This window comes from Pelmatolapia mariae, linkage group LG10_11, assembly GCF_036321145.2.
Source record: "Pelmatolapia mariae isolate MD_Pm_ZW linkage group LG10_11, Pm_UMD_F_2, whole genome shotgun sequence".
Taxonomy (NCBI): domain Eukaryota; kingdom Metazoa; phylum Chordata; class Actinopteri; order Cichliformes; family Cichlidae; genus Pelmatolapia; species Pelmatolapia mariae.
Window position 1 is genome coordinate 72,659,518 of NC_086236.1, and position 72,089 is coordinate 72,731,606.

The window sequence follows — 72,089 nt, forward strand, 5'->3', positions numbered from 1 at the left end:
CATCTTTCTTGAACTTATAGAGGCCAATCCTGACATATGCCTGACTGTATGTGACAGTGCAGCAGGAGATGGTAAGGTTTCATTTCATTGTTAAGTCTTGTTTTAACGAGTGTTCAGGGATTTGCAGCTGCACATTTTTTTACACTATTTGGCTGTGGCAATTTGGATATTAAAATGTATTAAGACAAAACTGAGCATACAATTAGCAAACATTTCAAACTACAATTGATACATTATTGTATTTTACATATTAAGCACACTCTTTTCATGAAAGCATAAAAACAAATTGCTTTACATAATTAAAACTGATGAAAAAACTTTACACATGTTAATTGATCCAAAATACATGAATAAAAGCTATGGTACACATGCACTCAGAAACACTTATACCCTTATCACACTCATTTATACACTCCATCCCCCTTCCTGCAAAAAAGCTATTTTCTTTTTAGTTGAATTTGGAATATAAATAAAAATAAAGAACTTAAATGACTCTGCCATATTGTCATTCTGATTATTTTAAGTTGTATGTAGTTATGTTATATGGTAGTATGATACCCCAGAGTTGCACCCCTCTTCTAGGTCAGTCATCCATTAGTTTTGTCTTTCTTTTTCATGTTTTTAAGCTTGTTTTTTTTTTTTCTATATCTCATTCAACATCATCGTCCCTCACGGATACCATGTCTCTGTCCTCAAGTGACAGTGATCTTCACAGAGATTTGGGGATCCCCGTTACTGGAAGTAGACTGAGCACTGGGGCCAAGAACAAGCCTACCACAGAAGTTTCAGAGTCAGAGGCTGCAAAAGAGGTACTTTAGATGCATTTTAAAAATGTAATTAGCTAATTATTATTGTAAGTTTAGCTTGTCACAATATAAATATGGTTTCATTTAAACTTATAAAATTTTTGCAAGGTAAGATAAGCACGGTGGCACGGTGGTTAGCACTGCTGCCGCACAGCAAGAAGGTCCTGAGTTCAATTCCACCATCAGGCCGGGTCTTTCTGTGTGGAGTTTGCATGTTCTCCCCGTGTTTGCGTAGGTTCTCTCCGGGTACACCGGCTTCCTCCCTGTGGTGAGGAAGCCGGTGTACCCGGTTAGGTTAATTGAAAAATCCAAATTGCCCGTGGGAGTGAATGTGAGTGCGAATGGATGTCTCTCCCTGTGTGTTAGCCCTGTGACAGACTGGCGACCTGTCCAGGGTGTACCCCGCCTCTCACCCTATGACAGCTGGGATAGGCTCCAGCCGCAACCCTGGAAAGGATAAGTGGAAGCGAATGAATTGGATGGAAGATAACTTAATGCACTGCTGATGGGATTTCGGTGTGTGGGAGTGGGGTTGCTCTGTACCCTATTAATGTTAGTTTTTTGTATGAATCTGTAATGGTGGGTTAGATTTATTTAATAACATACATGTGCTAATTGACAATTCTTTTGTTGAAGATGGTAGAAAATGCATTGCGCATAAAACCTGGAGGTGAGGATGTCTTGGAGGAGTACAAGTCTGAGAAATCACTGCAGCATTGCACGCGCAGGCAGCTTGTTAACATACTAGCTAGTCACATGACTGAGATGCATGGGTAAGTGGTTTTGAAGAAACAAAACTAATTCAGATCAAAAGAGGTGATCTAGGACTGCTTTGTTTTCAAGACGTGTAACACTGAATTATGTTTAGGAAACCACATTATTATTAAAGTGGCAGGGTTTATTTTGATTTTTCTGTTTGTATTTGTTTTCTTTGCTGTAAAGGAGGATTCCTTCACGTAAGCAGAAAGAGAAGTATGCCTTGGGAATCATTACACTTTTTCCCTCGCTGAAGGATCCTTTTTCTCCAAAAGGCTATGTAAGTAAAAAAAACAAACTTCATACCTGAAGACAATTTAGCTTTATAGACTGTAACTTTTCAATGTTTGTTTGACATATAATTCATCAGTTAAAAAATTGAAAAACAAAAACTTTTAGTACATTTTTTTCTTAGTTGCTTATCTAAAAATGTAATTGATTATTAAAATCTTTGCTGACAGTAGGAATTTATCATAAAATGCATAACAATTGTTGAAAACATCTATCTATCAAACTACAACCCTATAGATAAAAATGTAATTTTTTAGGTTATAAAATTACAACTGCAATTCTAAGATCACTTAGTGATTTACTTATTTTTCCACATTTTTGAAAATACATTGACAGGAGCACTTCTATGATGGAGAAAAAGGCACAGGATATTTAGCATGGCGCCTCAAAACCATGTCCAGGAGTAGAGATCGGAGGCCAGAGAAGGTAGCCACATCTCCTCAAGCGCAAGGACCAAACCGCAGAAGATCAACAGTGACAGTGCCTCAACAGCTTGATGGAGATGCCTGCAGGGAGGCTGTATCGTTTCTTCTTCACTGTAATGATGAGACAGTCATCTTTGAAAAGATGAAGATGACCTTTCAACATCGGCAGAACCTCGTGCATGATCCACAGAGAACGACAGATGTCCTCAAAACCTTCCCACGATTTTTAGACATCAAGGGACTAGTGAGTGGTGTTTTTATTTTTACTGCTGTTTTTTCTTATCGGGCCAAATGTTGGCAATTTACAATGGCATTTTACTTAAAGTATTTTTATGTATTTATGATTAATAGCTAAACCAAGACTTCCAACTGTTGTTTGGGGCTGAAACCGCATCTAAGCTCCTTGAGAAGTGGGAAATAGCATTTAAACCCAAGATTATTGATGAGGCCCGACATCTGACTCGATCAGCTGAGGTGCACCAACTTCTGAAAGCTGCTGAGAAACTTGCAACAAATGATGAAACCAGTAAGGCTACTCTCTCTCTTGGTTTGTATTCCAGCCAGCTAAAGCTTTTTTATTTTTGAATTGTAATAGTCCATATGTCTTTTTTTTTTACTTGTCTTTCCCTGCCTAAAGACTGGGACAGTGATATGGCTTCTCTGCTGCTCCTCCTTCATTTGTTGCCACCCACTGCTGGTCGGAAGAGGACAAAAATTAGTCCATGTGATGCTGTGGACAAAATGGTGCACTTTCATAAGGTGAATATACCTCTTCTACTACAATCCAATAACGTTAACCCATTAGCAACAGCATATTTTTAAGTTGACATTACAAATAGACTTTTTATAATGTAAGGCCATGTCCTGTGCAGTTTGGTCTCCTACAGCTTTCTGGGAGCACTGGTAAAAATTGAAGACTTGCTAATTTTTCTGCTGTGCTGCTGTTAGGTGTCCCTTCTGATTTTTAATAGTTTTCCTCTTACAAAAAAGTGAACAATTACATTAATATCTCTCCATCAATTTCTAGACAATATTTCAGATTCTTTAGTCCAAGGGACATACTGGAGTACTTAAGACTAAAATATGACTGTAAATATGTGTCAGTTTCAAGTGTATGTTTCTTTTTCCCAGTCAAACTGCAGCATTGATGAACACCTGCGGAAACGAGAGGGAAAGCAGCCATACATCCTTGCTGTGGGCCGCACCCAAAACAACATCCATCAGTTCTACATTGTCGTGGACAAGCACCTTATCCCCTGCCAAGCCACCAGCTCCTTGGGTGCTTTTGATGAATTGTTTAAATCTCACTACGTTTTCAACCTGTCCTATGATGAGTCCCTGGTCCAGCTCTACACATTTGTGCAAACAGCAATCTACAGCATTGATGCTACAACAACAAGTGGCTCTCCAAGGGTTTGTGAACTTCGGGCAAAGTTCTTCAACTAAGTTAGAAAAATGTTCAAATGTTTCATCTGTCAAGCTGTACATGCCGCTAGCCAGTTACTAATAACTCACTTAAGACTTGACCATAGTTTCTATCCAAGCACCAGGTTTAAGTTGGTTTGTGCACAAGACCGCTGTAGGCGACAGTTTTCAACGTATTCAGGTTTCAAAAAACATTTGGTTGTTCATGAAAAGGAATTTTGTCAAAGTGTTGATCCAGTAAAATCAGCATGTTTCACAGATAACTGTTCAGGAGACAATGCTGAAGATGGAGATACAAATTCCATGCAAAACCCAGAAACTAATAGCTTTGAGAACAAGGGATCTGGTCTTCAAATCCAAAATGTGAAACATATTTGTGCTTCAATTATTGGTAAACTGCAAGGAAGTGGTATGGCAAATAGTGTTGTTTCATCAGTTGTTAATGATTTGGAAGATCTTGCTACTGGTCTACATGCTCAGGTAAAACATGACATTTTGGCTCATTTCTCTAAGGATGACCCTGTAAGAGCTACATTAAACGAAAGCTTTGAAAATTACGAAAACCCTTTAATTAGCTTTAATACCGAAACCAAAAGAATGGCATATTTCAGAGAGAAATGGGGCATTGTGGAGCCAGTTGAAATAATGTTGGGAGTTCGATTTGATACAAGGAGAAATAAATTAACAGGCACCTATGATCAAGTTCCAGTTAAAGAAACATTTATTTACATTCCAATTTTGGAAACGATTAAATTTATGTGTCGTAATGCGGAAATTTGTCAGTTGCTTAGAGAGCCACATTTATCAAAAACGAACACATTTAAAGACTTTTGTGATGGAAGCTATTATAAGACACATCCCTTGTTCTCTAAAGATCAAAGTTCTTTACAAATTCAGTTGTACTATGATGACTTTGAAACTGCAAACCCTTTAGGTTCAAAACGCACTGTCCATAAAGTAGGTGCTCTGTATTTTGTCCTTAGAAATCTGCCACCTAAGTTCAACTCTGCTCTTATGAATATTCATCTGGTAGCATTGTTTCATACTGAAGACATGAAAAAATATGGATTTGATCCAATTCTACAACCTCTTATTAATGACATCAAAATACTGGAGTGCTTTGGCCTTGATTTACCATTCTCCTCTGAAAAAGTTTATGGCACTATATGTCAGATAACCGGAGATAACCTGGGGATGCACACCATTCTGGGTTTTACGGAGTCTTTTAGTGCACGACATTTCTGCCGTTTGTGTTTGGTTGACAAAGATGATGCCCAGAATGTTTATGATGAAGATGACCCTAAGATAATCTTGCGTGGAAAGGATCTTTTTGAAATGCATTGCAATGAGTTGCAGTCAGAACCACAGAAGTTATCAGTGTTTGGCTTAAAGCACAATTCAACATTAAATAACCTACAGTTCTTTCATGTTTGTCACAATTTCTCTTTGGACATAATGCACGACATTCTCGAAGGGGTGGCTCAGTATGAGATAAAGTTACTGATGGAGTATCTTTCTGAAAATGTTTTGTCAAAAAATGATCTGCTTTCAAGAGTTTACGCTTTTGATTACGGGTATTTGGAGCGCAAAAATCGTCCTACAAGGATTAACCTGGACAGCAGTGGTAATAGCATAGGGCTCAATTCCATGCAGACTCTTTGCCTTGTAAGAAACCTTCCACTCATTTTTGGTGATCTTCTGCCTGAGGGAAACCCAAACTGGACTTTGCTGTTGCTTTTATTACAGATCATTAACATAATATTTTCTCCTTCTCTTACATTAGGCATGACTATACATTTGAAGCATTTGATAATAGAACATCATGTTTTGTTTAAACAGTTGTATCCAAATAGGAACCTCATCCCAAAACATCACTTTATGATACACTATCCTTCCTGCATAAGAAAAATTGGGCCTCTGATACATATGTGGAGCATGCGATTTGAGGCTAAACATAAGGTTTTCAAAAATACTGTAAAAAACTTCAAAAATGTTACAAAGTCACTTGCAAGAAGACATCAAATCTTCATAGGATACCACTGGGAGACGTCACCTTTAAACCACATCGAATATGGACCCTTAAAATCATTTAATTTGGACCGTGAGGACAATACACAGATGTTTGCAAGAGCACTGCATGCTGCACCGAGAGACTTATTTTCTTCTAGCTGGATCAAATTTTCTGGAACAGAGTACAGAAAAGGACTAATCATTTGCATTAATGTTGAAAATGAAATGCCTGTATTTGGTAGAATAACAACGATCCTCTTAGCTGACAGTACTACGTTCTTCCTTGTGGACAAACTTCTGGTTGATAACTTCAATGAGCATTTTCATGCCTACAGAGTGTTTGAGACTGATGAAAAGGATGTTATAAAAGCAGACAATCTTATCATTTACAAACCCTTTGACCTGCAACATGCACATACTGGTGTTGACTGTTTATATGTTGTTCCTTTATTTTATTTGTAGTTGTATTAAGGCAGCAAATTGGTGGCCAGTTTGTATTGGTGCTTGGAACACTTCCTTTGGAATAAAATGTTTATTGTTTAATTTGTTTATGCATCTTTTTTCTTGAGCCTTTAAATCAAGCACATTCAAGCTTGGTAGAGATTAATTACATTTATTTTTCTGTTGAAATGATATATATAAAACACTCAGTGTTATTTTGTTACACTTTTAAGTGTAACAAAAAAAACACTCGCAGTGTTATTTTGTTTAACCACGTTAACACTCACAGTGTTTTGTTTTACACTTAAAAGTGTAACAAAATAACACTGTGAGTGTTAGACAATTAACACTACAAAAGAGTTAAAATATTAACACTATTGAAAGAGTAATTTTAACACTGGACCGGTGAGGATTATATAAACACCGGGATAGTGTTAAAATTAACACTAAGAGAGTTAAATTTACACTTACAATTTTGCTGTGTAGTGTTCCCCCCCCTGAACCATTAACAAATGGTTCAGCCCATAGCAGGACCGGCTTTTTTCTTGGTTTCAGTAGCAGCGATGCTTATGATTGTGCCAGAACACATTTTGAACAACACCATGGGAATTTCGGATTTTACACAGGTGGTTGGATGTTACACTCTGAAAATGGAAGGAAGGTGAGTGATATTAACCCTCTGTGGTCCACAGACACGCTGCACCTCCAAATCACATGACTGATTTAAGCTGACATAGCAAAAAGCTGCAGCCACGCTGAGTCTCTATTTCAGCCCACATTGAAAGTTCGGACTTCAAAGTTTTTAAATTTTAATTACAGGCCAGTAAATCCAGAGTTATGATAATATATATAAGCCACGCTTTTTACTAAATACTGTCCTCACGTTTTTGTGTGTGTGTGTTTTAAGCGTTTTCTAAGGACAGCGCGAGAACAGTAAAGAAAGGAAAAAAGCCACCTCTTTCCTATCTGTGGAAAAATGCACCATGTCGACCAATTAAAAAAAAAAGTCAACATGTGGGATTTGGTTTAGGAAAAGGGAAAAGTTTTGAGAGTGACAGTAACGGCAGCGAGACAGAGCGAGCGAATGTGTGTGTGTGTGTGTGTGTGAGAGAGAGAGAGAGTTTTTAGATGTGGGAGATTTGTGACGTTTAGTGTGGAGTGTATACTTAGTGTGTTGTGCTGTCTTGTATAGCTGTCCTGTTGTGTAGTCGTTTTGTTTTGTGTGTCAGTGAGGGCACTAATGAATGTCACTAAGGCACATTTGCAATGTAAACACCGTCACTAAGTAGAAAACCAGCGGAGTGATACACCTCCTGTTGTCAGGCCTGCAGGTTTATCCCTGTGCTGCTCTCCTCTGTCTTTTGGTGGACAAACTTTTTTTTTTTTACTGGCACACATCATTTGTGGAGCATCTTATTGCGAAACCTGATTGTTCTCTCATTTTAGTTTTAGTAATATTTTTAAATGGTTGTACAAAATGGAAAAAAAACGGCAGGTGTATTGGCTGCATTTTTAGATAAATAGTTGTATATGTTTACAAAATGTGCAATTTATATTTGCATTTCAAGTTATAAAAATTTACTCAACATGTCTGTGGGGGTTTTTTTACAGTAAAAAATACTACTAGGATTTTAAGTTCTTTGTGTGATTTCAGATCAGTAATAGTACTATTAATAGTAATAGTAGTACTAATGCAGTATGTCAGTGAAAAAAAACAACTAAATTCAGTTGAGCTGAAAAGATACCAAACAAGGCAAGGGGAAAAAATAAAATGAAACAATCTGAGGGTGAAATACAAACGTAAACTCAAAAGGAGTCAAAAATGTCCAGTTGTATTTCAGACCTCAGTGGCTTAATCCAACAAATCATGAAAAATTAGGTTTAAATATTTTGTTCATGACAGTGCAGATTTCTGACATTTTGTGTAATTTAAGCTGTAACAATGTGATTGTTTTCTAACAAAAAACAGTGTGAAACTTAAGTTAGACTTGTGTTTGTAAATGAACCGCCCCATGTTGTGTAGCTTTCTGGATTTTATACTTATTGGGCTACATATTTATTTATTATACAGGCTATACAGTACATATTCAAAACTCACATGTTTTATGTAACTAAAGTGTGTAATTATGTGGGCTACAGACAATAATTAAGTTATAGACTATATTTATATGAAAAACATGTATACTTACTGCATTTGAATCATTTTAACCATATGTAACCACCTGCATATGTGTTTGGGGGGAAAAAGGCTTTGATTTTGCCACCCCATTTGATTTCTTTGCCACCCTCATGCCACCCTAAGAAAATTTCTCTAGATCCGCCCCTGCAAGGAGGTGTGGAATGACGGAGGGGGTGGAGGGTGGGGTACGAACGGAAGAAGATAGAGAGGAGTGTTGCACTGTTGTGATTTAAAATTAATGGACTTAACTTCATTGTTCTGACAGATTTCCTCTTTTTTCAGTTTGAATTGTTTAACTTTTTTATGGGTTTTGACTGGAGTAAAATTCTTTTCTGTAAGTATTAACAGGATCTCAGCACCGTCACCCATAAAGTACTGAAGAAATGTTTTTTTATTTTAAATGTTCTTTTCACAGATGGATATAACCGTTTTTCTAAAATGATTCTGGTGAGAGAAAGTCGAAAGGATGTTACCTCTTATGTCGACTGGCAGAACGGGTGTAACATTTAGTCTAAATGTTGCTATTATGTGGGTGAATAACTGAGTCTATGCTTTTACTGCTTTGTAAATTCTGTTTCTGTTTCGTTTGCTTTTTGGATGACATCACAAAAACAGAGAGAGGAGGAGAGAGAGGGAACAAAAGGGAGAAACAGGTGAGAGTGGATGTAGCCAAACTCAGCACCCCTGTTGTGCTAAGCTTCTGTTTTGCATTCACTGATGATGATTTCACATAAATAAGCAGTGATTTATACTGTTCTCAAATGTGGAGCCTGCTTTTATAAAAACTTATGTCACAACTACTCCATTATTCACCTTATTTACAGATACTGAAGTTAAATGAAAAACAATAACTGTTTTAAAAAGCATGGATTTAATCGATGCTTTGTGTGGTTTTCAGCAGCTCACTTGTATTGAGGAACTTTGTTTTGAGTCTTCCAGATTAACAGTTAATGATGAAGCAAACAAACAAACAAGTAATATGATGCCATATTATACATATGTGCAAACGCAAAATTATAGGACAGTGTGTTTGGAAGCAGAGTGATAAAAATGAATAAATAAAGTATCTTTAATGCATTGTTGTTGAGCTGTGCACCAGTGCTTGTATATCTCCTGGTTAGAGGGAAACTCACTTCCTATGATATGCTCTGCCCCCCTCACCACTCTCTGGAGGGCATCACGCTTCTCTACAGTGCAGCTTCTATTCCAGATGGTACAGCAGCACAACCTGATGCCTTCAGTGGAGCTGCTGTAGAAAGACCTGAAAATGTTAGAACTCACACTGTGTACAGGTAGAGGTGCACCTGGGCCTTCCTCACCAAGTCTTTAGTGTGCATGGACAATCTGAGGTCCTCGGTGATGGTCACACTGAGGAAGTTTGATCAAAGACACTGATCAATGGCCATGAGTTTATTCAAATGAAGTTTCATTTATTGTGCAAATGTACTGTTTATAAAGTCGGAAACCTGCAGTCAACTGAGACTGAAGATGTCACCTGGATGAGTGACGAAACATTTCTCCCACTGAAAACGTCCAGATGAACAGAATCAACCTTTTGGGATTTATTTACCTGGATGAGCATGCATTAAGATATATGCAGAGTCATCGTCATCCACAATCATGCCCATCATAGTTATGTCACCACATATTTAACGATGGCACTGAAGCTGTACCCCAGTCCTGTGTGTACAGGGATATATTTCAATATATTTTTGTATTTATAGAAATGTACACATAATGCTCATTTTCACAGGGATCGTTTGACTCTATTAAAGTAGATTTGGTCGCCTTAGTTTTGTTTTCAGACCCTAAATTCATCACCCCTGACAGTCTGTCTTAGCTCCTCTTTAAGCCAGCTTTGCTCTTATTAGCTGTCCTCCACAAACAGAAGGTTTGAACAAAATGTGGGTGGAGCTTCTGTGCTCACAGCCAGAGCACCATGTTAGGCTCTCCCCTCTCATTATCACATCTTCACATTAAATAAGAAGAAAAAAAGAAATGCTGGTTCATCATAATTCATCAGTTAAAGCAGAATGTACTGAATCAAAGCCATGATGTGCAAATCCAAACAGACGCTCCTCTGCTCACTCTGTGGATCAGGTGTAATCTGATTACAGTGAAAGATCACTGAGGCTCTGTGCAGGTTTGCAGCAGCAACTCTGGGAACTGAGTTTGGGATTCAGTCAGAACTGTCAGTCTTGTGAATGCTGAGAAGTACAGGATGATTCTCATCCATCACCAGGACCAAAAGGGAGATATCTAGTGGCTCCAAAATTCAGCCTACAGAAGGACAACGAGCCCAAACATACAGCGAGAGACATAAAGACAAAGAGTCCTGCAGCAGATGGTCAGACCCACACAGAGTCCTGATCTCAGCATCATGTTGGAGTGAGCCTGTGAACACATGAAGAGAGAGAATAAAGAGAACAGCGCAAAATACCTGCCAACACACTGTCTTTAAAAACATTGTTCTCTTTTAATCATAGAGGATGTTCACCAAGGAAAACTTATTCAGGTTTTTTTGTTTTTTTAAGAAAAACATATTTTGCCTAATTCTTTTGCACACTGTTCTCCTTAAATTGCTGGCTGTCTGAGTGGTGTCCAAAAAACGATGTGGGCCTCATAGATAATTGGCAAACCTTCTCTGGAGGAAACCTGGTCTTGTTAGGAGAGACGGCATCCATCCCACTTTGGATGGAGCAGCTCTCATTTCTAGAAATATGGACAAATTTATTAAACCCCCCAAATTATGACTATCCAGAGTTGGGACCAGGAAGCAGAGTTGCAGTCTTACACGCCTCTCTGCAGCTTCTCTCCTCCTGCTACCCCCCCAAAAACCCATCTCCATTGAGACTGTGTCAGCTCCCAAACAGACAAAAAACAAACTAAAAACCAGCAACAAACAACTTAAACATAAAAATCACAAAGAAAGAACAATACAGTATCCACATCTGAACCAAAGAATAAAACAGTGAAATGTGGATTATTAAGGTCTCTCTCTTAGTAAGTAAGTAAAATTTATTTATATACTGCTTTTCACAGATAAAAATCACAAAGTGCTTTCCAATACAAAAAATGAAAATACAACATATAACAATGTAAAACAAAAAATACATCATAAAAACAACAACCTCCAAAATTAGATTCTGTTCATCTGGACGTAGCGTTTTCAGTGGGCGAAACGTTTCGTCACTAATCCAGGTGACTTCTTCAGTCTCAGCTGACTGCAGGTTTCCAATCTTATAAACATACATTTGCATAATGACTGAAACCAGCCCACTGAAGGAACAATGGGCTGGGAGGTCAGTTCCTTAATCTTAATTATGCAAATTCTCATGACCATTGATCAACAACCACTGACCAAAACCCACTGATCAAAGCCCATGGATCAATGGCCGTGAGTACCATCCACAGAGAGTTGGGGAATGGCTGCAATCACAGCATTGTAAGATGGTGACAGATGTACCCTTAGGCCCCCTCCTCGATTCTGAGATGGTCTTTCCCTTTTCACCTAAATGGCCTCCTTGACTCCGCCCTCAAACCAGCGTTCCTCCCTGCCAGGATGTGTACATCCTCATCCTTGAAAGAGTGTCCACTGGCCTGTAGGTGTAAATAGACTGCAGAGTCCTGGCCTGACGAGGTGGCTCTTCTGTGTTGTGCCATCCTCTTAGTCAGAGGTTGTTTGGTTTCCCCGATGTATAAATCCTGCCAATCTTCCTGGCACTTAACAGCGTACACTATGCAGGGCTCTAGACTAACTTTTTGCCATGGGCGCACCGGTGCGCCTAACTTTAAAAAGTTGTTTACTTTTTTGTAAACAACTTTTAAACTTTTAAAATTTTTCAACCGCATCTCTTAACACCGCAGTTTTACATGTTTTTTGGGGGGGAAGTTACAGTCCATACAGACAATATTCATTTCTAAATTATTAACTAACAATCTTGTGCTTAAACTGCTTTGTCAGTATTGTAGAAAATGTTAAACTTAATCATCATCTTGGCCTGACGACCTGTTTGCTGTTGCATGCTGCTGAAAGGCAGTGGGGAGAGGGGACACTTGGGCAGTGCATTTATTGCAGCATATAATGTGTTTTCTGGATACACTGTGCTTTTTCAGCATTCAAAGATTGATGGCACCGTGTCAGAGCTGGCTATGAATTTCAGACGGATCAGGCCTTAACTTAACAAAAAAGTTATCAATAGTTCTTTTCATCTTTTCTTATTACCCACAGCTACATCCACTTCTGTCGGGCCTAGGCTGATCACTAGGGCTGGGTATCATCACTGATTTCTATAATCCATTCGATTCCGGTTCTCAAAGTCCTGATTCGATTCAATTTAGCCTCAGACAGTCAGAAATATTATAATTCTGATCATTTATCAGTACTGATACATGTGAGACTTCATCAGAATTGTGAACATCACAGCAGATGCCTTTGTGTGAAAGTAACTGAGAATAAAACACAGAAAAACATGAAGGAGATTTTCCTGGCCTGGCTTTTTATAGCAGATAACCTTAAAAATATTCTGCAATATTCTGTAATTTTGCATAATTTTAAAAAGTTTAAATTTCTTCAGTACTGAACAGCAGAAATTAGGCTTTCTTGTCCGAGGTCATTTAAGTGAAAAAAGAAAGAAAGAAAAGAAAAAGACAGCGCTGTAAACAACGGTAGACTGGTGGGTAATAAGCGAATGAATAATGCAGAAAACAGAGCTTTGAGACGGGAAACTGTTCTTGAAGTACAGAGAGAGAGAGAGAGAGAGAGCTGTGCATGAAGTGTGATTTTTATCGTGGTGGAAGCAAAACAGCAAAAGTCAGAGGGAATTCATGACGAAGTTGATCAAATGTGAAGCGTAGTTTGCTGCTTATTTTGCTGCTGGCTCGGTGAATTTTGGTTGGAGAGAGACAAAACCTGCAGCTCAGAATCAGCGCAAAAAGACGTAAACACAGAGCGGACCCGACGCATCAGAATCGGTGAGCTCCGACAGCGTGTTCATCTACGGGCCGTCAGGTGAGAAAGCCGAGAAAGGGAAAGCTGATTCTGATGCGTCGGGTCCGCTCTGTGTTTACGTCTTTGTGTGGAATCCGTGTAGCTGCTCTCATTTACTGTTTGTTGAAATAGTTTTTTGAGCTTTAATCTGAGAATCTGGCGTTTCTGGCAAAACACAGTTATATTTAAAAGTCAATCCAGGATTTAATGAATCGATATCGCTTTATTCAAGCTACTCACCTCCCTCTTCCACCTGCACTTTCAACTGGACCACGGCCAATCAGAGACTATCTGAGACTATCGCCCCTGACTATCTCTGATTGGTTTAGTCCACGATAGGGGCATGATGTGTGTCTGTTGTTGACCACATGGAGAATTGCAGAGATTTATTTTTTTTTTTTTGTTACCCGAACAGTTGGTCGCACCGGTGCGACCAAATTTTTTTTTTAGTCACACCACTGAAAAATTTGGTCGCAAATTGGCCGCACTCTAGAGCCCTGCTATGTTACTCTGTCTGTGTCGGGGGACCCGATCCTTGGGGTGGACCAGTTTTTGGTGCAGCGTGTTTTGGGGTTTAAAAGCCACAGAGACCCGGTGTTTAGAAAAAATGCGTCTCAACTGCTCCTATACTCCTGACACGTACGGGATCACTACAGGTTTTCACTTAGGCAGCGGTTGTCTTTCTCTCCTGGATTGGCTGGCGCTTTCTTTTGGCGCCTTCCCAGCTTTGACAAAGGTCCATCTGGGATAACCACATTTACTCATGGCCTTTGGTGGAGTCAGATTGTTAAATGTTGTCATTGTGTTACTTAAATTTGTAAGTCTTGGTTCAAACTGTAGGATCAAAGACATTCCTTTGTTTCTGACCACATCTCCAGCCAGTTTGTTGGTGGGGGAGGCTGAAGTGTTTTATTATAAGCACATCCTATCTGAAGGTCCTGTTTTCTTGTGTAGTAAGCTTCCTGCTTTTATGACCCTTTTGGTGAGCAGGAGGTCACACAAACAAATCCCCAAACACACACGCACACACACACACACACACACACACACACACACACACACACATGTCTGGTTTGCTATCCTCGTGGGGACATGCCATTGACATAATGCTTTCCCTAGCCCCTTACCCTAACCCCAACCATTAAAAATGAATGCCTAACCCTAACCCTTACCCTAAACCTAACCATAACCTAATTGTAACCCTGACAGTAAAACCGCATTTTGAGTGTGAAATTTGCTTTCAACCCCGAGGGGACCTGGATTTTGGTGCCCACGGTGCAGAAAGTCCCCACCAGGATAGTACGAACCCGTACACACACACACACACACACACATGTGCTTACACGTGCACACACATACACACATAGTGCCTTGTCTTTTGGAGCCATAGGGGGGGATTTACAATGGGAGGTGCTTGTGTGTACTGTAACTGTTGTGTAAACTGTGTTTCATGGAAATAAAAGGCTGCGAGGAGGGCTGGTTATTTGAAGCTGGTTAGGGAACAGGTGAGGAGCGTTCAGCTCCCAGAGCCTTGTTCCGACCAGCCTTCCCTTGCTAGCAAGTAAAAGATGTTCATCTTGTTTCTGTCGTTAACGAGAATAAGTTTCTAAACCAGCGCAGATGCAACAGCCTTCTTGATGTGATGTTCTTCTGCCTCCCTGGCCGCTGTGTCTGTGGGGATGGTGTGCCCTTCCCCAACTCTCTGTGAATGGTACAAGACATAAAAACAACAAATTAGTTGAAAGCTTGTCTATATAAAAATGTCTTCAGCTGCTTTTTAAAAGAATCAGTGAAGTCTGTTCAGCTTAAAAACAGTGGAAGAGAATTCCACAACCGTGGTGCCACTGCCTGAAAGGCCCGATCATCACGAGTTTTAAATCGAGTGCGTGGGGCCACCAGCAGTCTCTGACCTGATGACCTTAGAGCTCAGGAAGATGAATGAAGTTTCAGCAGGTCAGATATGTACTGGGGCGGTGTGGCAGCAATTTTCCACATCAGCCTATTAATCAACCAAAGATCAAGACAGACTTTTAATTCATTTCAAGGCCTGATGCTTAGCCTTGTCCATCCTAGCTGTAAAACTCAAAAGGGTATTTAAATGTAGAATGGGAGGCATTGCCAGCTCACAAATTTTGTTCGTTCTGTTAGTTCGTGACTGCATGCACTTTAGTACCAAAGTTAATATTAGTACCCAGTTGACCTATTCACCACTCTCCTTAGCAACATCACCAATTACTTCATTTTGTGAAGCACCTTGAAATGTTTGTCCCAAATGCTGTTATAGAGAGAAAACTGCTTATCTTTATGTCGATACCAATTTAGAAAGTATCTAATAAAATTATTGCTCACTTAGCTAGCTTGCCTACTAGGTTGTTTCATTTACCTCTTAAGGTGTCTGTGTTCTGGTTATCTGGATGTTTAATCACAGCCACAGCACTAGGGAGCTTTAGGGCAACAATTAGCTAAGATTCTGCCTCCCCATACAGTACACTCTTGGTGCTTCGTTAGCTTCTTTAAATCCCTCTTTGTTGCTAAACATTAATCAGGCACACGTCACATTTGTAAGCTGATGATTAAATCTTTTACTTGCTGTCAATTCACAGGTTGTCACTAGCACTTTCACCCTTAGATGTTGTGTTGCTGGCTGTACGGCTGATCAAACTTCCTTTATAGCAGCAGAATCTGAATTTTCAAAGCTAAGTTAGGCAATGCCACATACTGTATTTATTCAATTCAGTCAGGTCTATTTCCGACTTATTTAACTTTTAGTCTTACTTTTATTAGGCTGATTATACAATAAGGTGTCTCCGACCCCTATGTTGGTTTTTATTATTCTCTTTTAGTCAATTTTACCCACAACTTTTTCACTTTACTTTGTTTAATTTCTTAACAAATATTATTCCTGCAAATTGTTCAATTTAAAACAGCAGCAACATTATGTTTCAGTAGCAGTGTCTCTTCTTCCTCTTTTATACTAACAATTATTAGGTTTTTTTTGCTGATTTATCTCTTTTCTCTGCTGTGAGGCTCCTCTCACTCCTCCACATACCTTAGGGATGACTACGACCTGCCTGCAGACACAGTGCTCTCCAGCACAGTGAGATCAGTTCTTTCTCAGTCTTATCTATCAGAGCAGTCCCTCTACAATTTTCTATTTATCTACAGTGGCTTGCAAAAGTATTCGGCTCCCTTGAACTTTTCCACATTTTGTCACATTACAGCCACAAACATGAATCAATTTTATTGGAATTCCACGTGAAAGACCAATACAAAGTGGTGTACACGTGAGAAGTGGAACAAAAATCTTACATGATTCCAAACATTTTTTACAAATAAATAACTGAAAAGTGGGGTGTGCATAATTATTCAGCCCCCTTTGGTCTGAGTGCAGTCAGTCACCCATAGACATTGCCTGATGAGTGCTAATGACTAAATAGAGTGCACTTGTGTGTAATCTAATGTCAGTACAAATACAGCTGCTCTGTGACGGCCTCAGAGGTTGTCTAAGAGAATATTGGGAGCAACAACACCATGAAGTCCAAAGAACACAGCAGACAGGTCAGGGATAAAGTTATTGAGAAATTTAAAGCAGGCTTAGGCTACAAAAAGATTTCCCAAGCCTTGAACATCCCACGGAGCACTGTTCAAGCCATCATTCAGAAATGGAAGGAGTATGGCACAACTGTAAACCTACCAAGACAAGGCCGTCCACCTAAACTCACAGGCCGAACAAGGAGAGCGCTGATCAGAAATGCAGCCAAGAGGCCCATGGTGACTCTGGACGAGCTGCAGAGATCTACAGCTCAGGTGGGGGAATCTGTCCATAGGACAACTATTAGTCGTGCACTGCACAAAGTTGGCCTTTATGGAAGAGTGGCAAGAAGAAAGCCATTGTTAACAGAAAACCATAAGAAGTCTTGTTTGCAGTTTGCCACAAGCCATGTGGGGGACACAGCAAACATGTGGAAGAAGGTGCTCTGGTCAGATGAGACCAAAATGCAAAACACTATGTGTGGCAGAAAACTAACACTGCACATCACTCTGAACACACCATCCCCACTGTCAAATATGGTGGTGGCAGCATCATGCTCTGGGGATGCTTCTCTTCAGCAGGGACAGGGAAGCTGGTCAGAGTTGATGGGAAGATGGATGGAGCCAAATACAGGGCAATCTTGGAAGAAAACCTCTTGGAGTCTGCAAAAGACTTGAGACTGGGGCGGAGGTTCACCTTCCAGCAGGACAACGACCCTAAACATAAAGCCATGGCAACAATGGAATGGTTTAAAACAAAACACATCCATGTGTTAGAATGGCCCAGTCAAAGTCCAGATCTAAATCCAATCCAGAATCTGTGGCAAGATCTGAAAACTGCTGTTCACAAACGCTGTCCATCTAATCTGACTGAGCTGGAGCTGTTTTGCAAAGAAGAATGGGCAAGGATTTCAGTCTGTAGATGTGCAAAGCTGGTAGAGACATACCCTAAAAGACTGGCAGCTGGAATTGCAGCAAAAGGTGGTTCTACAAAGTATTGACTCAGGGGGCTGAATAATTACGCACACCCCACTTTTCAGTTATTTATTTGTAAAAAATGTTTGGAATCATGTATGATTTTTGTTCCACTTCTCACGTGTACACCACTTTGTATTGGTCTTTCACGTGGAATTCCAATAAAATTGATTCATGTTTGTGGCTGTAATGTGACAAAATGTGGAAAAGTTCAAGGGGACCGAATACTTTTGCAAGCCACAGTACCTACTAACTTCCCTTTTGTTATTTATTTATCAAAGACCACCCCTTGCGCGTATTTCTCTAACTCCTATTTACAGCAAGAGCTATTTTAAGCAATATTTACAGCAATACATTGGTTATATTCATAGATTAATATTAAGCAGTATTTACAGCAACAAACAAATTATACTCTAGACCAGCGGTCCCCAAGCTTTTTTGGGCCACGGACCGGTTTATGCCCGACAATATTTTCACGGACTGGCCTTTAAGGTGTCGCGGATAAATACAACAAAATAAAACTAGTACCGGTACCGAAAAAAAGAAGATTTATTCATAACACACGTGAAAAGACCCAGGAAAACAGAGTTAATGATAAAAACGATAACAAAATAACGCTAAAAACCCTGAAAACCATACATTTCACACCTGAGCCTCAACTCTCGCGGCCCAGTACCAAACGACTCACGGACCGGTACCGGTCCGAGGCCCGGGGGTTGGGGACCGCAGCTCTAGACTACTAGTTAGCAATATTTACAGCAGTGTGATTATGCTTAGGGGTTAGTAACAGTTTTTTACATATATACACTTCAACTTTTCACAAGTACTCCTATTCTTAGATACACTTCCTCATAAGGAAAACAAAACCAAACTTCCCAACAACCCCCCAAAAAACTACAGACAGAAAGTCCCCCTGCTACATACACTCCTTCAGAGCCCCGCAGCCATAAATTCAAGCTCACACACACACGACGCAGCATTAAACTCTGCTCCTTCAGAGTCTCTAATTAACATTAGAATAGAATAGAATTCAACTTTATTGTCATTGCACATGCACAGGTACAGGGCAACGAAATGCAGTTTGCATCCATCCAGAAGTGCTTTAGCCGTGATATAGATATATTACAATATATATTAGCAATAATATAGATATGTAAGTATATTACAGAAATGGGTCTATTATGGTATTTATAATGTACACGGTATGAAGTATGTTATGAATATTCTATAACTATAAGTATGTACAGGCTGTAGTGAGTACAAGCTATGTACAGGCTATGAACAGGATATAAATATGAAATAAAAACTATACAGAAATCTGAGATATACAGTTATACAGAAATGTGAACTATGCAAGTTATGAACAGTTGTAGGATTAAAAATTATCGTATGTACAGAATGATTATTTACACAGAACTATACAGTAGTGCAGTTAAGATAAGTGAGATATGTGGATAATTTCTGCAGAGGCTATATAAAGTGCTGGTGGTTGTGAGTGGTGGTTCAGTCCATGTTATTATTGTGTGTTTGAGGGTACGGTTGTCCATTGTGTGTGTGTGTATGTTCAGTCCATGAGTTTAATGTGGGTCAGATGTCAGGAGGCAGAGTTCAGGAGTCTGACAGCTGTGGGGAAGAAGCTGTTCCGGTACCTGGTGGTCTTAGTCCGGAGGCTCCTGTAGCGCCTCCCAGAGGGCAGGAGGGTGAAGAGTCTATGTGATGGGTGACTGGGGTCTTTGATGATTTTCCCAGCCCTTTTCAGACACCGCTTCCTGTAGATGTCCTTTATGGCAGGAAGTGGTGCTCCGGCGATGCGCTGGGCAGTTTTCACGACCCTCTGCAACGCCTTCCGGTCCGAGGCAGAGCAGTTCCCGTACCAGACTGTTATACAGTTGGTCAGGATGCTCTCGATGGTGCAGCTGTAGAAGTTCACCAGGATGTCTGAGGACAGGTGGTTCTTCCTCAGAGTCCTCAGGAAGAAGAGGCGCTGGTGAGCCTTCTTGACCAGCTTGGAGCAGTTGGTTGTCCAGATGAGATCCTCGGAGATGTGGACTCCCAGGAACTTGAAGCTGCTCACACGCTCCACAGCCGTCCCTTTAATGTAGATGGGTGGATGTGGGTCAGCATTCCTCCTGTAGTCCACGATGAGCTCCTTGGTCTTCTCAGTGTTAAGCAGCAGGTTGTTTCTGTCGCACCACTCAGCCAGACGATCCACCTCCTCCCTGTAGGCGGTCTCATTGTTGTCGCTGATGAGACCAATCACCGTGGTGTCATCTGCAAACTTAATGATGGTGTTGGAACCATCAGCAGGTCTGCAGTCATGGGTGAAGAGGGAGTAGAGGAAAGGGCTCATCACACAGCCTTGTGGTACACCGGTGTTCATAGTGATTGTTGATGAGCTGCGGTTATCCAGCCGGACATGTTGAGGGCGGTTGGTCAGGAAGTCCAGTAACCATTTGCAGATGAGGGAACTGATGCCCAGGTCTGTCAGTTTCCTGATGAGTTGTGAGGGGTGGATTGTATTGAACGCTGAACTGAAGTCTATAAACAGCATTCTGGCGTAGGTGTTGTTGTTGTCCAGGTGTGAGAGGACAGAGTGCAGTGCGATGGAGACTGCATCCTCTGTGCTCCTGTTCTGGCGGTATGCGAATTGGTGGGGGTCCAGGGTGGGGGGGAGACAGGATTTGAAGTGTGCTAGGACCAGCTGCTCTAAGCACTTAGTGATGATGGGGGTGAGTGCTACTGGGCAGTAGTCATTGAGGCTAGATGGGTTGGAGTTTTTGGGTATCGGGACGATGGAGGTGGATTTGAAGCAGGCCGGTACCACAGCGTGGGCCAAGGACAGATTGAATATGTCTGTGAGCACTCCTGCAAGCTCCCCAGAACACGCTGTGAGAACACGCCCGGGGATGCCATCAGGACCTTCAGCCTTGTGGACATTGATCCTGCTCAGCACCGCTCCTACATCGGTGGGGGAGAGAGTCAGAGGTTGGGGGTCTGGCGTCATGTCTGTTTTGGTTGTGGTTGTGGGGTTCCCTCGCTCAAAACGAGCATAAAAGTTGTTGAGCTCGTTGAGGAAGGAGACATCAGAGGATGCGGGGGAGGGTTTGGTGGTCCTGTAGTCTGTAATGGTTTGGAGTCCTTGCCACATGCGTCGGGGGTTGGAGTTGGAGAAGTGTTCTTCTACCTTCTTTTTGTAATGGTGTTTGGCTTTTTTGATCCCCTTCTTTAGATTAGCCCCGGCTGTACTGTAGGCGTGTGCATATCCTGACCTAAAAGCAGTGTTGCGGGCCTTCAGGAGGAGACGAACATCCCGGTTCATCCAAGGCTTCTGGTTGGGGTACATGGTGATCCGTTTCTGGGTGGTGACACTGTCTGTGGTTTCGGAGATGTAATCCAGTACAGATGAGGCGTACTGGTCCAGGTCTGTGTTGGTGAACATATTCCAGTCTGTGTTTTTAAATCTGTCCTGGAGCACTGCGTCTGTCCCCTCTGGCCACACTTTAATTGTCCTCACAGCAGGTTTCACACATTGGATGAGTGGTGAATACCTAGGTGTGAGGAACAGGGAGAGATGGTCTGATTGTCCAATGTGGGGGAGGGGTGTTGCTTTGTAGGCTCCAGCCAAGTTGGAATAAACATGGTCTAAAGTCTTGTCTCCTCTGGTGTGGCAGGAGACATGTTGGTGGAATCTGGGGAGGACTGTCTTTAAGTTGGTGTGGTTGAAGTCGCCAGCAACAATAAAAGCAGCCTCGGGGTGTTTATTCTGGTGTTTGTTAATGGCTGCAGAAAGTTCTTTCATGGCCAACCTAGCATTAGCGTCGGGGGGGATATATACTGCAGTGAGTATGATCGAAGTGAGTTCTCTGGGGAGATAATAAGGTCTGCATTTGACCATTAAAAACTCCGCATTAGGTGAGCAGTGACTCTCAGTAGTAGTGGAGTTCATGCACCAAGCATTGTTAATATAAATGCACAAACCTCCACCTCTGGTCTTGCCGGAGTCATCTGCTAGCCTGTCGGCTCGGTGTGTGTGGCGTCCTGCTAACTCGATAGTATTGTCCGGGCAGCTGTTGTTCAACCATGTTTCGGTGAAAAACATGACATTTGAGTCCATAATCCGTCTGTTGTTAGTGATGGAGAGCCGTATCTCATCCATTTTGTTATTATTTCTAACAGTGCAACATTTTACCTCTTAGAATAACAGCGACCCTTTGAGATTAAGGTTCTTTACAAGGTTAGGAAAAATCTGCTTGGACCCTCGGTGAAAATCCCCCCTTCTGCACTCAGACGACACCAACATCCTGCAGAAAAAACTCTGCTTAGCGGCTGCCTGGCGTTCTCTGAAGTGCAAGGTTTTGGCATTCCCCAAGGCTCCCATCAATCACCCCAATACTTTGTCCCATCTAGGTCGCCAACTGTCAGGTCGCAAATTCTGAAGCCAATATGACAACCTTATCCCACCAATGCTGTGGAGGTCCAGCTTTTCAGATCCAATTAAAATCAAATCAATCATAATGATTCTCTGGAAAAGAGTAGAATTCTTAGAACCTAGTTTATAAACATTGTCATATGAACAGCAGAGCTGTACATTTAAAAGTGGAAATAACACATAGAAAACAAGCAAACAAAAAAGCGAAGCAACCCTAGGGTGTAGAGCCTTAAAGCACAAATACAAAACACACACAAAAGACAGACAGGAAAGAAGCAGCAGAAAAAAGAAGACAGAGAGAGCCAATGCATATCTGACTCATCTTATATAGGGACAGGGATCCCCCCTCCCGTTTTTAGGGATCCTTTCATCCTCTGTTTTTCTCTTTTCATCTTCCACTTATGATATACACAACCTACACCCTAACTTCTTGCAAACCAATCTCTGATCCATCACTGCATTGAGTCCCTTTGACAGTTTCATGGCCAAAGTAAATCTGAAAGTCTACAGAAAAAGCAGCTAATCAGTTAATCCATCCAACAATTTTGTTGGGTGTGCATGCCAGACATAAACTGCTATCCATGCTGAGACATTATGTCTGATGATTAACAGGTACAGTCAGTGATCATTCACCGATTTACTGTAATTTAACATCAAAGTGCTGTTCATACTACAATCATGTACTGTATTTAAAATGAATTCATAAGGTACATGTCTGACAGTCAAAATGAATTTTTTGTTAAGACCACAATATACATACAAACATTTTCAAAGTAAAAACTAAATATAGACAAATAGTTTCTTACCTTTGGATCACGAGCTCGTGTCTGACAACTTTTCCTAAAAACCTTCTTGGTCACCTCCACGGTAATGATGGGTGTAGGCCCCGAACATCAGATCCACCAGGTTACAGATGCTGGCCTTCTCCAGTTGGCTCTCTGGAATGGGTTGGAGCTCCACCAAAATATCACGGTCATGCAGGAATGACTTGAAATTTTCAAACTAATCCTGTTTCAGATCTTCCAACATTCCCAAAAGCTTCTCTCTGTTTGATTGGATGTTACTGCCTGAAAATAAAAGGCAAAAGAAATACAGGCAGATATTACTCAAAAAAATTAAGCAGGTGTGTTGACAGAAAAGCGTTCTAACATCCACTGTGATATTTTGCTGACTGCTTGTACCTCCAGAAATATATGGTAGGTTATTTTTCTCTTGCAGCCATGCAACTCCAAACAGGGTTCATGCAAATTTTGTGGTTTTGGTTCTTGTCTTGCACAATGTGAGGCTGAATGAAGTGCCCCTGTTTTTCTAGGTCAGAGCCAGTCATGCATACATTACCATTGAAGAGATGAACTACAGCTTTCATCAAGTATCAGAGACTGTCCAAAGGCTTTTGCGCATTGACAGTGTGACAGGCATCATCTATGTGAAAGGCCTTGTGGATCGAGAGGAAGAAAGCATCCTCAAGTTGTTTGTGCACTGTAAAATGTAATTCTAGCTGTTTGTTATTTCAACATATTATTCTATATCAGTTTGACGATAGATGACTGAAGTTGTTGTTATAACATAGAATTACAAGTTAAAAACGTCCCAATTACACCAAAAAAAGCTAACTTGAAAGCTCATGTCCAGCTAAATCAGAAACTTATGTGAACTTGACAATGCGGGTAAGTTGAGCACAGCAGGATTCAAAACTGCCTCACGTGACTGCTACCGAGGTGCATCATGGGGAATTGGCGGTTAACGACATGCTCACTTTACTTGGACGTTTTCTAATCGTCTTCTTTGGAATATGCTTTCAAGGTGAGTAACATTGGTTATAACTATAAGGAAAGAGAGCTACAAAAGTTGGAACATGTTTTGAATTTATGGCATGACGTGTTTTTTTCTCTTCTACCGAAATGTTTGCTTTAGCTAATGTAACTTTAGCCGACAAGGTCCAGCTTGTGTGTCATGACCAAACTTGACCTAATAAACTGACATATGGCCTTTTTTATGGGTTTAATGTGGCGCTGAGCAAATCACAAGTATTGTGCCGCTAGCTTTAAGGTTGTGCACTCACCCTGTTGCGATATTAGCAAGCTAACTCAGCTAATTAATAAAGCTTATTTCATATTGTCTCTGTACTTGTAAATTTCTTTCAAGTTCACAGGCTGTTGTATTTTGGTGGAAGTTCATTTTGGCAATATTTCCAATAACTGGCTGGGTTCAAAAAGAACTTTTTGGCAGGAGTCCGATGCTTGTTGTCATCTGTTTATCCCTATGTAATCACTTAAGGTGTTATTAACTGCTGCATGCTAAGCTGCAAGAGTGCACTGAGGACAGAGACAAAATATGGTCTACAAACCAGCATTATATTAGTTTTTATCAGATAGTCCTCCAGTGTGCTTATTTTTTGCTTTAATTATATTGTGCAGTTATTTGTTACCCTGAAATGCTTTATGCTTAACAACAGTTCACTATTTTGACTTATTTTTGAACTCTTGTGATCAGTATGACTAGATTGTGTGAGTTTCCATACTAAACGAGCTGTAGTGATAAAATAATTGGCATAAGAGACACTGATTTTTGGCATGGTATACTGCAGAAGTTTTTTTTTTTTTTGCATAATTTACCTTTTAATTAAACTGCATTCTCTGTATTGTAACAAAACTAACATTGTTTATATGTCAGAAAATTAGCAAACATGAATAAATGGCGAAAACAATATAATTATAACATATATTTTTATTTTACTTATTTTAGGTCTGTGAAGCCAAACTTGATGCTGGGGATTTATTTTTGTCAGTGGAGTCAAATGGTAAGTTACAATTTGTGCATTTTGTCATACTGGAAACACCTCAGATTATATTGTAATTTAATAGCTCTGTAGAACAAATGATATAAAGATTGTAGTGTCAGGGTACTTCTTAAGAAGTAATATGGCACTATTGATGATCACATGCAGGTGGCATAAACTAAATATTCAGACGTGTTACCAACAAATGATTCATTAACAAAAGCAATGGAGCAGACTGTTTAGGTTCTTGTGGTTGTAATAACATCCATAACTGCAAGTTTGTCATTAATTTATTTTCACAGGTCTAGATGATCACATTTGACTTTGTCATTTAAATGAGGTGGACTTGCAAACTTTGCGCTCTTTGGGGTAAATTGCTGTCCACTACATATACACAGAATCTGCACAGTATTTCAGATCTAAAAAGGGAGTATGTAATGGACTTGCTGGCTTTAATGTAAAAAGCCTGTTGTGTAACTTTAATGAGGCAGTTGGACTAAAACAGTATTGCTCATCAAGGTAAACATCTGAGGAATAAGGAAACTGTTACTTGTCCTTTTACTCAGTGTTCTTTTAATCGCACGTTTACTAAAGTTTTACATCACATAAGTCATTTTCACAATCATTCTTCTTTAAAAGATTTCAAGACAGAGCTTATTGTTCTCTGAACTTCCTTGTTTGCTGAACGGCAGGTAAAATGCATCTTTTTGTTTGTTTGCTTTTGTGTGTTTGTGTTTTCTCTAATGGGCCTCAGATGACTGTTTGCTTAAATTTGGGTCTCAAAGAATCTTTTTTTAATTCTGCCTGTACTCTCCACCCCTCTTCTTCTATTGCTCAGGTTGAAGCAGAATTTGCCCGTCTTACATCTGTTGACCTGAAAGGGTTCCTTTTTGCTGTGCTTGACCATTATGGAGAGGTTCGTGGAGCTGTACAAAATCAAGAGCGGCATAGAAAGGCTAACTAGGCTCATAAGATGCTTCGGAGATGATGTAAGTGTTCAACTGCGAAATCTAATCCTTTGTTTAAGTTTTAGGTTATCCAGTTCAACTGATGAACTCATTGAAAGAAAGCTGATAAGTAAAGTCTGTCATCATATTTCACAACCGGACATTTAGTGTGGTAACTTTTACAGAATCTATGTATATTGGTGGTAGGTTGGATATCATATTCTACTTGAATGTCCTGATAAGCCTGATTCAAAATCTCCAATGATAATCATATATTGATGGAATTATGCATCAAAAAGCTGTGAATTTGGAGCTGTCTACATGCTTCATAAACACTGTTTAAAAAGTGTTTTTGTTTTCTTTTTGACTTCTTTGACCAGAGCCCTACACAAAGGAAGAGGACAGAGGACCTCATTTTCTAAAGGAAGATCCCTCACACACTTTCAAGACTGTGAAGGTTAGCATTGTTTCTTTTAGTAAATTTAATAATGACAGCACCACAGTGGATTTTAAATTAAAAAGTACATGTGTACTTTTTCCTCACCAAATGTATTATTACAAGATCTTTGACACTGGATTTGGTCTGGGTTTCAGAGAAACTAACTGGCAAGCTAGCATTGATATTATTAGTGTCTTGTGTTTATTCATGTCTTCACCACACTGTAAAATGTAATTCTAGCTGTTTGTTATTTCAACATATTATTCTATATCAGTTTGACGATAGATGACTGAAGTTGTTGTTATAACATAGAATTACAAGTTAAAAACGTCCCAATTACACCAAAAAAAGCTAACTTGAAAGCTCATGTCCAGCTAAATCAGAAACTTATGTGAACTTGACAATGCGGGTAAGTTGAGCACAGCAGGATTCAAAACTGCCTCACGTGACTGCTACCGAGGTGCATCATGGGGAATTGGCGGTTAACGACATGCTCACTTTACTTGGACGTTTTCTAATCGTCTTCTTTGGAATATGCTTTCAAGGTGAGTAACATTGGTTATAACTATAAGGAAAGAGAGCTACAAAAGTTGGAACATGTTTTGAATTTATGGCATGACGTGTGTTTTTCTCTTTTACCGAAATGTTTGCTTTAGCTAATGTAACTTTAGCCGACAAGGTCCAGCTTGTGTGTCATGACCAAACTTGACCTAATAAACTGACATATGGCCTTTTTTATGGGTTTAATGTGGCGCTGAGCAAATCACAAGTATTGTGCCGCTAGCTTTAAGGTTGTGCACTCACCCTGTTGGGATATTAGCAAGCTAACTCAGCTAATTAATAAAGCTTATTTCATATTGTCTCTGTACTTGTAAATTCCTTTCAAGTTCACAGGCTGTTGTATTTTGGTGGAAGTTCATTTTGGCAATATTTCCAATAACTGGCTGGGTTCAAAAAGAACTTTTTGGCAGGACTCGGATGCTTGTTGTCATCTGTTTATCCCTATGTAATCACTTAAGGTGTTATTAACTGCTGCATGCTAAGCTGCAAGAGTGCACTGAGGACAGAGACAAAATATGGTCTACAAACCAGCATTATATTAGTTTTTATCAGATAGTCCTCCAGTGTGCTTATTTTTTGCTTTAATTATATTGTGCAGTTATTTGTTACCCTGAAATGCTTTATGCTTAACAACAGTTCACTATTTTGACTTATTTTTGAACTCTTGTGATCAGTATGACTAGATTGTGTGAGTTTCCATACTAAACGAGCTGTAGTGATAAAATAATTGGCATCAGAGACACTGATTTTTGGCATGGTATACTGCAGAAGTTTTTTTTTTTTTGCATAATTTACCTTTTAATTAAACTGCATTCTCTGTATTGTAACAAAACTAACATTGTTTATATGTCAGAAAATTAGCAAACATGAATAAATGGCGAAAACAATATAATTATAACATATATTTTTATTTTACTTATTTTAGGTCTGTGAAGCCAAACTTGATGCTGGGGATTTATTTTTGTCAGTGGAGTCAAATGGTAAGTTACAATTTGTGCATTTTGTCATACTGGAAACACCTCAGATTATATTGTAATTTAATAGCTCTGTAGAACAAATGATATAAAGAGTGTAGTGTCAGGGTACTTCTTAAGAAGTAATATGGCACTATTGATGATCACATGCAGGTGGCATAAACTAAATATTCAGACGTGTTACCAACAAATGATTCATTAACAAAAGCAATGGAGCAGACTGTTTAGGTTCTTGTGGTTGTAATAACATCCATAACTGCAGGTTTGTCATTAATTTATTTTCACAGGTCTAGATGATCACATTTGACTTTGTCATTTAAATGAGGTGGACTTGCAAACTTTGCGCTCTTTGGGGTAAATTGCTGTCCACTACATATACACAGAATCTGCACAGTATTTCAGATCTAAAAAGGGAGTATGTAATGGACTTGCTGGCTTTAATGTAAAAAGCCTGTTGTGTAACTTTAATGAGGCAGTTGGACTAAAACAGTATTGCTCATCAAGGTAAACATCTGAGGAATAAGGAAACTGTTACTTGTCCTTTTACTCAGTGTTCTTTTAATCGCACGTTTACTAAAGTTTTACATCACATAAGTCATTTTCACAATCATTCTACTTTAAAAGATTTCAAGACAGAGCTTATTGTTCTCTGAACTTCCTTGTTTGCTGAACGGCAGGTAAAGTGCATCTTTTTGTTTGTTTGCTTTTGTGTGTTTGTGTTTTCTCTAATGGGCCTCAGATGACCGTTTGCTTAAATTTGGGTCTCAAAGAATCTTTTTTTAATTCTGCCTGTACTCTCCACCCCTCTTCTTCTATTGCTCAGGTTGAAGCAGAATTTGCCCGTCTTACATCTGTTGACCTGAAAGGGTTCCTTTTTGCTGTGCTTGACCATTATGGAGAGGTTCGTGGAGCTGTACAAAATCAAGAGCGGCATAGAAAGGCTAACTAGGCTCATAAGATGCTTCGGAGATGATGTAAGTGTTCAACTGCGAAATCTAATCCTTTGTTTAAGTTTTAGGTTATCCAGTTCAACTGATGAACTCATTGAAAGAAAGCTGATAAGTAAAGTCTGTCATCATATTTCACAACTGGACATTTAGTGTGGTAACTTTTACAGAATCTATGTATATTGGTGGTAGGTTGGATATCATATTCTACTTGAATGTCCTGATAAGCCTGATTCAAAATCTCCAATGATAATCATATATTGATGGAATTATGCATCAAAAAGCTGTGAATTTGGAGCTGTCTACATGCTTCATAAACACTGTTTAAAAAGTGTTTTTGTTTTCTTTTTGACTTTGACCAGAGCCCTACACAAAGGAAGAGGACAGAGGACCTCATTTTCTAAAGGAAGATCCCTCACACACTTTCAAGACTGTGAAGGTTAGCATTGTTTCTTTTAGTAAATTTAATAATGACAGCACCACAGTGGATTTTAAATTAAACATGTGGCATCTATGAAACAATAGATGCCACATGATAACATGTGTACTTTTTCCTCACCAAATGTATTATTACAAGATCTTTGACACTGGATTTGGTCTGGGTTTCAGAGAAACTAACTGGCAAGCTAGCATTGATATTATTAGTGTCTTGTGTTTATTCATGTCTTTACCAGGGTCTTTGACATTTCGCTGCTGTACTGTTCACTTCAGCTTTACGTTTGATTTCTCACATTGTATATTGTAATGGCAGAGATATTAGGATATTTAAGGGGCTGCAGTGGCTGCTACAGCTGTGGGGGGCAATACTTTGGTGAAATGTCCTGGACCCTGGAAAAGAGACTGTGTAGACTGGGTAAGCAATTAAAGGTTACTGGCCGAGAGTCATTGGGCAGCTGGGTAAAGGTGGATGTTGATATTCAGTGCCAATTATGCAACCTGTTCAGCCATGTCTATATGCTCTTTTTTCATGCTGTTAATATAGGGGGAAAAAATAAACTTTAATCAATAAACTGATTAAAGAAGCATTGTCTATGGAGCCATAATCTGATCCTGTAGTGTAGCTGCAGTTTGCACATTTCATGTATTCTCAGCCAGATTTGGTTTAGAGCACAGCCAATATTTAGCATAAGTAGATTTAAATTCACACACTGGTGATGGCAAGCTACATTGTAGCCACAGCCACCCTGGGGCGCACTGACAGAGGCGAGGCTGCCGGACACTGGCACCACCGGGCCCTCTGACCACCACCAGTAGGCAACAGGTGAAGTGTCTTGCCCAAGGACACAACGACTGAAACTGTCGGAGCCAGGGCTCGAACCGGCAACCTTCCAATTATAAGACGAACTGTCAACTCTTGAGTCATGATTCAGTCATCCACCCATGTGTGTGAATGACTGAATGTGTAAAGCACTTTGGAGTCCTTAGGGGACTAGTAAAGCACTATACAAATACAGGCCATTTACCATTTAAATTGAAAATTTTGTTTGAATTCTGCAATTGAAGACATGCTCAGTTATTTATGAACATGGTCTTTGTTTAAAGCAAGAAATGGATTTGTAACATGGGGGTGCATATCTCATTCTGAAAAAACTTTAACAACTAATAAGTGTTACCCAAAGCCAATCACCATCATCCAAAGCATCAGTATGGCTCTTCTTTGGAAAGACATGAATTGTTAAGCACACGGGATATTGTGTAATTGTAATTGTGTAATTTTTTTTTTTTTTTGTCTTTGAACCCTTTTATAGCCGACAGGTATTGAAGACACGTTTTCTAAGAGGATGAAAGTTGGCATTGCGATGGTGAAAGAAGAAGACATCATGGATGTGTTGGTTGTCCTTGAGGCAGCAGTAATCCTGTCTAATCTGAGGGATGTCTCAAGTGCCATTTCCATGCTGATGGGCCTTCTTTTTGCCCTCAACATACACTATCCAAAGGAACTTAAGGACATCTTTGAAGTCATTCAGAACATCCTAATGAACATTGGTGGAAGGCAGTGCATCTCACTAGTGCATGGTCTAAGAAACAGACTCTTGCAGAAAGCCATGCAGAACTGTAATTGTATGATCCTTAGTGTTAAGGACAGTTTTTATTTTACTGTTTGTTTTTTTATTCTTGCAAGTTCTCATTCTCACTTTTGTATGTCACTAAATGACTACACTTTACATTCCAGATTAGACAATTACTCATTTGTTCATGGTTTAAGAAACTTATGTGAACAACAATATAATGCTGGACTTTGCAGATGCTTATCTCATGCAAGTCAGTAGTTTTTCCTTTGTTTTGCAATTGAGCAGACTCAAACTAATGTTTCTGAAACATCCATATTATCAAATGTTTCAGAAGCATGCAGTCATTTTCAGAGATATTGGTTCTGTGGAATTTGTTGCAATTGTAAACGAAGACAAATACAAGAGTTTGATGTCTTAGTTATTATAAACTGATCTTTACTGTCACTTATCAAAGGTTTTGTACTATTTTAATATTTCAAGTTTTATGCTAACAGGTGTGACTGAGCACAATGAAGTTTAAAAATTTTGTAAATGTAAAGAATAACTTTTCTAAAATAGCAAGTGTCCCGTTGATACATTACATTAATGCAGACTTTATGTTGTTACTTCACAAGAATCACTACTGCTCCTAGAGTATTGGTCAGAATTTAATCTTCACCCAAACTGGGCCTTTGAGTTTTGATGGATTGTGAGCCTGATGAGCTACGTCACTGATTTTTCTGTTTCTCAGATGACTAAGATGGCACAATAAATGGTGAATGTTGGGTGCTCATGAGTAATTGTCTTGTCATGTTCTTAAAACAAACTTTCTGTATGAAATGATCAGATAGACTTTAATGGAATCTGTGGGGTTTTATTTTTTTTCTGTAAACAACAGAAAATTAATTTAAAGGAATGTAGATATTTAAACCTGAGATCTAAGATAAACCTAACAGGTAGTTTTGCTGAAATGGATGTTAGAAAGCCAAAAAAAAACAAAACAAAACTTAAGATGTTTAATACACATTTTTCTTTACATCCAGTCAATCAACTCTGATAATTAAAATGAAACTGATTTACAAGTTCACTCAGCTACCTTAAGGAGCTCAGTTAATTAATAAACTTAAATCAACTTAGCTAACAGATTATGTTAGTTAAGCTAAAATAGATTCCCAAGTTAAAAGAACTACTAAAGTATTTGAATTAACTAAAAAACCCAAGTCAACTGAACTAGGACAAGAGTTTAAACAATAGATTATTTTAATTTAGCTGAAAGGGTTTTCCCAAGTAAAGATGACAATTAAAGGAGTTGAACTGACTAATAAATCTCAGTCAACTAAACTAAGATGAAAGTTTAGACAACATGCGATTTTTCATTGAGATAACAATTGGTTGTGTTATAAGAACAAACTCTATTTCTTGACTTAACTTAAAATTTTAAGGCAGCCCTTTACATCATATTTTTAAGTTGAAACAACAAGTTATATTTTACAGTGTGGTGGCCCGAGATCGTGACCCCAGTTCCAGGATTAAGAGTTCCAAGGTTCTGGTGACCATAAATGTCACAGATCAAACTGACAATGCACCGAGCATTAACATCCAAGGTATAGGCTTAGTAAAATACCAGGATGGTGTGACTAAGATTTCTGAGGACCTGCCTGTTGGTACACCAGTGGCACTGGTCCAGGTGTCAGACTGGGATGAAGGGGAAAATGCTGTGGTAACGTGTGCAGTTGATGGTAATGTTCCATTTCAGCTCCGGCCTGCGAGTGATCAGAAGGGCAAATACTTCCTGCAGACAACGACCCTGCTGGATTATGAGAGCATTAAAAATTACAGTATTGAAATTGTTGTGGTGGATTCTGGCAGCCCAGCTCTGTCCAGCACTCTCTCCCTCAGTGTCCAAGTTACAGACGTAAATGATAATGCACCGAACTTTTCCCCGGCAACGATTGAGGTGGACTTTCCAGAAAACAGCTACAGAGGACAAAAATTACTGGATCTTGTGGCAACAGATCCAGATTCTGGCATAAATGGACAGCTTGTCTATAGCATCATTGATCGTTTTGCCAAAAGGCTCTTTGAAGTTGATGCAACACTGGGGAGGTTCATGTGAGAACCGTGCTGGATCGGGAAGAGAGGGAGCGTTATGTGTTCTGTGTGGCAGCAGCAGACATGGGTGTTCCTAGTAAAACCGGCACTGCCGCAATATTTGTAAATGTTCAAGATCAAAATGACAATGACCCTGTTTTTATACTCAAGGGCTACAGCTTTACTGCTGCAGAGAACATGCCTCCACCCAGTCGTGTTGGTGCGGTTGCTGTCTTAGATGCTGATAAGGATGAAAATTCCCACCTAAGACTGTTTGTGGAACCGGACAATGGCAATTTTTTCATCCAAAATGGCACAGGAATCATCTTGTCTAGAATCTCCTTTGACCGTGAGAAGGAATGTTTCTACAATTTCCGCCTAAAGGCCGTGGATGGAGGTGACCCACCTCGATCCTCCTATGTGAGCGTGATCATCAATGTCTTAGATGAAAATGATAACGCTCCATATGTCACCAAACCAGCCAACTCCTCCTACACATACCTATCATATTTCACCCAAGCAGGCACATATGTGGAGGTAGTAAAGGCTGAGGACACTGACACTGGGCTCAATGCTGAGCTGGACTATTTTATTGTAGGTGGAAATCCACATGGTCTGTTTCAAATATCTCCCTACAATGGGGAGATCACACTGGTACAGGAAGTGACCGGCAAGCACAGTGGGCTACATCGGCTGGTAGTGAGAGTCTGTGATAAAGGCAGACCTCCTCTCTGCACCACTGCACTAGTCCACGTTTTTATCAGCGGTACCAAGTCCAACATCTCCCTCATTGAGGCGCTGGTCACAGAGAGCCTCTCCACCCCTTTGGAAAAGGATGTTGCCGGAGATCTATTAGGGAGCTCTGCTCTTGTTCAGCATAACAATATCCTGTACGGCAGCCTCGCAGGTATTGCTCATGTGATTCAGACATTCAGCTCTATAGTTTCTAATACGGCCAATGAGGGTTCCAACTAGAGTGGTTTGAAAATATATTTTACAATCAATCTGTCATGTCACTGGGTCACGGAGCCAGTGCTTTATGTTTAAGTAATGAACTGTTCGTTCTGATTATTATGATTTGTGTTCTTCTTTTTGTTATATTCATAGTCTTTGGATTAGGGTTTCTGTGTTGCTTCCCTGTGCCTCGTCATGCCTGCATTGTCCCCAGCTGTGTCTCCCTCCTGTTTCTGTGAAGGTTCTCAGTCATCCAGGTCATTATAATCTAAAGAACTTGGAAAGAAAAGCATCTGGACTTCTTTAAGTTGCTTGAAGAGGTTTCACTCTCATCTGAGAAGCTTGTTCAGTTTTAGGGTGAAATGAGTCCAACATTTGACACAACATTTAAACGCTGTGGGAGTATCCCCCTCTCGGAGCGGGATACTCCCACACGGTTTGACCTCCTAGAGCCTGGCATCCTAGGAGGTTAAATGTGGACATCACATTTTGGGTTGTCTAGGCCAAAATACAACATTTTGCTCTACAAGGGCCTAATATCCACGTATGAGGATGTTATTCTGCCACTGTTCTATCAAAATTTAAAGCAAATGTCCTCATGTGTGGATTTCATTTTTCTTAAAAACTAAAATCAGGCTTAAAAAAAATCACTTTATTCTTTGTTTTTACATTTATCAGGTCCCAATTAGCACAAACAGCAAAGAGAAATTAAAGCTGCAAGCAGCGATACGAGGGCCCTCGCACCCCAGCACGTCGGGCCAAGCCCAACACCTAAAACCACCACGTCCGATCTGATGTCACATTGATGGAATTCATGCATTTAACCACCAGCTAACATTTCATCTTTTTCAATTATGATTATAGTCCTCCCACTAGGTGGCGCTCTAACCATTAATGAGAAATGGCATAACAAACATGTGCGAGCTTGAGTCTCATCATACCTGCGACCTTTGGGAGAGATTGGACATTGTATTTTTGAGTGACAGCAGATTACTGCTTTTTGGCGAGTGATTGAAACTCCACGTGCCGCCATGACCACCCTGTTTCCCTGAACGTAAAAAGCTTCGCAATTTAACATCACAAAGGTCTTTAGATTCCACACACAGGAGATCGCGTCAATCTGATGAAATCCCTTGGAGGAGTTCGTCAAAGGACGGTGCCTGAAAAGAGGGGAAAATGGCGCCAAAATTACACATTAATTTTAAAATGGCTGACTTCCTGTTGGATTTGGGATACTGGCTGTGTCCGAATTCAGGGGAAGGATGCTCATAAGGACACTACCTACCTACGTCACAAGGTAGTGTCCTTAGACGGACAGGTAGTCAGGAAGTGAGCAGCTTGGATAGCCCCCTTTTTTTCGCCATAGAAACTTTATTGAATAAACAATGAGTATCCAACATAACAGATAGGCTGTGGACAGCCTCCTAGCCTTCAACTCCGCCCTTACTTGCCTGTTTTTCCCGATCGCTGGCTGGCGCCACAGCGCTAAAACTTTAAAATGGACCCAGAAATGTTGCTCCGTTGTTTGGACAATTTTAATTCTCGAGGAGCTAGAAAAACCTTATCGTCGTGGCCCGCACGTTTTGTACCTTAGGCTCATCAGAGACAATCATATCCAGGTAAAATAATTCCCTCTAATCTACACGCATTTAGGAATTACTTAGCTAATTACATGGATAATTGAAATATTGCCAGCATCGTGCAAGTGTTCGCCTGCCAAAACTGATTTCCAATGTTTCCGTGTGTAATATGTGTAATATCTTTGTGTATGTTGGTAAATAGACTTCGGTGGACATGGTTTACTAAGGGGTTTTATATATACAATAATTACCTGTTGTTCAAGTATCTTTATAACTGCTTATAATGTAGGTACAATTGATATATTTGTTGCGCTGTCTGCTGTCCTCTTGACCAGATTATGCTTAAAAAATAAATTTGTAATGTCAACAAGATTGTTTGTGAACTGGATTAATAAAGGATATATAAAAGTCATTGCCAAAAACTGATTGCAGCTTCTACCTTGTTACAGGAATGTTGCTGGTGGCAGGTGACTTGATATCATTAATGAGGGACACATTTGACATGTTTCACGTATTATAGACCAACAAGTTATTCATAGCAGGTTAAATACGAGCAATCAGTTTAGGGCAAAAACCGGAAATCAGTTTTTGGCACAACATCGGTCATTCTCACACATGTACTGTATCATATAAAAAATATAAACTAAATATCTTTGAAACGTATAGAATCTTATCTTTTGTTTTTTTTTTTACATAGCACTTTATCAAACTGTTGTCTGCTACAGAGTTACAAGTACTATACTAATAATATAGCATCCACCATCTCCTGCTTGCATATTCTGAAAACATCTTACTGGTGTGGCAGCCACGATTGAGCCAGCCCTGCAAACCTTGTGGATGGACGATGCCGTGGACAGTGGGAGGAAGCATCCTAAAGCTCTCTTTGCAGACCACCCTGTGTGATTCTCCACTCCCCGACCAGAAAAGACAAACCGCAGGTCTCAGTTGCAGCACCCCATCCATCCACGTCTGATCTTGCTCGGGCAGATTCAGCAACACTGCCAGAGACTTCCTGTAATCTATTACAGTTGTTAAAGAAACGGTCCAGGAACAGGTCACTCAGGTTATTCCTGTGTGAACAACTGAAAATATTGTTTTTGCATCTTTACATACTGTGTATTTGAAATATTCTTGTTTAATTGTTATTGTTATTTACTTTATTACTATCAAATAAATATCCAAGTAATATTGTTCATAGTTAGCGTTATGTTCATACATGTTAAAAATGCCTGTAAATCAAATTGAGTTCAGTGACAATTACTGTTTGTTTGAATCAATTTATTAATAACATGAAACCTTTAAACTAATGCAACACATAACAATGTAACAAATATATTCAAATAAATACATTTCTCAATACATAACTCATTTTGGAACTAATCTTTCTAGAAGTGAAAACAGTCTGTCCGTCCTCTCCCTGCTCTCCTCTCCTCAGCCTCTCTTTGCTGCCTGGTCGTCTGATGAGGTCTAGCAGCTCATCATCCCTGTCTCTTTTCCTCTTTCTCCCTGTCGTAGGTGGCTGAGCCGCTTCATCATCGCTGTCGTTTTGGTCACCCACTGCTGCGCTTGGCCCTGGAGTGTCCTCAGGGAGAGAGGACATTAGGAAAAGAGGCTTAATGGAAGGCATCTGTCCTGTCACCTCATCCATGAGGGCAAACCAGGGCCAAGTAGCAGCAGTGGGCTTCCCACTGACCCCCTCTCCTGAGCCTGGATACTTGCAATCCTAAAGGCAGAGGAAATAAAAATGACAGCAGGCAAATAAAAACACCACAACAACTCTTAGTAATTGCACATTTATTAACTTGTGTTCTTAAGAATTATCTTCTTGATAACACACATACGTACTTTGTATTCTTTAAAGTTATCTCATGTCTTCTGGCCTGTAAGCGAGTGACTTTCCCCTGCAGGCCCATCTTCTCCAGAATTGTCCTGATCACACACAACAAATCAGAGAAGAAAGGAAACCATGGCAACTATGTTAATCCCTAAATCCAAAAGTTTCCACAGCAGAACACCAGAGGAATACCGTCTGGACATCACAGGTTCTGTACAGCAGCGGTCCGTGAGTCGTTTGGTACCGGGCCACGAGAGTTAAGGCTCCGGTGTGAAATTTATGGTTTTCAGGGTTTTTATCGTTAACTCGGTTTCCCTGAGTCTTTCCCTTGTTGTAGTTTTGTGTCTTATTTTGAAAGAAATATTTACACGTTACCATAGCGACCAGAGAGCATTAAGCGGCAGAGAGGAGGATGTTACTCTCAATGTTGGCGCATTTTCAGGAGGACGCTGCTAATAAAGTTACACAATTACACAGTACATTCACATTTATTATTATATTTACAAAATACCACCGTTTTTGTCTTGGTCGGATCATTTTATGTGGTTGTATTTATCCGCGATACCTTAAAGGCTCCGTGTCTGGCATAAACCGGTCTGTGGCGCAAAAAAGGTTGGGGACCGCTGCTGTAGAGCATTGGGGTTAATAGGACCGTACTCATATGAATATGATGTGTAGATTGATTTATTCTTGTACATCCACGCCGTAGCGGCCCAATTCTTCACCCCAGTGAAGAGGTGATCGTTTTCTCCTCGTTTTAATAAATTAAGCCGTTTGGTCTTTGTTCACCAAATCGAAGAAATCAGAATTAGCTGTATGTAAGCGGCAATACATGTAAAACCGCGGGACCCGCGATACAAGCTGGTTTACGGTTATTTTAAATAAAAGAAACATGTCTATGCAGATGCCCAAAGCTTAACAACACTACCGCTATAACAATTTAACTTTTTTACAACCAGATTTTCATATACTTACATTTGAAAGTGTTTTCCTCTCCTGCTTCGACCACCATCTTTATCAGAAACAAATCTCCTCTATGACCCCCAATGAATCCTGGGATATAGTAGGACACGAAGGATACATCGGACCATCCTTAGAATTCAGGGCAAAGTAGGACGCATTTGATGCCACATTTTGAGCACTCTTTGAATTCGGACAGCCTTCGTCGCGTCGCCGTGACGTCATTGCCTCCAAATGTGGCATTGGCGCATACTTCCCCTGAATTCGGACACGACTAACCCTCAAATTCGTGGAAAAGTAGGACACATTTGTCGCCACATTTTGAGTGCTCTTTGAATTCGGACAGTCCTCGTCGCGTTGCTGTGACGTTATTGTCTCCAAATATGGCATTTTGAGAATCCTTCCCCTGAATTCGGACACAGCCATTGTTCCAAGAGACTTTTTTGGACATCTTGATATCTCCTATAACAGTGGTTCTTAACCTGGGTTCGATCGAACCCTAGGGGTTCTGTGAGCCGGTCTCAGGGGTTCGGCAGAGCCTCCACCGCAGAGGTCACAGAGGTCCAGACACACCCGAATTATCGTGTAAATTTGTGATGACACGCCCCCTTCTGGCCATCACTGGCTGCAGACTGTCATGCTACACTGCTTGGCCAATCAGGGCTGCGGGGAATGTAGCGCGCGCAGTAGTCAACAGGTGAATGTAGTGGTAGTACTTCGTGTGATTTATTTTAACATTTTAATCCATACTAACTATGTCGGGCAAAAGAAGAAAGTGGTCGGACGAATATGTACAGTATGGATTCACATGTATCACGGAACGTGATGGGAGTGAGCGTCCTATCTGCATGATTTGCAACGCCAAGTTGAGCAACTGTAGTCTCGCACCGGCAAAACTAAAGGAACACTTCTTGAAGCTGCATGGAGACGGGGAATACAAGAACACAACACTTGCTGAGTTCAAGGTGAAGAGAGCCAGATTCGGTGAAAGGCCCACTCTGCCTGCTCTTGGATTTGTAGCCGTTAACAAACCGATCCTCACAGCATCGTACGAAGTTGCTTACCTGATCGCAAAGCAGGGCAAGCCACACACCATTGGTGAAACACTCGTGAAACCAGCTGCGTTAAAGATGGCAAATCTGATTCTCGGAACAGCGGCCGAAGGTAAATTATCCCAAATTCCTCTTTCAAATGACACCGTCAGCGACAGAATAGAAGACATGAGTAAAGACATCTTGGCTCAAGTAGTCGCTGATCTGATTTCAAGCCCGGCAAAATTCAGCCTTCAGCTCGATGAGAGCACAGACGTTGCTAATCTAAGCCAGCTTACTGTTTTTGTGGACTATGTGAAAGATGACATGATAAAAGAAGATTTTTTATTTTGTAAGCCTCTTACAACAACAACTAAGGCAGCCGATGTGAAGAAGCTTGTGGATGACTTCTTCAGAGACAACAATCTTTCATGGGACATGGTTTCTGCAGTTTGTACGGACGGAGCTCCAGTCATGCTAGGAAGAAACTCTGGCTTTGGTGCGCTAGTAAAAGCCGATGCACCACACATCATTGTGACTCATTGTATTTTGCACAGGCATGCATTGGCAACAAAAAACTTTCCTCCAAAAATGGCAGAAGTATTAAAAACTGTGGTGGAATGTGTGAACTATGTGCGAAATAGTGCTCTGAGGCACCGCATTTTCAGCGCATTTCAGCTAAGAAAGCCCTGGATTTTTTTATACCATTTGTTACAACATATCTTTGCGAGCAATCCTTTTCGACGATGCTGGACATAAAAACGAAGAAAAGGAACAGACTTTTCTGTGAAAATGACATGAGACTGGCACTTGCCAAGGTGAAGCCACGCATATCTGAACTGGTCTCTCAAAGGCAACAGCAGAAGTCACACTGATTTGCAGGTATGTAATTTCTTGTAAGTTCATGCATTGTGTTGGTTTTGTTCTTTGAACAAGGTGATGTTCATGCACGGATCATTGTGTGCACCAGTAAAAAAACATATCTATGTCTTGAATTTGAAAAAAAAAAATTTTCACTAAAGACGGGTTCGGTGAATGCGCATATGAAACTGGTGGGGTTCGGTGTCTCCAACAAGGTTAAGAACCACTGTCCTATAAGCTTACCGGGTTTCAGACTTATACATAAAACACAGAGCAGGGGCTGTTGTTTTGGAATTTTGTAGGGGGCGCTGTGGAGCCATTTTGAACTATTCAATGAAAATGGTCGCATAACAACAAAGTCTGCATCACATTGGAGCTGTGGGCAAAATTTTAAGACTCTTTAAACTTTCCAAGCACCTCAAAAGCCACTTCATTTTTCATGGTGAACCGCGTTGCCACCAGGGTGCGCCGTTCAGTTTAAAGTTACAATTTTCTCACTGAAGCATCACAAGGGACTGATCGTGATATTCACTGCTTTTGAGGTGGCCATGATGAACCTGTGAAAATCAGTACAACAAAATGAAAGACATGACATTTCCTGTTGCCACTAGGTGGCGCTCTGCGTATTCTTGACAATGGGCACATCAATCTGTTCAGGGCGGGTCTGACATCATGCCTGTAAAGGCTGGTACTGATCAGACTGGATTTCATTGAGTTATACTCATTTGTTTCTTCATGGCGAGACATCAAAGTTCGCCATGCTACCTTGGTCACACCCTTTTGCAAAAACTCACAGTTTTCACTGTAACCCAAGACCAACTCCTTAAGGCTTTCCTGGAGAAATTTGAGGCTGCAGATGTCACCCATCACTATACTGTACCCCAAAGTGTAAAACATGACATTTCCTTTTGCCACTAGGTGGCGCTGTCCCTGATGTCAAATGTGGCAGTTGAAATATGTTCATGGGTGGAGCCTTATCATATGTGTGCTCTTTGGTCCAGGTCGGAACATGTATGAGGGAATGAGAGACAATAAGATTTTTATGGCGAATCATCGAAATTCGCCATGGCGCCACGGCCTCACCATATCACGAAAACTCAAAAGCTCCGCAATTTAACATGGCCCAGGTGTGTAGTTAAAAGTGACCAAAGATGAAGCTTATACGACCAAATCCCAAGGAGGAGTTCGAAAAAGTTCGAGGCATGGAAATGGCAAAATTAGAGCCAAAATGTCACATTCACGTCCAAATGGCGGACTTCCTGTTGGGTTTGCGTCAATGGTCCCACTGACTTTTTTGTTCGTCTTGGCATGATACACATGTGTGCCAAATTTCATACATGTAGCTCAAACGATGTGTTCGTAGGGCTGCATTTAACAAGGCATAGGTGGCGCTACAGAGCCATTTCCTAGTGCTCATACGTGAAACCATTAAAATACAAAATTTTTCACCAGACCTGGCATGTGTGCAAAATTTCATGAGTTTTTGAGCATGTTTAGGCCCTCAAAAAGGCCCTTGTTTTGCCTGAATAATAATAATAATAATAATAATTAAAGCTGCAAGCAGCGATACAAGGGCCCTCGCACCCCAGCACGTCGAGCCAAGCCCAACACCTAAAACCAATGCGTCCGATCTGATGTCACATTGATGGGATTCATGCATTTAACCACCAGCTAACATTTCATCTAATTCAACCATTATTATAGTCGTCCCACTAGGTGGCGCTCTAACCATTACTGACAAATGGCATAACAAACATTTCCGAGCTCGAGTCTCATCACGCCTGCGACCTTTGGTAGAGATTGGATATTGTGTTTTTGAGTGACAGCAGATTACTGCTTTTTGGCGAGTGATTGAATCTCCACGTGCCGCCATGACCACCCCGTTTCCCTGAACGTAAAAAGCTTCGCAATTTAACATCACAAAGGTCTTTAGATTCCACGCACTGGAGATTGGTTCAATATGATAAAATCCCTTGGAGGAGTTCGTCAAAGTACGAGGCCTGAAAAGAGGGGAAAATGTCGCCAAAATTACACATTCATTTTAAAATGGCTGACTTCCTGTTGGATTTGGGATATTGCTCCAAGAGACTTTTTTGTACATCTTAATATCTCCTATAAGCTCACCAGGTTTCAGACTCATACATAAACCACAGAGCAGGGGCTGTTGTTTTGGAAAATTGTAGGGGGCGCTGTGGAGCCATTTTGCGCTATTCAATGAAAATGATCACATAACAAGATAGCCCTCATCACATTGGAGGTGTACGCCAAATTTGAAGACTTTTCAAACTTTCCAAGCCCCTCAAAATCCACTTCATCTTTCATGGTGAACTGCGTTGCCACCAGGGTGCACCGTTCAGTTTAAAGTCACAATTTTCTCACTGAAGCATCACGAGGGACTGATCGTGATATTCACCGCTTTTGAGGTTACCATGACGTACCTGTGAAAATCTGTACAACAAAATGTAAGACATGACATTTCCTGTTCCCACTAGGTGGCGCTCTACCTAGTCCTGACAATGGGCACATCAATCTGTTCAGGGCGGGTCTGACATCATGCCTTTAAAGTCTTGTACTGATCAGACTGGATTTCATTGAGTTATACTAATTTGTATCTTCATGGCGAGACATCAATGTTCGCCATGCTGCAGGGGTCACACCCTCTGACGAAAAGTCACAGTTTTCACTGTAACTCAAGACCAACTCCTTAAGGCTTTCCTGGAGAGATTTGAGGCTGCTGATGTCAACCATCACAATACTGTACCCCAAAGTGTAAAACATGACATTTCCTGTTCCCACTAGGTGGCGCTGTCCCTGGTGTCAAATATGGCAGTTGAAATATGTTCAGGGGTGGAGCCTTCTCATATGTGTGCTCTTTGGTCCAGGTCGGACCATGTATGACAGAATGAGAGACAATAAGATTTTCATGGCGAGTCATTGAAATTCGCCACGGCGCCACGGCCTCACCGTATCCCGAAAACTCAAAAGCTCCGCAATTTAACATGGCCCAGGTGTGTAGTTGAAACTGACCAAAGATGAAGCTTATACGACCAAATCCCAAGGAGGAGTTCGAAAAAGTTCGAGGCATGGAAATGGCAAAATTAGAGCCAAAATGTCACATTCACGTCCAAATGGCGGACTTCCTGTTGGGTTTGCGTCAATGGGCCCACTGACTTTTTTGTTCGTCTTGGCATGATACACATGTGTGCCAAATTTCATACATGTAGCTCAAACGATGTGTTCGTAGGGCTGCATTTAACAAGGCATAGGTGGCGCTACAGAGCCATTTCCTAGTGCTCATACGTGAAACCATTAAAATACAAAATTTTTCACCAGACCTGGCATGTGTGCAAAATTTCATGAGTTTTTGAGCATGTTAAAGCCCTCAAAAAGGCAATTCGTTTCAATGAAAAATAATAATAATAATAATAATAATAAACAGAGCAGATACAATAGGGCCTTCGCACTTTTGTGCTCGGGCCCTAATAATAATAATAATAATAAGAAGAAGAAACCGAGCAGATACAATAGGGCCTTCGCACTCTCGGTGCTCGGGCCCTAATTAAATCTGCCAGCAGCGTTAGGAGGGCCCGCGCACTCAGGCGCATTGAGCCACGCCCAACACCTACAACCAGCACGTCCGATCTGATGTCACATTGATGGAATTCATGCATTTAACCACCAGCTAAAATCTCATTCAATCATGATTATAGTCGTACCACTAGGTGGCGCTCTAACCATTACTGACAAATGGCATAACAAACATTTCCGAGCTCGAATCTCATCATAACTGTGACCTTTGGGAGAGATTGGACATTGTATTTTTGAGTGACAGCAGATTACTGCTTTTTGGCGAGTGATTGAAACTCCACGTGCCGCCATGACCACCCCGTTTCCCTGAACGTAAAAAGCTTCGCAATTTAACATCACAAAGGTCTTTACATTCCACACACAGGAGTTTGCGTCAATCTAATGAAAATCCTTGGAGGAGTTCGCCAAAGAACGAGGCCTGAAAAGAGGGGAAAATGACGCCAAAATTACACATAAATTTTAAAATGGCTGACTTCCTGTTGGATTTGGGATATTGCTCCAAGAGACTTTTTTGTACATCTTGATATCTCCTATAAGCCCACCAGGTTTCAGACTCATACATAAAACACAGAGCAGGGGCTGTTGTTTGGAAATTTTGTAGGGGGCGCTATGGAGCCATTTTGCGCTATTCAATGAAAATGATCACAGAACATGATAGCCATCATCACATTGGAGGTGTGGGCCAAATTTGAAGACTTTTCAAAATTTCCAAGCCCCTCAAAAGCCACTTCAATTGTCATGGTGAACAGCGTTGCCACCAGGGTGCGCCGTTCAGTTTAAAGTCACAATTTTCTCACTGAAGCATCAAGAGGGACTGATGTTAATATTCACCGCTTTTGAGATGGCCACGATGAACCTGTGAACATCAGTACAACAAAATGAAAGACATGACATTTCCTGTTGCCACTAGGTGGCGCTCTACGTATTCCTCACAATGAGCACATCAATCTGTTCAGGGCGGGTCTGACATCATGCCTGTAAAGTCTGGTACAGATCAGATTGGATTTCATTGAGTTACAGTAATTTGTTTCTTCATGGCGAGACATCAATGTTCGCCATGCTGCTGGGGTCACACCCTTTCGCGAAAAGTCACAGTTTTCACTGTAACCCAAGACCAACTCCTTAAGGCTTTCCTGAATAAATTTGAGGCTGCAGATGTCATCGATCACAATACTGTACCCCAAAGTGTAAAACATGACATTTCCTCTTCCCACTAGGTGGCGCTGTCCCTCATGTCAAATATGGCAGTTGAAATATGTTCAGGGGTGGAGCCTTATCATATGTGTGCTCTTTGGTCCAGGTCGGACCATGTATGACAGAATGAGAGGCAATAAGATTTTCATGGCGAGTCATCGAAATTCGCCGTGGCGCCACGGCCTCACCGTATCGCGAAAACTCAAAAGCTCCAAAATTTAACATGACCTAGGTGTGTAGTTGAAACTGACCAAATATGAAACTTATACGACTAAATCCCAAGGAGGAGTTCGAAAAAGTTCGAGGCATGGAAATGGCAAAATTAGAGCCAAAATGTCACGTTCACTTCCAAATGGCGGACTTCCTGTTGGGTTTAGGACATGGCCATAATAGACTTTTTTGTGCGTTTCCTAAACTTAGATACGTGTGCCAACTTTCATACATGTAGGTCATACCCATCTCGGGGGCTCGCGTTTTTCATTTTTCTAGGTGGCGCTACTGAGCCAATTTTCCCTGGACATGTCTATGGACATTAAAATACGTAAATTTTCACCAGACCTGACGCGTGTGCAAAACTTCATGAGTTTTTGAGCATGTTTAGGCCCTCAAAAGGCCGATTCATTTGCCGTAATAATAATCATAATAATAATAATAATAATAATAATAATAATAATAATAAACGGAGCAGATACAATAGGGCCTTCGCACTTTTGTGCTCGGGCCCTAATAATAATAATAATAATAATAATAATAAACAGAGCAGATACAATAGGGCCTTCGCACTCTCAGTGCTCGGGCCCTAATAATTAAATTAAAACACAGAGCAGGGGCTGTTGTTTTTAAATTTTGTAGGGGGCGCTGTGGAGCCATTTTGCACTGTTCAATGAAAATGATCACATAACAAGATAGCCGTCATCACATTGGAGCTGTGGGCCAAATTTGAAGACTTTTCAAACTTTCCAAGCCCCTCAAAATCCACTTCATTGTTCATGGTGAACTGCGTTGCAACCAGGGTGCGCCGTTCAGTTTAAAGTCACAATTTTCTCACTGAAGCATCATGAGGGACTGATGTTAATATTCACCGCTTTTGAGGTGTCCACGATGAACCTGTGAAAATCAGTACAACAAAATGAAAGACATGACATTTCCTGTTGCCACTAGGTGGCGCTCTATGTATTCGTGATAATGGGCACATCAATCTGTTCAGGGCGGGTCTAACATCATGCCTGTAAAGTCTGGTACTGATCAGACTGAATTTCATTGAGTTATACTCATTTGTTTCTTCATGGCGAGACATCAATGTTTGCCATGCTGCAGGGGTCACACCCTTTTGCGAAAACTCACAGTTTTCACTGTAACCCAAGACCAACTCCTTAAGGCTTTCCTGGAGAAATTTCAGGCTGCAGATGTCACCCATCACAATACTGTACCCCAAAGTGTAAAACATGACATTTTCTGTTCCCACTAGGTGGCGCTGTCCCTGGTGTCAAATATGGCAGTTGAAAAATGTTCAGGGGTGGAGCCTTATCGTATGTGTGCTCTTTGGTCCAGGTCGGACCATGTATGACAGAATGAGAGGCAATAATATTTTCATGGCGAGTCATCGAAATTCGCCATGGCGCCACGGCCTCACCGTATCGCGAAAACTCAAAAGCTCCGCAATTTAACATGGCCCAGGTGTGTAGTTGAGACTGACCAAAGATGAAGCTTGTACGACTACATTCCAAGGAGGAGTTCGAAAAAGTTCGAGGCATGGAAATGGCAAAATTAGACCCAAAATGTAATATTCACGTCCAAATGGCGGACTTCCTGTTGGGTTTAGGACATGGCCATAACAGACTTTTTGTGCGTTTCTTAACGTTAGATATGTGTTCCGAGTTTCATACATGTAGGTCATACCCACACCGGGGGCTCGCGTTTTTCATTTTTCTAGGTGGCGCTACTGAGCCAATTTTCCCTTAATATTTCTGACGACATTAAAATACGTAAATTTTCACCAGACCTGACGCGTGTGCAAAACTTCATGAGTTTTTGAGCATGTTTAGGCCCTCAAAAGGCCGATTCATTTGCCGTAATAATAATCATAATAATAATTAAAGCTGCAAGCAGCGATATGAGGGCCCTCGCACCCCGGCACGTCGAGCCAAGCCCAACACCTAAAACCAAGCACGTCCGATCTGATGTCACATTGATAGAATTCATGCATTTAACCACCAGCTAAAATTTCATCTCATTCAACCATTATTATAGTCGTCCCACTAGGTGGCACTCTAACCATTACGGACAAATGGCATAACAAACATTTCCGAGCTCGAGTCTCATCACACTTGCGACCTTTGGGAGAGATTGGACATTGTGTTTTTGACTGACAGCAGATTATTGCTTTTTGGCGAGTGATTGAAACTCCATGTACCGCCATGACCACCCCGTTTCCCTGAACGTAAAAAGCTTCGCAATTTAACATCACAAAGGTCTTTAGATTCCACAGACAGGAGATCGCGCCAATGTGATGAAATCCCTTGGAGGAGTTCGTCAAAGAACGGTGCCTGAAAAGAGGTGAAAATGTCCCCAAAATTACACATTCATTTAAAAATGGCTGACTTCCTGTTGGATTTGGGATATTGCTCCAAGAGACTTTTTTGTACATCTTGACATCTACCATAAGCTCACCAGGTTTCAGACTCATAGATAAAACACAGAGCAGGGGCTGTTGTTTTGAAATTTTGTAGGGGGCGCTCTGGAGCCATTTTGCACTATTCAAGGAAAGTGATCACAAAACAACAAAGCCCTCATCACATTGGAGGCGTGCGCCAAATTTTAAGACTTTTCACACTTTCCAAGCCCCTCAAAAGCCACTTCAATGGTCATGGTGAACTGGGTTACCACCAGGGTGCGCCGTTCAGTTTAAAGTCACAATTTTCTCACTGAAGCATCACGAGGGACTGATGGTGATATTCACCGCTTTTCAGGTGGCCACGATGAACCTGTGAAAATCAGTGCAACAAAATGAAAGACATGACATTTTCTTTTACCACTAGGTGGCGCTTCTCGTATTCCTGACAATGGGCACATCAATCTGTTCAGGGGGGGTCTGACATCATGCCTGTAAAGTCTGGTACGGATCAGATTGGTTTTCATTGAGTTATACTAATTTGTTTCTTTATGGCGAGGCATCAATGTTCGCCATGCTGCTGGGGTCACACCCTTTCGCGAAAACTCACAGTTTTCACTGTAAGCCAAGACCAACTCCTTAAGGCTTTCTAGGAGAAATTTGAGGCTGCAAATGTCACTCATCACAATACTGTACACCAAAGTGTAAAACATGACATTTCCTGTTCCCACTAGGTGGCGCTGTCCCTGGTGTCAAATATGGCAGTTGAAATATGTTCAGGGGTGGAGCCTTATCATATGTGTGCTCTTTGGTCCACGTCGGACCATGTATGACAGAATGAGAGACAATAAGATTTTCATGGCGAGTCATCGAAATTCGCCGTGGCGCCACGGCCTCACAGTATCACGAAAACTCAAAAGCTTCGCAATTTAACATGGCCCAGGTGTGTAGTTGACACTGACCAAATATGAAGCTTATACGACCAAATCCCAAGGAGGAGTTCGAAAAAGTTCGAGGCATGGAAATGGCAAAATTAGAGCCAAAATGTCACCTTCACTTGCAAATGGCGGACTTCCTGTTGGGTTTGCGTCAATGGTCCCACTGACTTTTTTGTTCGTCTTGGCATGATACACATGTGTGCCAAATTTCATACATGTAGCTCCTACGATGTGTTCGTAGGGCTGCATTTAACAACGCATAGGTGGCGCTCTAGAGCCATTTCTCAGTGCTCATATGTAAAACCATTAAAATACAAAATTTTTCACCAGACCTGGCATGTGTGCAAAATTTCATGAGTTTTTGAGCATGTTTAGGCCCTCAAAAAGGACCTTGTTTTGCCTGAATAATAATAATAATAATAATAATAATAATAATAATAATAATAATAATAATAAGAAACAGAGCAGATACAATAGGGCCTTCGCACTCTCGGTGCTCGGGCCCTAATTAAAGCTGCAAGCAGCGATACGAGGGCCCTCGCACCCCAGCACGTCGAGTCACGCCCAACACCTACAAAAAGCACGTCAGATCTGATGTCACATTGATGGAATTCATACGTAGAAGCACCAGTTAAAATTTCATCTCATTCAATCATGATTATAGTCGTCCCACTAGGTGGCGCTCTAATCATTACTGACAAATGGCATAACAAACATTTCCGAGCTTGATTCTCATCATAACTGCAACTTTTTGGAAAGATTGGACATTGTGTTTTTGAGTGACAACAGATTACTGCTTTTTGGCGAGTGATTGAAAGTCCACGTGCCGCCATGACCACCCCGTTTCCCTGAACGTAAAAAGCTTCGCAATTTAACATCACAAAGGTCGTTAGATTCCACATACTGGAGATTGGGTCAATATGATGAAATCCCTTGGAGGAGTTCATCAAAGAACGGTACCTTAAAAGAGGTGAAAATGTCGCCAAAATTACACATTAATTTCAAAATGGCTGACTTCCTGTTGGATTTGGAATATTGCTCCAAGAGACTTTTTTGTACATCATGATATCTTCCATAACCTTACCAAGTTTCAGACTCATACATAAAACACAGAGCAGGGGCTGTTGTTTTGAAATTTTGTAGGGGGCGCTATGGAGCCATTTTGCGCTATTCACGGAAAGTGATCACATAACAAGAAAGCCCTCATCACATTGGAGGTGTACACCAAATTTCAAGACTTCTTAAACTTTCCAAGCCCCTCAAAATCCGTTTCATCTTTCATGGTGAACTGCGTTGCCACCAGGGTGCGCCGTTCAGTTTAAAGTCACAATTTTCTCACTGAAGCATCATGAGGGACTGATGGTGATATTCACCGCTTTTGAGGTGTCCACGATGTACCTGTGAAAATCAGTACAACAAAATGTAAGACATGACATTTCCTCTTTACACTAGGTGGCGCTCTACGTATTCCTGAAAATATTCACATCAATCTGTTCAGGGCGGGTCTGACATCATCCCCGTAATGTCTGGTACTGATCAGACTGGATTTCATTGAGTTATACTACTTGTTTCTTCATGGCGAGACATCAATGTTCGCCATTCTGCAGGGGTCACACCCTCTGACGAAAAGTCACAGTTTTCTCGGTAACCCAAGACCAACTCCTTAAGGCTTTCCTGAAGACATTTGAGGCCGCAGATGTCATCGATCACAATACTGTTCCCTGAAGTGTAAAACATGACATTTCCTGTTCCCACTAGGTGGCGCAGTCCTTATTTTCACATATGGCAGTTGAAATATGTTCAGGGGTGGAGCCTTATCATATGTGTGCTCTTTGGTCCAGGTCGGCCCATGTATGACAGAATGAGAGGCAATAAGATTTTCATGGCGAGTCATTGAAATTCGCCGTGACGCCACCGCTACACCGTGTCGCGAAAACTCAAAAGCTCCGCAATTTGACATGGCCTAGCTGTGTAGTTGACACTGACCAAATATGAAGCTTATACGACCAAATCCCAAGGAGGAGTTCGAAAAAGTTCGAGGCATGGAAATGGCAAAATTAGAGCCAAAATGTCACCTTCAATCCAAAATGGCGGACTTCCTGTTGGGTTTGGGATATTGCTCCAAGAGACTTTTTTGTACATCTTGATATCTGCCATAAGCTTACCAGGTTTCAGACTCATACATAAAACACAGAGCAGGGGCTGTTGTTTTGAAATTTTGTAGGGGGCGCAGTGGAGCCATTTTGGGCTATTCAATGAAAATGGTAAAATAACAAGAAAGCGCTCATCACATTGGAGGTGTGCGCCAAATTTGAAGACTTTTCAAACTTTCCAAGCCTCTCAAAAGCCACTTCAATGGTCATGGTGAACAGCGTTGCCACCAGGGTGCGCCGTTCAGTTCAAAGTCACAATTTTCTCACTGAAGCATCAAGAGGGGCTGATGGTGATATTCAACACTTTTCAGGTGGCCACGATGAACCTGTGAAAATCAGTACAACAAAATGAAAGACATGACATTTCCTGTTGCCACTAGGTGGCGCTCTACGTATTCCTGACAATGGGCACATCAATCTGTTCAGGGCGGGTCTGACATCATCCCTGTAAAGTCTGGTTCTGATCAGATTGGATTTCATTGAGTTACACTAATTTGTTTCTTCATGGCGAGACATCAATGTTCGCCATGCTGCTGGGGTCACACCCTTTCGCGAAAACTCACAGTTTTCACTGTAACCCAAGACCAACTCCTTAAGGCTTTCTAGGAGAAATTTGAGGCTTCAGATGTCACCCATAACAATACTGTACACCAAAGTGTAAAACATGACATTTCCTGTTGCCACTAGGTGGCGCTGTCCCTGGTGTCAAATATGGCAGTTGAAATATGTTCAGGGGTGGAGCCTTATCATATATCTGCTCTTTGGTCCAGGTCGGACCATGTATGACAGTTTGAGAGGCAATAAGATTTTCATGGCGAGTCATCGAAATTCGCCATGGCGCCACGGCCTCACCGTATCACGAAAACTCAAAAGCTCTGCAATTTAACATCGCCCAGGTGTGTAGTTGACACTGACCAAATATGAAGCTTATACATCCAAATCCCAAGGAGGAGTTCGAAAAAGTTCGAGGCATGGAAATGGCAAAATTAGAGTCAAAATGTCACCTTCACCTCTAAATTGCGGACTTCCTGTTGGGTTTGTGTCAATGGTCGCACAGACTTTTTTTGTTAGTCTTGGCATGATACACATGTGTGCCAAATTTCATACATGTAGCTCAAACGATGTGTTCGTAGGGCTGCATTTAACAAGGCATAGGTGGCGCTACAGAGCCATTTCCTAGTGCTCATGTGTAAAACCATTAAAATACAAAATTTTTCACCAGACCTGGCATGTGTGCAAAATTTCATGAGTTTTTGAGCATGTTAAAGCCCTCAAAAAGGCAATTCATTTCAATGAAAAATAATAATAATAATAATAATAATAATAATAATAATAATAATAATAAACAGAGCAGATACAATAGGGCCTTCGCACTCTCGGTGCTCGGGCCCTAATAATAATAATAATAATAATAATAATAATAATAATAAACAGAGCAGATACAATAGGGCCTTCGCACTTTTGTGCTCGGGCCCTAATAATAATAATAATAATAATAATAATAAACAGAGCAGATACAATAGGGCCTTTGCACTCTCAGTGCTCGGGCCCTAATAATTAAATTAAAAGACAGAGCAGGGGCTGTTGTTTTTAAATTTTGTAGGGGGCGCTGTGGAGGCATTTTGCACTGTTCAATGAAAATGATCACATAACAAGATAGCCGTCATCACATTGGAGCTGTGGGCCAAATTTGAAGACTTTTCAAACTTTCCAAGCCCCTCAAAATCCACTTCATTGTTCATGGTGAACTGCGTTGCCACCAGGGTGCGCCGTTCAGTTTAAAGTCACAATTTTCTCACTGAAGCATCATGAGGGACTGATGTTAATATTCACCGCTTTTGAGGTGTCCACGATGAACCTGTGAAAATCAGTACAACAAAATGAAAGACATGACATTTCCTGTTGCCACTAGGTGGCGCTCTATGTATTCGTGACAATGGGCACATCAATCTGTTCAGGGCGGGTCTGACATCATGCCTGTAAAGTCTGGTACAGATCAGATTGGATTTCATTGAGTTACAGTAATTTGTTTCTTCATGGCGAGACATCAATGTTCGCCATGCTGCTGGGGTCACACCCTTTCGCGAAAAGTCACAGTTTTCACTGTAACCCAAGACCAACTCCTTAAGGCTTTCCTGAATAAATTTGAGGCTGCAGATGTCATCGATCACAATACTGTACCCCAAAGTGTAAAACATGACATTTTCTGTTCCCACTAGGTGGTGCTGTCCCTGGTGTCAAATATGGCAGTTGAAAAATGTTCAGGGGTGGAGCCTTATCATATGTGTGCTCTTTGGTCCAGGTCGGACCATGTATGACAGAATGAGAGGCAATAAGATTTTCATGGCGAGTCATCGAAATTTGCCATGGCGCCACGGCCTCACCGTATCGCGAAAACTCAAAAGCTCCGCAATTTAACATGGCCCAGGTGTGTAGTTGAGACTGACCAAAGATGAAGCTTATACGACTACATTCCAAGGAGGAGTTCGAAAAAGTTCGAGGCATGGAAATGGCAAAATTAGAGCCAAAATGTAATATTCACGTCCAAATGGCGGACTTCCTGTTGGGTTTAGGACATGGCCATAACAGACTTTTTTGTGCGTTTCCTAATCTTAGATACGTGTGCCAACTTTCATACATGTAGGTCATACCCATCTCGGGGGCTCGCGTTTTTCATTTTTCTAGGTGGCGCTACTGAGCCAATTTTCCCTGGACATGTCTATGGACATTAAAATACGTAAATTTTCACCAGACCTGACGCGTGTGCAAAACTTCATGAGTTTTTGAGCATGTTTAGGCCCTCAAAAGGCCGATTCATTTGCCGTAACAATAATCATAATAATAATAATTAAAGCTGCAAGCAGCGATATGAGGGCCCTCGCACCCCAGCACGTCGAGCCCAGCCCAACACCTAAAACCAGCGCTTCCGATCTGATGTCACATTGATGGAATTCATGCATTTAACCACCAGCTAAAATTTAATCTCATTCAACCATTATTATAGTCATCCCACTAGGTGGCGCTCTAACCATTACTGACAAATGGCATAACAAACATTTCCGTGCTCGAGTCTCATCAAGCTTGCGACCTTTGGGAGAGATTGGACATTGTGTTTTTGAGTGACAGCAGACTACTGCTTTTTGGAGAGTGATTGAAACTCCACGTGCCGCCATGACCACCCCGTTTCCCTGAACGTAAAAAGCTTAGCAATTTAACATCACAAAGGTCTTTAGATTCCACACACAGGAGATCGTGTCAATCTGATGAAATCCCTTGGAGGAGTTCGTCAAAGAACAGTGCCTGGAAGGAGGGGAAAATGTCGCCAAAATTACACATTCATTTTAAAATGGCTGACTTCCTGTTGGATTTGGGATATTGCTCCAAGAGACTTTTTTGTACATCTTGATATCTTACATAAGCTTGCCAGATTTCAGACTTATAGATAAAACACAGAGCAGGGGCTGATGTTTTGAAATTTTGTAGGGGGCGCTGTGGAGCCATTTTGCGCTATTCAATGAAAATGATCCTGTAACAAGATAGCCCTCATCACATTGGAGGTGTGCGCCAAATTTCAAGACTTTTTAAACTTTCCAAGCCCCTCAAAAGCCACTTCATTGTTCATGGTGATCTGCGTTGCCACCAGGGTGCGCCGTTCAGTTTAAAGTCACAATTTTCTCACTGAAGCATCATGAGGGACTGATGGTGATATTCACCGCTTTTGAAGTGGCCACGATGAACCTGTGAAAATCAGTGCAACAAAATATAAGACATGACATTTCCTGTTGCCACTAGGTGGCGCTCTGCGTATTCCTGACAATGGGCACATCAATCTGTTCAGGGTGGTTCTGACATCATCCCTGTAAAGTCTGGTACTGATCAGACTGGATTTCATTGAGTTATACTAATTTGTTTCTTCATGGTGAGACATCAATGTTCGCCATGCTGCTGGGGTCACACCCTCTGACGAAAAGTCACAGTTTTCACTGTAACCCAAGACCAACTCCTTAAGGCTTTCCTGGAGAAATTTCAGGCTGCAGATATCACCCATAACAATACTGTACCCCAAAGTGTAAAACATGACATTTCCTGTTCCCACTAGGTGGCGCTGTCCCTGGTGTCAAATATGGCAGTTGAAATATGTTCAGGGGTGGAACCTTATCGTATGTGTGCTCTTTGGTCCAGGTTGGACCATGTATGACAAAATGAGAGGCAATAAGATTTTCATGGCGAGTCATCGAAATTCGCCATGGCGCCACGGCCTCACCGTATCCCGAAAACTCAAAAGCTCCGCAATTTAACATGGCCCAGGTGTGTAGTTGAGACTGACCAAATATGAAGCTTATGCAATCAAATCCCAAGGAGGAGTTCGAAAAAGTTCGAGGCATGGAAATGGCGAAATTAGAGCCAAAATGTCACCTTCATTTCAAAATGGCGGACTTCCTGTTGGGTTTGCGTCAATGGTCCCACAGACTTTTTTGTTCGTCTTGGCATGATACACATCTGTGCCAAATTTCATACATGTAGCTCAAAAGATGTGTTCGTAGGGCTGCATTTAACAAGGCATAGGTGGCGCTACAGAGCCATTTCCCAGTGCTCATATGTATAACTATTAAAATACAAAATTTTTCACCAGACCTGGCATGTGTGCAAAATTTCATGAGTTTTTGAGCATGTTTAGGCCCTCAAATAGGAACTTGTTTTGCCTGAATAATAATAATAATAATAACTAGAAAGCGAAAATTTCCGAAGAAATTTTAAGTGTGCCTATGCTACTGCCGGATCAGATGTACCAACACATCAGGATGTATGCGGTTTGAGCAAAAAACTGCAGAGTCTTAAGCAGAGAGTCATCAGCTGTTCCTGTGCTCAGCTGTTAGGGCCGGTTGCTATAGTAACTCCTGTGAGTGGCAGGAGGGGATGGGACACACACACACACACACACACTGCATTTGGGGTCAGACAGAGAGATGGGCAAACAGGAATTAAGCTCTGAAACAAATGCTTGCCAAGAGAAAACTATAGGTCCGATCGCAAAAATTCTTTCACCGTGAGTGGCAGGAACTTCCAGACTACAACATATTAAATTTTCATGCCTGTAGAGTGTATTATACTGACATGGTGACAGTATATAAACACCCTTCGATGTTAGGTTTGAGCTGAAAATTGAGAGCAGTTTTAGAATGGTCGTCTATGAGGGACAGAGAGGGAGGAGGCTGCGCTTTGATGGCATTTGTGAGAAAACCGTAAATCTGATCTTGATAAGAAACACATTGGATGAAAGACGACAACGATAGCTACGTGTTGATGTATAAATTATCGATGTAGGGCAAATGGTTTGGGTGGGACAGGACGAGAAAGACAAATTTTTTAAATTATTCTCCACACTCTGGTTTTTTGGCAGTTGACAGTTGGGCGAACATTCCGTGAAAATGCCAATTTTCCTAAAACTTAAACTGCTCTTGTGAAACAACCGTAAAAGATATCGCAACGAGGATTTGGACAAAAAAAGTCCAAAATCTTGTGACCTGTTTAAATTTTAAATGACGTTTCTACGACAAAGAATGGCCGAGCGGTAGGCCTTCAAAGTGGCCTGGGTTGGCGCGTTTTTTCGGGCCCTTCCCAATCGAAATGAATGGGGAAAAATGGGGTCTTTTTTGGGGAATTTCGGGAAAACTGTGCGACGAATCCCTACCAAAAGTCATAGCACCCTATTCCCGATCGAGCCCCACGAAACGGTGTAACATACGTGGGGGTCGTCTCAAAGCTGCGGGCCGTGAAAAAGTTCATAATTTTAGGCGGAAGAAAAATAATAACTAGAAAAATTTGCATTTCCTGCGAAAATGCAGTGTGGATGCTGGAACGCTGAAGCTGTCTGCTGAAACTAGCTGAAAAAGCTGAAAATAAACAGATATTGTAAAAACTTTGCAGAAGCAAAGGAACTTTCCTAAAATGTAGTAACTTAGCAGAACTGTAATATCTTAGGGGAAACATAATTGATTATGATTTAGCAAAAATGCTGTATTTAGCATAAATCTCATAAAATAGCAGAAAAAGTATGATTTAGCAGAAATGCTGTATTTAGCACAAATCACATAAAATAGCAGAAAAAGTATGATTTAGCAGAATTGCTGTATTTAGCACAAATCTCACAAAATAGCAGAAAAAGTATGATTTAGCAGAAATGCTATATTTAGTACAAATCTCATAAAAAAGCAGAAAAAAGTATGATTTAGCAGAATTGCTGTATTTAGCACAAATCTCACAAAATAGCAGAAAAAGTATGATTTAGCAGAAATGCTATATTTAGCACAAATCTCATAAAAAAGTAGAAAAAGTATGATTTAGCAGAAATGCTGCATTTAGCACAAATCTCATAAAAAAGCAGAAATAGTATGATTTAGCAGAAATGCTGTATTTAACACAAATGCTGAAAAGTAGCAGAAATGCTATGACTTAGCACAATAGTAATAACTTAAATAGAAAAATTGGAAAAGTAAATGGACAGCTGAACAAATGCTGAACATGCTAAGGGTCCCTCAAATGTAATTGTTAAACGAAAAATAATCAGCAAAAAAAGTATAACAGTCACACAATCACAAATATGTACACATATGGAAACACACATGCACAGAGAGACACACAGGATCAAATTCAGTCAACAAGTCTAAATATATTAAATTAAAATCATACAATAAGATGCTTCAATAGAAATTCTCTCTCGACCTCTCTATCTCTCTCTCTTTGTCACACACACACACACACACACACACACACACACACAGGGAGAGAACAGCAAGTTTGTACGTCATTCAAGCAGCCTGGGAGCTGCTAAATTTGAATCCACCAATCAGAGAGGCTGTTTACTTTTTCCCGCCAAAACAGGTGCAACTGCTTACACATATGCAGCATAGAGAGAGCCAAACACACAGGGTCTATGCCAGTCAACCAGTCTGAAAATATTAAATTTCTATCCACCAATGAGATGCTGCCCTAAAAAAGGTCTTTGTGTGTGTCTTTCTTTCTCTCTCTCTCTCTCTGTCTCTCTCTCTCTCCCTCCCTCCCTGTCTCTCTCTCCCTCCCTGTCTCTCTCTCTCTCTCTCACACACACACACACACACACACACACACACACACACACACACACACAGGGAGAGAAAATCAAGTTTCTAGGTCAGTCAAGCAGCCTGGGAGCTGCTAAATTTGAATCCACCAATCAGAGAGGCTGTGCGCTTTTTCCCGCCAAAACAGGTGCACCTCTTTTTACACACACGCAGCACAGAGACAGGATTTGTGCTGTCTATTTTTCATAGTCAGGATTCCCCTCAAACAAACAGCCATAAATTCCTAACCGTAGGGGCTAAAACAGTCATTCTTAGACCGTTTTGTTCAGAAGACATGGGGGAATCTTGAAATGTTGACCATTTAAAATACAAATATGAAATATTAAAGATATATGACATAGATGATTGGTTGGCTTAGAAGCCATGAATGACCCAATATGCAAATTTGAATGTGCCAAGGCTCAGATATGATTGGTTGTCTTAGAAGCCATGAAGGCCCCAATATGCAAATTTGAATGTGCCATGGCTCAGATATGATTGGCTGGCTGGGAAGCCGTCCAGGTCCTGATAGGTAAGTTTGAATATTACAGTCCTTACAGAGGACTGACTCCCTGGGGACCTGGCAGAAATATATAGAAATACAATGATTACCCAGAAATACTGCATTTAGTAGAAATACTATGTTTTAGCACAAATACTATAAAATGGCAGAAATACTATAATTAAGCAGAAATATTATATTAAGTACAAATCCTATAAAATAGCAGAAAAAGCATGATTTAGCGGAAATGCTGTATTTAGCACAAATACTGTAAATCAGCAGAAATGCTATGACTTAGCACAATAGTAATAAGTTAAATACAAAAATTGGAAAAGCAAAATGGACAGCTGAAAAAATCCTGAAAATGCTAAGGGTCCCTCAAATGTAATTTGTTAAATGAAAACAAATCAGCAAAAAAAAAAGTATAACAGTCACACAATCACAAATTTGAACACATATGGAAACACACGAGCACAGAGAGACACACAGGATCAAATTCAGTCAACCAGTCTAAATATATTGAATTTGAATCATACAATAAGATGCTCCCATAAAAAGTCTCTCTGTGTCACACACACACACACACACACACACACACACACACACACACACACACACAGGGAGAGAAAATCAAGTTTCTAGGTCAGTCAAGCAGCCTGGGAGCTGCTAAATTTGAATCCACCAATCAGAGAGGCTGTGCACTTTTTCCCGCCAAAACAGGTGCACCTCTTTTTACACACACGCAGCACAGAGACAGGATTTGTGCTGTCTATTTTTCATAGTCAGGATTCCCCTCAAACAAACAGCCATAATTTCCTAACCGTAGGGGCTAGAACAGTCATTCTTACACCGTTTTGTTCAGAAGAGATGGGGGAATCTTCAAGTGTTGACAATTTATCATTAAAATATGAATTATTAAAGATATTTGACTTACAATGCACCATAACTGAGTAGAGGCGAAGAGAAAACTGCCTTGACTCACCCTCAAACAACGCTTTCTAACTCTAAATCTATTTGGAGTATTGATATCATTCTTTCACCGTGAGAGACAGCAGGCTTTGGTGAACTGTCATGGAAATTTTCAGGTCTCTGTGGAAATCCAAAAAAAAGATATGATGAGAGAAAAAAGTGCCTCATTTCCAGAGTTTGAAATCTGAAGAAATCTGAGCCAGGGACGAATTTCCTACCCTCAAACAAACCCAATTCATGGCCAAATGGTAATAGATGAGAAAAAAGTTCTTGAATTGTGAGCATCAGGAGTGTCTGAAGATATATTGGCACAAGCCTCATGTCTTAACTTCGCTTCGTTCGGGAGATATGACGATTCGACAGTGCCTCTCATGACAGAAATCAAGCGGTGATTTTAAACGAACTCTCCATTGACTTTCTATGGGGATTTTTGAGACTTTGTGTTGCTCTGAGGAGATTTGCTAAAATTCTATAAATCCCACAACAATGATAGTGACATTTTCTGAAAGCCAGCAAAAATACCTACGTTTTGATGTATAATTTGTGTGGGTTGAGTGCAAATTGAGCGAGTAGCAAGGAGTTGTTCGGACATGAAGAGAAGACTGCAAAACTTACAGTGGCTCACTGAAAGCCAAGTGCATAGCAACCATAACAACGCATGTATTTTCTGAAAAATCACAAAAATGAAACTCAAAACTTGAAGAGGGATAAGATGAAAATGGTAACAGATATGAAAAAGCTGAATCATACAAGAATAGCAGAAGAATTTGTGAACATTTTAAAGTTTGAATGGTTGTTCTAGGTGAAAGTATGAGGAAGTAGTTAAGTTTAAAAAACAAGCAAATTTTAGCAGAATTGCGGAAGTTTCCCATTCATTTCAATGGGACAAATTAAAGGAAAAAAGCGTAATATTTTAAAAAGTATAATAGCAAAAAATACCAAAAGTCATAGCACACATTAGCAGAAATAGTAGAATAGTTTAAAATTTGAACGGTGAAAATCGGCTGAAAATTGTGGAAGGAGTTAAGTGCCAAAAAAAGTGCAAAAATTGGCAACTAGAATAATAAAGTAGGATAAAGAACTAGAAAAATTTGCATTTCCTGCGAAAATGCTGTGTGGATGCCTTAATGCTAAAGCTGTCTGCTGAAAAACTGAAAAAGATGAAAAGTTGCAAAAAGTTGTATGGTGGTGAAAAAAAAAAATTGCCCTCAGCTGGATTCGAACCTGGCCTTCCAGGTCTCAAGGCAGCCACTCAGCTCACTGAGCTAAACTCACTCTGAAAAAGAAGAGGTGGAGAGACTGACAATTTTGCTGAAATGAGCAGAAGCTGCTGAGAATTGTGCTGTGAAGAGGTGACAAGGCTGAAAATTTTGCAGAAAAGAGGTGAATCAGCAGAATTTCTGCTGAAAAGAGGTAAAGAAGCAAAAAGTTGCGCTGAAAAGAGATGAATCAGCAGAATTTCTGCTCAAAAGAGTTTTTTTCTGAAAAAAGCTGAGATTTGTGCTGATAAGAGGTGAAAAGGCTGAGAATTTTGCAGAAGAGGTGAATAAGAAGAATTTCTGCTGAAAAGAGGTGAAAATTCTGAATATTCTGCTGAAAAGAGTTGAAAGAGCAGAATTTCTGCAGAAAAGATGGGAAGAAGCAGAACATTGCGCTGAAAAGAGGTGAATGAGCAGAATTTCTGCTGAAAAGACTTTTTTTCCTGAAAACAGCAGAAAAAAATGAAAATTTTGCTGAAAAGGGGTGGAAAAGCGGAAATTTGTGTAGAAAAGAGTTTAAAAAGTTTAACTGTAAACTGAAAGAAATGTTGACATAAGCGGGATTCGAACCTGGCCCTCCTGGTCGCAAGGTGGCTATTCATTTCCCGGAGCCAAAGTCATTCTTACAAAGAAGAGGTGGAGAGACGGACAATTCTGCTGAAATGAGCAGAAGCTGCTGAGAATTGTGCTGATAAGAGGTGAAAAGGCTGAAAATTTTGCAGAAAAGAGGTGAATCAGCAGAATTTCTGCTGAAAAGAGGGAAAGAAGCAGAAACTTGCGCTGAAAAGAGATGACTCAGCAGAGTTTCTGCTGAAAAGAGTTTTTTTTTCTGAAAACAGCCAAAAAAGCTGGAATTTGTGCTGAAAAGGGGTGAAAAAAATGAAACTTTTGCTGAAAAGGGGTGAAGAAGCTAAAGTATACCAAATCAAAGTATTTGTGCCAAAACATAGTGTTTCTGCCATATTGTGGTTTTTGTGCCACAAAAGTTACTACATTACAACATGAATACGGATTAAAGATGAAAGAAACTGGCAACAAATTCCTCCACTACAAACCAGTCTGATACCACTTCTTTGCAGTGTTCACGTTTACTAAGGCACTACCCAAAAGGTGCCACAAGAGGGCACTCCAACACAAGTGATGACCTATGTACACTGATGCACTTAGTAACAGTCAGCCTCCTACTTAGCCACTACGTAATACAGCGATATTACAGTGTACAAATTCACATAAATTTGTAGGGGGAACAAACAAAGCAGGAACAAGCCCAAAACAATAAAATAACTGGGCTGCCATAGCTATCGCTAACTAGCACATACGCTAAAGATAACTAAAACCAATACACACAAGTAGCAGGGTAAACATCTTAAGCATGGAACATTAACTCACATTTATGTGACACACACCATCCCCAACAAATACAGGATGGGCTATTTGCTCCCCTTCCCAGCAGCTCTCTTCTCAATCGTTAGCCCAGGAACGAAGGAAGACCATCTAGCTCAGAAGTCCCATGAATTCCCTCACTGCTCAGAGGCTGCTGGGTAATGAAGTTCACAATAGCACAGGTTTTTCTACAAGCACAAATACTATAACATAGCAGAAGTACTGTGATTTTGTTGGAATACTATGCTTTAGGACAAATACTATGATTTGGCAGAAATACTATGTTTTAGGACATATACTATGATTTGGCTCAAATACTATGATATAGCAGCAATACTATGTTTTGGCACAAATACTATAATTGAGTGCAAGTACTTTAAGATAACAGAAATACTATGATTTAGCAGAAATACAATGTTTTTGCAGAAACACTGTAATTTCAATCAAATACTTTGAAATAGCCGTAATACTATGATTTGGCAGAACAGAAACAGAAATTCTACGACTTAGTAGTAATACTATAACATAACAGAAATATTAATTGGGCACAAATACTATAATTTGGCACAAGTACCATGTTTTGGCCAAATCCCATAATTTGGCACAAATACTATGATTTGGCAGACACTATGATTTAGCAGAGATAATATGATTTGGCAGAAATACTAAACTTTGGCACAAATATTATAATTGAGTACTTTAAGATGAGAGAAATACTATGATTTGGCAGAAATACAATGTTTTTGCAGAAACACTGTAATTTCACTCAAATACTATGAAATAGCAGTAATACTATGATTTGGCAGAAATACTATGTTTCAGTACAAATACTATGACAAAGCAAAAATACTATGACTTAGAAGTAATACTATAACAAAAGGGATTCCTCAAAATACTATGAAATTGCAGTAATTCTATGATTTGGCAGAAATACTGTACTTTGTACAAATACAATGCTTTGGTACAAATACTATATTTTGATTTGAATACTATGATTTGGCACGAGTAGTATGATTTAGTACAAATACTACGAATTGGCAGAAATACTGTGACTTAGTAGTAATACTATAACATAACAGATATACTGTGATGTTGAAGACGTTTTTGCACATGTGCTACGATTTCGCTCAAATACTATGAAATTGCAGTAATACTTTGAAGGAATACTATGATTTGGTAGAAATACTATGCCTTAGTAGTAATACTATAACATAACAGATATACTATGATTTTGCAGACAGTCTATGTTTTTGCACAACTAGCACAATGATTTGGCACAAATACTATGTTTCAGTACAAATACTATGATTTGGCAATAATACTGCGTTTCAGCACAACTACTGAGATTTGATTGAAATACTATGATTTAGAAGAAATACTATGACTTTGTACAAATACTACTATGTTTTGGTTCGAATACTATGATTTGCAAAAAATACTATGATTTGGCACAAGTACCATGATTTAGTACAAATACTACGAATTGGCAGAAATACTGTGACTTACTAGTAATACTTTAACATAACAGATATACTGTGATGTGTTTGGCACATATACTATAATCAGCAGATATACTATAACATAACAGAAATTATACGACTTAGTAGTAATACTATAACATAACAGAAATTTTAATTGGGCACAAATAACATGATCTGGCACAAATACCATGATTTGGCAAAAAAATACCATGATTTGGCACAAGTACTATGACTTAGTACAAATACTATGATTTGGCACAAATACTATGATTTAGCAGAAATACTATGTTTTAACATAAATAATATCTTTTGACAGAAATTTCTGCTAAAAGGTACTATTTCTGCTTTTTAGCAGAAATACTGCAATTTTGCATAAACACTATGATTTGGGATAAATACTATGAGATGGCAAATATACTATATTCAGCATATATACTATAACATAACAGAAATACCTCCAGCTACTAGTAATACTATAACATATCAGAAATGTCATGATTTGACACAAAAACCATGATTTGGCACAAATACCATGATTTGGCAAAAATACTATGATTACCCAGAATTACTATGATTGAGCAGAAGTACTAAGATGTAGTAGAAGTACTTTGATTTAGCAGAAATGCTATTATGGAGGAGTAATACTTTAACATGGGAGAAATATTGATACACACACACATACACAGAGCCTAAAGGGAACAGTGGCTGTTAAGAGTCTGGGCTTGGTATATCTAGGTCAGCTAAATTGGCTGCACCTGCTGTAATCAGCCCTTACACACAAAGACACAGAGAGAGCTATGGGTTTTCTTCAGTGTATTTCTCACATTCAGGATTCCCCTGAATGTGCAGTACGCAGTATTATTGATTTGGCAATAATACTGCGTTTCAGCACAACTACTGAGATTTGATTGAAATACTATGATTTGCAAAAAATTCTATGATTTGGCACAAGTACCATGATTTAGTACAAATACTACGAATTGGCAGAAATACTGTGACTTACTAGTAATACTTTAACATAACAGATATACTGTGATTTAGCAGTCATAGTATGTTTTTGCACATATACTACGGTTTTGCTCAAATACTATGAAATTGCAGTAATACTATGATTTTGAAGGAATACCATGATTAGGTAGAAATACTATGCCTTAGTAGTAATACTATGACATAACAGATATACTGTGATTTAACAGACAATATGTTTTTGCACGAATACTACGATTTCGCTCAAATACTATGAAATTGCAGTAATACTATGATTTTGAAGGAATACTTTGATTTGGTAGAAATACTATGCCTTAGTAGTAATACTATAACATAACAGATATACTGTGATTTAGCAGACATAGAATGTTTTTGCACAAATACTACAATTTCGCTCAAATACTATGAAATTGCAGTAATACTATGATTTTGAAGGAATACTATGATTTGGTAGAAATACTATGCCTTAGTACTAATACTATAACATAACAGATATACTGTGATTTTGCAGACATAGTATATTTTTGTAGAAATACTACAATTTGGCAAGAAATACTATGTTTGGGCACAAATACTATGATTTGCTATAAATACTATGATTTGGCACATATACTATAATCAGCAGATATACTATAACATAACAGAAATTCTACGACTTAGTAGTAATACTATAACATAACAGAAATTTTAATTGGGCACAAATAACATAATCTGGCACAAATACCATGATTTGGCAAAAAAATACCATGATTTGGCACAAATACAATCATATGGCAGAAATACTATGATTGGGTACAAATACTGTGATTTGGAACAAATACTATGATTTAGCAGAAATACTATGTTTTAATATAAATAATATCTTTTGACAGAAATTTCTGCTAAAAGGTACTATTTCTGCTTTTTAGCAGAAATACTGCAATTTTGCATAAATACTATGATTTGGGATAAATACTATGAACTGGCAGATATACTATATTCAGCACATATACTATAACATAACAGAAATACCTCCACCTACTAGTAATACTATAACATATCAGAAATGTCATGATTTGACACAAAAACCATGATTTGGCACAAATACCATGATTTGGCAAAAATACTATGATTTATCAGAATTACTATGATTGAGCAGAAGTACTAAGATGTAGTAGAAGTACTTTGATTTAGCAGAAATACTATTATGGAGGAGTAATACTTTAACATGGGAGAAATATTGATACAGACACACAAACATACACATACACAGAGCCTAAAGGGAGCAGTGGCTGTTAAGAGTCTGGGCTTGGTATATCTAGGTCAGCTAAATTGGCTGCACCTGCTGTAATCAGCCCTTACACACACAGACACAGAGAGAGCTATTTGTTTTCTTCAGTGTATTTCTCACATTCAGGACTCCCCTCGAACAAATGGCCATAATTTCCTAACCGTAGGGGCTAGAATGCTCATTCTGATACTGTTTTGTTCAGAGGAGATGGGGGAATCTGCAGGTCTTCATAATTCAGCGATAAAATATAAATTATTGAAGATATATGACTTGTAATACACTGTAACTGAGTAGAGGCAAAGCAAAACTGCCTTGACTTGCCCTCAAACAACGTTTTGTAACTCTAAATCTATATGGAGCATCAAAATCATTCTTTCACTGTAAGAAACAGCAGGCTTTGGTGAACAGTCATGGAAATTTTAAGGTCTCTGTGGAAATCCATCAAAAAGATATGACGAGAGAAAAAAGTGCCGCATTTCCAGAGTTTGAAATCTGAACAGATCTGAGCGAATGACGAATTTCCTACCCTCAAAACAGTGTAACTCATCTTAGAACGGTAATAGGTGAGAAAAAAATTCTTGAATTGTGAGCATCAGGAGTGTCTGAAGATATATTTGCACAAGCCTCATGTCTCAACTTTGTTTCGTTAAGGAGATATGACGATTTGAAAATGCCTCTCATTAGAGAATTCCAGCGCTGATTTTGAACAAACTCTCCATTGACTTTCTATGGAACTTTTTAAGACATTGTGTTGCTCTGAGGAGATTTGCAAAAAATCTGTAAATCCCAAAAGAATGATAGTGACATTTTCTGAAAGCCAGCAAAAATACCTACGTTTTGATGTATAATTTGTGGGGGTTGAGTGGAAATTGAGCGAGTTGCAAGAAGTTGTTCAGACATGAAGAGAAAATTCAGAACAGACCAGCACACACTCTGAGTTAATTGCATAGCAACCATAACAACGCATGTATTTTCTGAAAAATCACAATTTTGCAACTGAAAACTTAAAGAGGTATAAGATTAAAACGGTAGAAGATCTGAAAAAGCTGAATCATACAGGAATAGCCCAATAATCTGAGAACATTTTAAAGTTTGAATGGAGTTTCTGGGTGAAAGTATGAGGAAGTAGTTAGGTTTCAAAAACAAGCAAGTTTTAGCAGAATTTCTGAAGATTTCCATTCATTTCAATAGGACAAAAAAAAGGAAAAAAGCTTAATATTTTAAAAAGTATAATAGTAATAAACACCAAAAGTCATAGCACACATTAGCAGAAATAGCAGAACAGTTTAGAGTTTGAACTGAGAAAATCGGCTGAAAACTGAGGAAGTAGTTAAACGGCAAAAAACGTACGGAAGCAACCAGAATAAAGTATAAAGAATAAAGAGAAACAGGAACTCAATAGTGTGGAAGCCCTTTGAGGGCATCCACACAATAAAGAGAAACAGGAACTCAATAGTGTGGATGCATAAAGCATCCACACAATAAGAACTAGAAAGCGAAAATTTCCGAAGAAATTTTAAGTGTGCCTATGCTACTGCCGGATCAGATGTACCAACACATCAGGATGTATGCGGTTTGAGCAAAAAACTGCAGAGTCTTAAGCAGAGAGTCATCAGCTGTTCCTGTGCTCAGCTGTTAGGGCCGGTTGCTATAGTAACTCCTGTGAGTGGCAGGAGGGGATGGGACACACACACACACACACACACTGCATTTGGGGTCAGACAGAGAGATGGGCAAACAGGAATTAAGCTCTGAAACAAATGCTTGCCAAGAGAAAACTATAGGTCCGATCGCAAAAATTCTTTCACCGTGAGTGGCAGGAACTTCCAGACTACAACATATTAAATTTTCATGCCTGTAGAGTGTATTATACTGACATGGTGACAGTATATAAACACCCTTCGATGTTAGGTTTGAGCTGAAAATTGAGAGCAGTTTTAGAATGGTCGTCTATGAGGGACAGAGAGGGAGGAGGCTGCGCTTTGATGGCATTTGTGAGAAAACCGTAAATCTGATCTTGATAAGAAACACATTGGATGAAAGAAGACAACGATAGCTACGTTTTGCTGTATAAATTATTGATGTAGGGTAAATAGTTTGGATGGGACAGGACGAGAAAGACAAATTTTTTAAATTATTCTCCACACTCTGGTTTTTTGGCAGTTGACAGTTGGGCGAACATTCCGTGAAAATGCCAATTTTCCTAAAACTTAAACTGCTCTTGTGAAACAACCGTAAAAGATATCGCAACGAGGATTTGGACAATAAAAGTCCAAAATCTTGTGACCTGTTTAAATTTTAAATGACGTTTCTACGACAAAGAATGGCCGAGCGGTAGGCCTTCAAAGTGGCCTGGGTTGGCGCGTTTTTTCGGGCCCTTCCCAATCGAAATGAATGGGGAAAAATGGGGTCTTTTTTGGGGAATTTCGGGAAAACTGTGCGACGAATCCCTACCAAAAGTCATAGCACCCTATTCCCGATCGAGCCCCACGAAACGGTGTAACATACGTGGGGGTCGTCTCAAAGCTGCGGGCCGTGAAAAAGTTCATAATTTTAGGCGGAAGAAAAATAATAATAAGAATAATAAATCTGTCGAATAGTAATAAGTGTGCCATTACATAGGCACACTTAATAATAAATCTGTCGAATAGTAATAAGTGTGCCATTACATAGGCACACTTAATAATAAGAAACGGAGCAGATACAATAGGGCCTTCGCACTCTCGGTGCTCGGGCCCTAATAATAATAATAATAATAATAATAATAAACGGAGCAGATACAATAGGGCCTTCGCACTTTTGTGCTCGGGCCCTAATAATAATAATAATAATAATAATAATAAACAGAGCAGATACAATAGGGCCTTTGCACTCTCAGTGCTCGGGCCCTAATAATTAAATTAAAAGACAGAGCAGGGGCTGTTGTTTTTAAATTTTGTAGGGGGCGCTGTGGAGCCATTTTGCACTGTTCAATGAAAATGATCACATAACAAGATAGCCGTCATCACATTGGAGCTGTGGGCCAAATTTGAAGACTTTTCAATCTTTCCAAGCCCCTCAAAATCCACTTCATTGTTCATGGTGAACTGCGTTGCCACCAGGGTGCGCCGTTCAGTTTAAAGTCACAATTTTCTCACTGAAGCATCATGAGGGACTGATGTTAATATTCACCGCTTTTGAGGTGTCCACGATGAACCTGTGAAAATCAGTACAACAAAATGAAAGACATGACATTTCCTGTTGCCACTAGGTGGCGCTCTATGTATTCGTGACAATGGGCACATCAATCTGTTCAGGGCGGGTCTAACATCATGCCTGTAAAGTCTGGTACTGATCAGACTGAATTTCATTGAGTTATACTCATTTGTTTCTTCATGGCGAGACATCAATGTTTGCCATGCTGCAGGGGTCACACCCTTTTGCGAAAAGTCACTGTTTTCACTGTAACCCAAGACCAACTCCTTAAGGCTTTCCTGGAGAAATTTCAGGCTGCAGATGTCACCCATCACAATACTGTACCCCAAAGTGTAAAACATGACATTTTCTGTTCCCACTAGGTGGCGCTGTCCCTGGTGTCAAATATGGCAGTTGAAAAATGTTCAGGGGTGGAGCCTTATCGTATGTGTGCTCTTTGGTCCAGGTCGGACCATGTATGACAGAATGAGAGGCAATAAGATTTTCATGGCGAGTCATCGAAATTCGCCATGGCGCCACGGCCTCACCGTATCGCGAAAACTCAAAAGCTCCGCAATTTAACATGGCCCAGGTGTGTAGTTGAGACTGACCAAAGATGAAGCTTATACGACTACATTCCAAGGAGGAGTTTGAAAAAGTTCGAGGCATGGAAATGGCAAAATTAGACCCAAAATGTAATATTCACGTCCAAATGGCGGACTTCCTGTTGGGTTTAGGACATGGCCATAACAGACTTTTTTGTGCGTTTCTTAACGTTAGATATGTGTTCCGAGTTTCATACATGTAGGTCATACCCACACCGGGGGCTCGCGTTTTTCATTTTTCTAGGTGGCGCTACTGAGCCAATTTTCCCTTAATATTTCTGACGACATTAAAATACGTAAATTTTCACCAGACCTGACGCGTGTGCAAAACTTCATGAGTTTATGAGCATGTTTAGGACCTCAAAAGGCCGATTCATTTGCTGTAAGAATAATAATAATAATAATAATAATAAACGGAGCAGATACAATAGGGCCTTCGCACTCTCGGTGCTCGGGCCCTAATAATAATAATAATAATAATAATAATAATAATAAACAGAGCAGATACAATAGGGCCTTCGCACTCTCAGTGCTCGGGCCCTAATAATTAAATTAAAACACAGAGCAGGGGCTGTTGTTTTTAAATTTTGTAGGGGGCGCTGTGGAGCCATTTTGCACTGTTCAATAAAAATGATCACATAACAAGATAGCCGTCATCACATTGGAGGTGTGGGCCAAATTTCAAGACTTTTTAAACTTTCCAAGCCCCTCAAAAACCACTTCATCTTTCATGGTGAACCGCATTCCCACCAGGGTGTGCCGTTCAGTTTAAAGTCACAATTTTCTCACTGAAGCATCATGAAGGACTGATGGTGATATTCACCACTTTTCAGGTGGCCACGATGAACCTGTGAAAATCAGTACAACAAAATGAAAGACATGACATTTCCTGTTGCCACTAGGTGGTGCTCTACGTATTCCTGACAATGGGCACATCAATCTGTTCAGGGCGGGTCTGACATCATCCCTGTAAAGTCTGGTTCTGATCAGATTGGATTTCATTGAGTTACACTAATTTGTTTCTTCATGGCGAGACATCAATGTTCGCCATGCTGCTGGGGTCACACCCTTTCGCGAAAACTCACAGTTTTCACTGTAACCCAAGACCAACTCCTTAAGGCTTTCCTGGAGAAATTTCAGGCTTCAGATGTCACCCATAACAATACTGTACACCAAAGTGTAAAACATGACATTTCCTGTTCCCACTAGGTGGCGCTGTCCCTGGTGTCAAATATGGCAGTTGAAATATGTTCAGGGGTGGAGCCTTATCATATGTGTGCTCTTTGGTCCAGGTCGGACCATGTATGACAGTTTGAGAGGCAATAAGATTTTCATGGCCAGTCATTGAAATTCGCCATGGCGCCACGGCCTCACCGTATCACGAAAACTCAAAAGCTCCGCAATTTAACATGGCCCAGGTGTGTAGTTGACACTGACCAAATATGAAGCTTATACATCCAAATCCCAAGGAGGAGTTCGAAAAAGTTCGAGGCATGGAAATGGCAAAATTAGAGTCAAAATGTCACCTTCACCTCTAAATTGCGGACTTCCTGTTGGGTTTGCGTCAATGGGCCCACTGACTTTTTTGTTCGTCTTGGCATGATACACATGTGTGCCAAATTTCATACATGTAGCTCAAACGATGTGTTCGTAGGGCTGCATTTAACAAGGCATAGCTGGCGCTACAGAGCCATTTCCTAGTGCTCATGTGTAAAACCATTAAAATATAAAATTTTTCACCAGACCTGGCATGTGTGCAAAATTTCATGAGTTTTTGAGCATGTTAAAGCCCTCAAAAAGGCAATTCATTTCAATGAAAAATAATAATAATTAAAGCTGCAAGCAGCATTATGAGGGCCCTCGCACCCCTAGCGCATCGAGCCACGCCTTACACCTAAAACCAGCACGTCCGATCTGATGTGACATTGATGGAATTCATGCATTTAACCACCAGCTAACATTTCATCTCATTCAATCGTCATTATAGTCCTCCCACTAGGTGGCGCTCTAATCATTACTGACAAATGGCATAACAAACATTTCCGAGCTCGAGTCCCATCATGCCTACGACCTTTGGGAGAGATTGAACATTGTGTTTTTGAGTGACAGCAGATTACTGCTTTTTGGCGAGTGATTGAAACTCCACGTGCCGCCATGACCACCCCTTTTCCCTGAACGTAAAAAGCTTCGCAATTTAACATCACAAAGGTCTTTGGATTCCACGCACTGGAGATCGCGTAAATCTAATGAAACCCCTTGGAGGAGTTCGTCAAAGTATGAGGCCTGAAAAGAGGGGAAAATGTGGCCAAAATTAGACACTAATATCAAAATGGCTGACTTCCTGTTGGATTTCTGATATTGCTCCAAGAGACTTTTTTGTACATCATGATATCTTCCATAACCTTACCAAGTTTCAGACTCATACATAAAACACAGAGCAGGGGCTGTTGTTTTGAAATTTTGTAGGGGGCGCTGTGGAGCCATTTTGGGCTATTCAATGAAAATGGTAAAATAACAAGAAAGCGCTCATCACATTGGAGGTGTGCGCCAAATTTGAAGACTTTTCAAACTTTCCAAGCCTCTCAAAAGCCACTTCAATGGTCATGGTGAACAGCGTTGCCACCAGGGTGCGCCGTTCAGTTTAAAGTCACAATTTTCTCACTGAAGC

General features: G+C 40.3%; 1 protein-coding gene, 2 long non-coding RNA genes and 1 pseudogene across 3 annotated transcripts; all 4 read left to right on the forward strand.

Moving 5' to 3' along the window:
* The first annotated feature begins 551 nt into the window (after positions 1-551).
* Positions 552-3,724, forward strand: LOC134635567 (uncharacterized). The gene is made up of 6 exons (XM_063484941.2): positions 552-809; positions 1,443-1,579; positions 1,749-1,842; positions 2,630-2,796; positions 2,974-3,037; positions 3,410-3,724. Exons 1-6 carry the CDS (start codon positions 552-554, stop codon positions 3,722-3,724), a joined length of 1,035 nt encoding a protein of 344 aa, XP_063341011.2.
* Positions 3,725-20,220: 16,496 nt separating this feature from the next.
* LOC134635569 (protocadherin-1-like) lies at positions 20,221-33,962 on the forward strand (annotated as a pseudogene).
* Positions 23,944-25,986, forward strand: LOC134635724 (uncharacterized). Its single transcript, XR_010094974.2, has 3 exons — positions 23,944-24,061; positions 25,004-25,058; positions 25,876-25,986. It is a non-coding gene; the product is annotated as an uncharacterized LOC134635724 (long non-coding RNA).
* Positions 26,851-28,926, forward strand: LOC134637982 (uncharacterized). Its single transcript, XR_010095208.2, has 3 exons — positions 26,851-26,968; positions 27,910-27,964; positions 28,782-28,926. It is a non-coding gene; the product is annotated as an uncharacterized LOC134637982 (long non-coding RNA).
* Positions 33,963-72,089: the final 38,127 nt, after the last annotated feature.

What these genes read in the sequence shown, in the direction of transcription:
- LOC134635567 (XM_063484941.2), top strand. Translation starts at nt 552, where the DNA reads ATGATACCCCAGAGTTGCACCCCTCTTCTAGGTCAGTCATCCATTAGT. An exon ending in CACATGACTGAGATGCATGG is followed by an intron (nt 1,580 to 1,748) that starts GTAAGTGGTTTT and finishes TTTGCTGTAAAG; the next exon opens with GAGGATTCCTTCACGTAAGC. An exon ending in GAGAAACTTGCAACAAATGA is followed by an intron (nt 2,797 to 2,973) that starts TGAAACCAGTAA and finishes GCCACCCACTGC; the next exon opens with TGGTCGGAAGAGGACAAAAA.